Source organism: Bidens hawaiensis, unplaced genomic scaffold (genome assembly GCF_021521415.1).
Source record: "Bidens hawaiensis isolate Kalapana, Puna unplaced genomic scaffold, B.hawaiensis_p1.1 tig00033656_1, whole genome shotgun sequence".
In the NCBI taxonomy this organism is placed as follows: domain Eukaryota; kingdom Viridiplantae; phylum Streptophyta; class Magnoliopsida; order Asterales; family Asteraceae; genus Bidens; species Bidens hawaiensis.
Window position 1 is genome coordinate 74,754 of NW_027495792.1, and position 72,089 is coordinate 146,842.

Sequence of the window (72,089 nt, forward strand, 5' to 3'; positions counted from 1 at the left end):
AATACAAAATCATATATTAGCCGATGCATCGATCCGGTTCAGTTTGATTACGTCAAAAACCATAATCGAAAACCAAACCATAAAATTTGGTTTTCAAATTGATTGCATTGTTGCATCTGGGTTTGTCTAGTAGTTGAAGTCACAGTTCAACTAAGGCTTGCTTATTTATATCAACTTGCAAATAAACAGTTTACGATTTATTGTTTAATTTCAAAGATTATCGTAAAAACAAATTGGCCGTCTTTCTATGGGTGAGGATGGTAATGCATGTTATAATCTATGGATTGTATAAAAAATACAGACTTAGGCTTATGACGTTTTACTTTGAAATAAAAAATAGACTTAGTTATCCTTTTGTCATCTTTGTAAACAATAGACGTGGTTGTGATTTGATATATCTATGGTTAATTAAAGGAAAAAAAATAGTGGTAATGTGTTAAAGTTTAAATCCATGAACAAATATTTTTAATTATTTTGATTGACGTGTTTTATCTAGTAGAGACATTTTGATTTTGGTAGGGTCACTTCTAATAGGAGCCATAAAACTATGAAAGCAAATATATCGACATCATTACCTACTGGAAATATTGGACCTTCTTTCTTTATCAAAATAATTAAATCCATATTCTCTGCTCCTTTTATTTTAACAGTCCTTTTCTAATTGGTGAAATAACTTTTAGTCTTATTTTGATCCATAACATAAATTAATTGATCTTCATGATACAGATTTAATTTCAAACATCTAAAATATCGTATCATTTCTCTTGCCCATAACGATATGAAATTAGTTTTTCTAGTTTTTAAATTAGTCTAAATGTGTATCCTTAAAAAAATAATAAAACGTAAAAAAGGAAAAAAAAAAAAAAAACCCGAACATCTCTCTTCCCTTGTTCCAAATGCCATCTTCACGTGATTATTTGTGGTTTATGACGAATTCGCACGCTTCATTGTTGGTCTATGTAATACCTGGCATTTCATACTAATTAATAGTGTTTAGAGTTTTTTATAAGCAGGTGTAGTTAGAAAACTTATTTACTAATTAGATGTAGTTTAAAATTTATTTACTAAAATGGGTACTTTTTAATTTGTCTCTCTCATCTCTCCTAATTTAATTAGGTAAAACATAATTATAATTATTAGTCATTATTGTCATTAAGTTCTTTTTTTATGTAATGTTTTTTCACTAATTAGTTTGTTGATTTTTCAAGTATAAAATCTTTTATTATGAATTTTCAAACTAGCATAGTGAAAAAAATCAATATCAATATAGTTATTAAAGCAAAAATTTAATATGAACTTTGTGATGTAGCGCTGAACATTTACAACAATGATATGTAATATGTTCGAGAAAATTATTTTGATTATCAAATATTAATTTTTACTTAGCTGTTTGGGAATTATATTTCATTCAACCAATTAAATCAGGAGAGAATGGATATTATTATTTACTAATTGTATTTTTTTTTTCTTTTCTTTTCTTTTTGAACGAATGTTATGTTATTTTTTCTTCTTTCCTTTTTAACTTCTATATTTCGGGTTGTTATTTTATTTATTACAATAGAGAATAGAGAATAATAAGATACACTAAATTGCAACTTTAATTATCAAGGTAAGTCAACACATACTAATCCTACTCGCAACTCTAAAGTTTTCTAATAAACTTTTTTTTATCTAAAGTTTATTCAAAATATAATATAGTGTTTTTTCATATTAAACCGTTCGTGCCATTCTACGAATACAGTTGTTGGTTTCTGGTTGATGTTTCGGACAAACTTTGCTTCTTTTTGTGTTCGGGTTCAACCCACGAAAACAACCTGTTCAAACTCTAAATTATTTACTATTAAAAATATGTGTTATGGTTTATTTGGTATTCAAAATAATTCCACCAACACATTTTTATATGATATATAAGTTATGATTCATTAATATTACGGTATGATGACTTAAAAAAATATAATTATCTTCAGTCTCTAAAACTAAAATATCATTGTTTAAAAATATAGTTAGTAAAAAAAACATTACATAAAAAAAAGAACTTAATGACAATAATGACTAATTATGTTTTTACCTAATTACATTAGGAGGGACGAGAGAGATAAGTTAAAAAGTACCCATTTTAATAAATAAGTTTCAAAGTACACCAAATTGTTAAATAAGTTTTTTAACTACACCTATTTAGTAAAAAACTCGTTTATTTTATAAGAACTTACACATTATTTGGTTTATAGGATAGAAACTTCGAGAATGTCACTTATAATGGATTTGCTCCTACCCAATCATGTTTAACTGTAAAGTGCTCATCTCGGTAATCTAAATCCAATATGCTCAAAACACATATATTTGAGCTTGGGCATTTCTTATGAACCTATGATCTTGATCTGTTGTCCACGATCCGTTCTCTTACGAAGATGTGACCAACTTGTGTGTGTGTGTGTTTTTGTTTACATATTAAGGTTCTTGAAACCACACTTGTGTGTTTTTGGGTTTAAATGAGGGCTTAATTCTAATTAGGAGTGCAAAGGAGCCGAGCTCGAGCTCGATTAGGCTCGAGCTCGGCTCGTTTAACTTACAAACAGCTCGAGCTCGGCTCGTTTCGAGCTCTATTTTCAAAGCTTGAGATCGGCTCGTTTCGAGCTCTATTTTCAAAGCTTGAGATCGGCTCGTGAGTAGATTCTCAATTTCGAGCTCGGCTCGTTTACTATTTATCAATTATTTTTTATATAATTATAGTTATAGTTATTTTATATATTTTTTTTCTATTATAATTTTATGTATAAGAATATATATATATATTATTTAGTTATTTTTATTTATTTTTTCATAACATTATATATATTAATTAAAAATTATTAAACTTTTATTTAAAAAAATTATATAAACGGCAGGCTCGTTTAGGCTCGCGAGCCGGTTCGAGCTCGATAAGTGAAGCTCGGGCTCGGGCTCAATTATTAAATGAGCTTACTTTTAGGCTCGAGCTCGGCTCGGGCTCGATTAAGCTCGGCTCGATCGAGTTTTTTAACGAGCCAATCTCGAGTAGCTCATGAGCAGTTCGGCTCGTTTGCACCCCTAATTCTAATAATTTAGTTATCCAAGCACATTAAAAATGAAATTTAGATTACAATTATATTGAATTTCGCAAACCAAACGTATCCACATATAAAATCTCGTTGTAAGTCAAAATTTAAGGCATTCTAATAAATATTTATAGAAATCAAAACAATACTATGTTTTTGTTTAGCAACATCATATAATCATACTGAATTAGTGAATTATCAACTCATCTTCATTCGTTGATCATATTACATGTATATAAACAATTAATCTTAATTACTAAGGTAAAATTATAAATATACATGAATTGATTTAAACACTTTTGTTACATGTCATTCACACTCTGTGAGGGTGATAAGGTGGTTTAGACATGAAATTAAAGGTTAATGGTCCAATCCCCGTAACATACAATATTTAGTGTTACAACTTAAAAAAAAAATAATAACTCTATAGCGTACAATATTTAGTTGTTAAAAGAAATAATAATAATAATAATAATAATAATAATAATAATAATAATAATAATAATAATTGAAGAGGTATGTACCCGCCTCAACACCAAGCAAGGCGGGTCAACCCACAAGATAAAGATATTATGAAGGCACAAAGCCAAAACCTATGCGCATGGCGCATACAAAACATGCTCAGGCATCATATGCCCAGGCACACATATGCTCGCACATCACATATGCGCGCAGCGCATCAGCGCGCGGCGCATATCACATGCTCGTGCATATCACATCTGCGCATGAAATATCTGCGCGTGAGAATAAAGAGAAGACCCCGCGCATCCTCAGGGTGAGCGCATATCATACGTGCACATAATCAACCTCGTCCTTATCCAAATCAGGATTAGGGCAACCTTGATTGTGTACATCAGACAACCTTCCAGAAGGTATCTTTTTAAGGAGAAAGAATATGCTGATGTTGATAGCTGCCGAATGAAAGGTCGACAACTCAGCATGACACATGTGTTACCACGTGATTACAACCAACGAGAAAGCGCCAGGTGTCCCAGAGGACACGTGGCGCAGTGCGATTGGAGGAAGCCAACGAGGTTGAGCCCAACCGGTGGTAACCCTAGCACTATAAATACAGCATCAACTCCACTTTTATGACACATTCACACTCAATCATTGACAGTTACAAGCAGTGATATCACATTCAATCATATTGAATTATATTCACTCACAGTCAGTTACAGAAAACACACAGTCACACAATCAAGAGTATTCAGCGATTCAGCAATACTCTTGAGATTCACTGACTCACACTTTATTATCTTCTCCACAAAGATACTGATTCTCACGCCGGAGGGTTACCCCAAAGAGGACCCCTCTGTCCCTTTCTGAGGGGTAAGTAACGGCGCTGTTCATTTTGTAGGTGGAAGAACACGGATTCAGAGGAACCATCGGTGAAACAGTTTAATCATACCCGAGGAAAGTAGATCTGCTACCAGTGAGTAGATCCACGTTTCTTCATTGGCTACCAGTGAGTAGATCTGCTACCAGTGAGTAGATCCACGTTTCTTCAATAATAATAATAATAATAATATATCGTGGGACCTGTAATAGTAAAAAAGGAAAATAAAAACATGGATGGAAATAATTAGATTGCCTTCCCTCTATATGATTGGGTCACACTCGAGTTGCTGCAAAACCCCTAGAGTACCTTCACCATTTCCTAAAGGGTTACACTCTCTCATACATCATTTTAAACCCTGATTGTAACCACCACTTTCAAGTCTGTCCACAACAAAAATCTTGACTAGATATCTTTAGAGACAGACAGAGAGAGAAAGAACGAAGGAATGGCGGAGACGGCGGCGATGGTGGTAGTTGAAGTAGTGCCATGCATGCTAATGGTGCTTATGGAGTTTTGTAACATCGGATTGACCATCTTGGCTAGCACCGTCTTGTCGAAAGGGCTAAGTCCCTTCGTGTTCGTCGTCTACACCAATGCACTTGCTTCCATCCTTCTTCTCCCCTATAACACATTCATCGTTACCAGAAACAAGTTCGGTTCTTAACTTATAATTTCCCCTAGCTAACATACCTATTACATGTTGTGTTGAGTCATTAAGAGGCCTAACCGATTAAAAGATATATAGCATTTTGTTTATAAATCTTAATTAAGATGTGTCTTTTAAGTGACTTAAAGTCTTAAACGCATCACTGATTTTAATGTGTGTATGTATTTACATTAAGAAAACACAATTAATCTTTCTTGATTATGATCTCAGATCTACATACATATAGTTAGTTTTGATCTTGATCTTAATATATAATGCATGCATGGAGAATTAGTAACTAGCTTCATAATACTATTGATTATTATCTTGCAGGAAAGATGAACTTATAGGATCGTTTCTTCTTCTTGGTTTCGTGGGGTTTGTATTCAATCTCCATCTCTCTTTCTCAATTCTCACATGATGTTAAAAGATATTAGCAATGAATATTCGTATGCAATCCATGTTCCAACTAATTATTATGAAAAGTAAAGAGTCTAAACCGGCCAGTAACTTAGGATTAACTAATGGGGGGTTTTGTTTTGTTGTAGGGTGACGATGGCACAAAATCTAGCGTTTGTTGGATTGACTTATAGTTCTCCGATTGTTGCTATTGGAATGACTTGTTTAATTCCATCTATTTCTTTTATTCTTGCCCTTATATGCAGGTGTGTAATTACTAGATTTGGATATCTTAAAATAGACTAATTTGAAGACAAATCCACATTATTTCTTTGAACATGAAACCTTTTTAGGAAAATGAACAAAAGCTAGATCAGATTATTAATCGCATGCATACTTATATCTTTATAATCGCATCAATCAAGTTATTTTAAATATCAAGTTATATATATATATATATAAATATATACACACACGCACACTTTGTATTTGCATATGGGTCTCAATTAAGTGAAATTGTTCAAACTAAGTTTATATTTTAATGGTTAAATTTATTTGTCCGTTAAACGTCACTTATAATTTATTCCACACTATATAAAATGGATTATAAGAACGCCACGAAAATTAGATTCAGAACTGGTGGCTCCCAAAGCACCATGGAAAGACAAACTGACGTCAGTTTTGTTTTGCCCTCTCATGTGGTCGTGAATCAAGGCATGCATTAAAAACGCAAAGAAAATGACGTCTTTTAAGTTGGTTAATTTAACGGGGAAGGTTATGTGCATTTTAGTCTTAATATGAGAATATAGAAAATAATATCAATTTATAAAAAAATAAGAACGTAAGAAAAAATACCAACTACAATACCTATCTACATAAACAATTATTTATAATAACAAAGAAAAAAAATCTAAAAATTACCACAAAAGAATCAAAATCAAGAACAAAATCAGAACAACATATACCAGCAAATACTTATATCAGCAAAAGAAAAAAAATCTAATAATAACAACAAAATATAAATAAGCAAATACTTATAACGTCTCATAATCAAAAATTAGCAAATACGAACAAAAAGTAACAACAAACATCTATAAAAATAAACCTAATAATAACATCAAATTGGTTCTTACTGTTATCATGTTAAGAATAAAATGTATTTAATTATGTTTCTAATTTAATTATTAAAAACTTAGTCATTTATGAAATTAAGTTCTTTGGCCTAGGCCTAGTGGTACAACATGCTGGATGAACTCTTGGCCTCATGCATTAAAATTTTAAATCACGTATTTATTAAAAAATTTGTGTAATATATGAGTAAAGTTACAAACTTTCTGTTCTTAGAAAAATAAAAATTAATCATCGTATTTATAGAATACTTGTACTATCAAGTATGCCTTTATTAAGAGATCAAAATCTATAAAGAATATTAAAGATCGGTGACTGTTTGATGAATTTGTTAATTACAATACATTAGTTAGAGTTTATTGTAGTTTATCGAAATGCTATATTATATATATATATATACACCAAAATGACATTTGGTCTAGGTGGTGGACAAGACATTGACTTTCCAAACGGTGAATGGTCAACTCTTACATGTAACAAACATAAAAGTGGACAAGACATTGACTTTCCAAACGGTGATTGGTCAAATCTTACATGTAACAAACATAAAATTAATAAAAATAAAAAGTCGCTAAAAGTAATCTAAATGTTAGTATATACTACGAATTAATGTCCAAAGTTAAGGATCGTTAACTCGTTATTAATTATACATAGGAAGACAAAGATTGATTTGAGAAGTTCAAGCAGTCGAACGAAATTGACGGGTACGCTAATATCAATCATGGGAGCTGTTACGATGATGCTTTATAGGGGTCCAGTGGTGAAGGACCCTTCAACACGTCTTCAACTGGCTAGTCCTCGATTCTTTGTATTCTTATCCAGAAATGAAAATTGGCTTCTTGGTTGTAGTCTTTTTGCGTCCGCGTCTTTATGTTACTCGATATGGAACATTATTCAGGTGCGTAATCCACGATTTTCTCTTTAAATATGTTACCAATGGATAACAATCTTAGGAACATATTAGCCGCAACAAAACAATGAACATCGGGATATTTGATGATTAAGCATACTCGTATGTATTTTATTTTTGTCAGGTGAAAACTCTTGAAAAATGTCCAGACGTAATGACAATGGCTTCTAGTTATAGCTTATTTGGCACATTTCAATCTGCTTTTCTTGCTATCATATTAGAAAGAGACTCAAATGCTTGGACGCTACAATTCGACATGGGACTCCTTGTCATCATCTTAACGGTAATTATATATGGTGTCATTATTTAATTACATGGTCAAAATGGTAAATATTTCAGCATACAAATGCAATTAAATAATGTTTTGTTTTAATAGGCTATATTCGGAAGTCTAATAAAAAGTCATGTACATATGTGGTGCATAAGAAGAAAAAGTCAGTTTTATGTTACCATGTTCAAGCCTCTTGGAGTTCCAATTGCTGGAATGTTTGGTTGTGTTTTCTTTGCTGAAACATTTCATTATGGAAGGTACATACACAATACTAAATTAATTAATATTACATCTAAACCAGTTACTATAGGTCAAGCTATACGTACACCATGAACATACTAACACCATCATTGACACATTAATATTATACAAACTGTACATGGTCAAACATACCGTATGGGGTTTATATGAGATCATACTACTAACACATCATACTGACAATGACAATAATGTTATACGGTACGTAAGAGGGGGTGTTCATACAAATAAATTAATATATGCCATATGAGATGTAGTATACTAACACAGAAATTAAATAACTAACGTGACATAGCACACCACTTTACTACTCGTATTGCGATTAGGGTGGTGTAACCCTTGCTAATTTTCAATTTGTGAATGTAGCTTGATGGCCGCATCGATAACTGGAATTGGATATTACATAATGATGTGGGGTCAGATTAGAGAGGATGAAAGTAGAAGGGGCAAAGCCGAAGCCAATCTTTTGGAAGAAAAAGTCCCTCTTTTGCAACAAGAAGACCAGGTTTAATATAGAGGGGATTCTTATATATATATGTATGTAAATATATATGCATAGGCACAAGGGTGTATTTTAGATGCCCTATGAGCATGTATGATATTAAATGTAAATTACCATACCTTTCCGTTTCTAAGTTTAGCACGAGTTTTCTTATTTGTTATCACATGTAACTATTTTTTAAAATAATGTATGACTTTTGGTGTGTTTGATGATACGAGACGCAAACAGGTTATATGAAAACTCACTAAAACTATCATCATCATCGTACTCAGTATATCCCACCAATAGCAAAGCTATGGTAGGGTCTAAGGAGGGTAAGATGTAGGCAGCCTTACCTCTACCCCATAGGGATAGAGAGGCTGCTTCCGGTGAGACCCCCGGCTCGATAGTAGTTTTGCATCAAGCCTTGAACATAAGGCACATAGCACTCAATCATCGGGACACTGGCTGATCGGTGCATGTACTCTTATCTTTCAGCTATCAACGCCACTACATGATGCCTGATTAACCGTCCGTCACTTTTAACGTTATTTTCACGAGATTAGTAAAATAACGTCAAAATTAGTGCAATTTCACTTTTGCCCACCCGAGGGTTCACACATATATACATCATATGTGCGCACCGCAAGCAGGGCTAAAACTCACTAAAACTATGTAGTATATATTATAAACACAATTAAAAAATAAAATAAATTTGGGTCATGACAACAGTCGGCCCATTGGATTTGATGACATATTTATCTGGCAAGTATGGGCCAGACAAAATATATCCTTTTCATTTGTTTTGATTTGATTTCATAAATAGCTTAATAGAAGTTTTTAGTTGATACTTGATAATCATGCTTCTAGAAGATTATTTAGTCTAGAAAAGTTAACATCAATACCACCAGTATCTTGATTATTAATTACATTTGAAGAATATATTACTTCTTTCAAGATAAAAAACAGGAAAAATAAAGTTCAATAATCTATTTATTTAGAATATTTAAGAGATGAAAGCACTACTCCTGCCTGCACTCATTCAAACCTTTTTGCTTTGAATCATATTCTTATTCTGTTGGAATGCCTACATATGATATGAATAATGAACACCCCCCCCCCCCTCCATCTATATCTACATACTTATAAGAAAATCATGAAAGTTACATTATGTTAGTAACTTGCGAGAAAACAGTGACTTATCAATCGATAGCTAATTATTATATTTATTAGCGTATAGACTTGTAAACTCAAAAATATCATCACACATTATGTAAAACGAGGGAATTTTTCATTAAATCCAATAAGTATGTGAAAGACCAACACGACTTTTAGTGAACAAATCTGCAAGCTAATCTGAAGTGCGAATACGAGACAAGCGTTTAACTCAATGTGCTTAGTTTATAGAATAAGATGAACATAAACAAGCATTTGATATTGAACATATGCAAGCAAAAATTTTGGGTAGATGGGATTTAAATCATACCGATAGATATTGTTAAGGTAAAACTCACTTTCTTCGTTTGTGGTGTAACGTCATTTGATGCATTACACCAAAACCGAAGAAAATAAATTTAACCATTGTGGTTTTATGCATCCTTTTAAATTAAAAAGGAATCATATAAACCAGTTGGGTAAAAGAAAGATTGGTATTGGGTTCATATGATATGAATGGGGTGGTGCTGCTGCATGAGTGTACGAACTGCACTGCAGAAAAGTTGACAGGAAGAAGACAAAGACAGACACACTGAGAGATGCTCTTTTCTTTCTTTAAACCCTAAAGAAAGAATCCTCTCCTCCTCATAAAGAATGTATTTTTCATTTGATTCTCCTTTATCTTTCTTTCTTTTATTTTTAAATAAAATTATTAGTTGTCTTGTTCAAGGAAGGTAGGAAGAAGGTTTTATGATATAACTTATTATTATTATTATTATTATTTCAGCAAGACTTTATTGTTTTAGAAGGAAGATTAAAAGAAAAGGATGGCAGCAGGAGGAGCAGCAGCACCACCTAAACAAGATGATCAGCAGCCACACCCAGGGGCGGACCCATATAGTTCCCATCGGGGTCCCGGGACACCAATGTTTTTTAAAAATTACTTAGAGACGATATATTAAATTTTGTAAGGACCCCATAAAAATTAATACTTGGAACCCATATTATTAAGAATGAACTAGTCTAGTGGAAAGTCCTTTGTTTTTTCTTTGAGAGGTTGCAGGTTCAAGCCTCACCATACCCAGTTTTTGTTGTTTTTTTAATATTCTAGTCAATATTAGTTATTTAGTTAGGGTATTTGTGTTTTTTCTTTAGTTTATCCCATATAACCATTATCACTTTAGTTTATCCCATATAACCATTATCACCATGCAACATATATAATGACAACATGAGTTTTACATATACTTAAATTATTTATCTTGTGTATGTATATTATAATTAATCATTTATTTGTGTAAGAGTTAGTTTTTCATGTCTTGGTTATTCATGTAAGACCATATATATATAGCTTATGCTTATGTTTTTCGGGTATGAATAAAAATGAATTAAAATTGAATGTTCTATCTAGTTTCTAATCTATATTATTTCTACTTACTCGTTTCCGATGACACCATATTTTCGTGTTTTATTATGTTCCTCCTCTCGACCCGACCCGAATAACGACCGACCCAAAATTTTTGTAAACCGGAAATATGGGACCCCGTTAGCAAAAAAATCCTGGGTCCGCCACTGGCCACACCCTGCTAAAGATCAGCTTCCTAATGTCTCTTACTGCATCACCAGTCCACCACCATGGCGTATGTTACTTACCCTCATATGTCTCTCTAATTACCTTTTTCTTTTTTATTTACTTTTTCTTGAAATCCCTGTTGTAAAAAGAGGTGCTGATTTTTAGATTAAAATTTTTTTTTGGGTGTTTTTAGTCTTTTGGTGGAAATGATATTGTGTTTTGGAGGATGATATTGTTTCTTTTACCACCCTCTTGAGTTAAAACAAATTTATAGATAATAAAAATAATAATAATAATAATATATGTAAAAAGTGGTGCTGATTTAATTTTCTTTTTTTTACTACTGTAGAGGAAATGAGTGATTTTGGAGGATGACATTGTGTGTTTATTAGCCCTTAGCATTATGGATGCTGTTAGTGTTAATTGGCATGCTATTAATTTGATTTATTATATATGCAGCTGAGGCAATACTTTTAGGTTTCCAACATTACATTGTGATGCTTGGAACAACAGTTCTCATTCCAACTACACTTGTTCCTCAAATGGGTGGAGGGAATGTAACAAGTCTTAATTACTCACATTCCTTTTTTTTTTTCGGCTTAGTTTTTTGTTTATTGATTTAATTCTTTTACATGGGTTGGTTGTTTGTTTGTTTTATCTTAGGAAGAAAAGGCAAAGATGATTCAAACACTATTGTTTGTTGCTGGTTTGAATACATTGGCCCAAACACTTTTTGGGACACGGTTGCCCGCTGTCATTGGAGGATCATACACTTTCGTTCCTACTACAATCTCAATCATATTAGCTGATCGATATAGTGACATTGTGGATCCTCAAGAGGTGCTTACACAATCAAACTTTTATGAATTATATATATATAGCATTTCATTTAATATTAAACACAATTAATTCCCCACATCTTGATGATTATACAGAAATTTGAAAAGATTATGAAAGGGACCCAAGGCGCTCTTATCGTCGCGTCAACTCTTCAGATCGTGCTTGGTTTTAGTGGACTTTGGCGTAACGTTACACGGTTAGTTATGAATCCTGTTTCTTACATATTTTGTTTTTTATTTGAGTATTCATATTTTCATAGTTCGGTTTGTATAATTTCAGGTTCATGAGTCCATTGTCTGCAGTTCCATTGGTTGCTCTACCGGTTATGGACTATATGAGTTTGGTTTTCCCTTGGTACGCACATGTATATAAACGAATGCTACTTATTATGCCTAACAATATTATTTTATATACTTGCATGATTTTCTGTAGGTTGCTAAATGTGTTGAGATTGGACTGCCACAAATCATTTTTCTGCTGATTTTCTCACAAGTAACGTTCGTTGGCAATATTCTACTCATTTTGGGTCAATTTGGCTAACGGGTCAAAACTGTTTTTCTGCAGTACATACCACATCTTATGAAGGGAAAAAGCCCTGTATATGACCGATTTGCTGTTTTGTTCTCGGTGGTAATTGTGTGGGTATATGCTCACATGCTAACTGTTGCTGGGGCCTACAAGAACAAGTCTGACAAAACTCAACTAAGTTGTAGAACTGACCGTGCTGGAATCATAGGAGCAGCTCCTTGGTACATGTCGTCTCGTCAGTTGTTTTTATGTGTGTTACAGTGTTTTTACAGTATGATTAGAGAAGAAGTTGTCTTATAGGATACGTGTTCCTTATCCGTTTCAATGGGGGGCTCCAACGTTTGATGCTGGCGAAGCTTTTGCTATGATGGCTGCTTCGTTTGTTTCTCTAGTCGAGGTTGTTTACTGTTTATGCTTTTCTATTGCAAGATAACCGTCATTCTTTTATAAAACTTTTTTGTTTGTTGTTCGGCAGTCTACTGGTGCCTTTATTGCAGTGGCTAGGTATGCAAGCGCAACTCTTATGCCGCCTTCTATCCTTAGCCGTGGTGTTGGTTGGCAGGTACACATTCAACTTGAATATGCTTATTTTGACAGTTTGTTTAACTTACGGTTTTATATTGTTTTTCGGATTATAACTGATTGGTTTTTCTGTTTTTGAAGGGAGTTGGCATTCTATTATCGGGAATCTTTGGGACAGGAAATGGTTCATCTGTATCCGTGTAAGACTTTTGGTTGCAAAATGGACGAGTCACGTGGTTTGGGAAACGGGCCAAAAACGAGTTGTTTCTAGTAACTAGTAAGGGTCAGGTTGACACAAACAGGTTTTGTCCATATTATTATAAAACCTATGTTATTACAATAATAATCCAGTTTTGTAAAATAAAACGAATTAGGCGGATGCAAGCTGAAAAAATACACTTTGTTCAACTTTCAACCCGTTTGACTCATTTCATTGGTTTCCTTTTCAGATAGTTACATAAATTCAACCTAACCGTAATAACCCAAATTAACCGTAAACGGGCCGAAATTTGCTACCTTTAGTCTACTTCATAAAATGTATCAATATTCATTTCCAAGATTATCCAATTCCCGAATGTATGCAGTGAAAATGCGGGTTTACTCGGTTTAACGCGTGTTGGTAGCAGAAGGGTTGTGCAGATATCTGCTGGTTTCATGATATTTTTTTCCATTCTTGGTAATAAACTAATAATTAATATTTTGTTCAACGTGTTTTTGTTTTAACATTCTTTTTCTTGATTCCTTGTTAACCCATATTAGTTTGCAGGAAAATTCGGGGTCGTATTTGCATCAATTCCAGCACCTATTGTTGCAGCATTGTACTGTCTGTTCTTCGCCTACGTGGGTATGTATGCATTAAATAAAACTTTTTGCTACTTGCATTTGGATGGCTTTTTTCTAACTTTTTCATGAAAACAGGCTCAGCAGGTCTCGGGTTTCTGCAGTTTTGCAATCTAAACAGTTTCAGAGTAAAGTTTATTCTTGGATTCTCGATTTTCATGGGGCTATCGATACCGCAATACTTCAACGAGTACACTGCTATCAGGAGTTATGGTCCTGTCCACACAAAAGCTAGATGGGTAAGAAAGAATTCAACAGAAAGGTGTTGACTTTTGACATTAAGGTCAAAGTTTCTAATTTTGTATTTGTTTCTGCAGTGGAATGATATGGTGAATGTGCCATTCTCATCTGAAGCATTTGTGCAATGTTTCTTGATGTAACATTAAGACACAAAGATACTGCAACAAGGAAGGACAGAGGGATGCATTGGTGGGACAAATACAGATCGTATAAAACCGATGCGAGAAGCGAAGAGTTCTACTCATTGCCGTTTAATCTTAACAAGTTCTTCCCTTCAGTTTGATTCAAAGTCATCATCTTTTGTTGTGAATCTTGATCAACTTTTGCAAAGCTTGTTTCTTGACTCATAATGATGCATAGGATGGTAGTTTGACTTTGACCACTGGTTTATGATGCTTTCTTGAATGTGTCATAGTTAAAAAGACTTTATTACTGTGATGTTGAGCTTGGATTCCAAATCTGGATAATGAATTACTAAAAAGAAGTTAAGAATATTTTTAAAAATAATTTAGGGAAAAGGCAAGAAATGATGTGATAAGAGGAGGGTGGCATGCAAGATGGCCCTTGCTTTTGTTCCTATCGATATATTCATATGTACGTCTCTACCAAACCAATAATAGAATTTAAATTGGAGTTTATAAATAAAAATCTTGTGAATTATCAGTGGGCTGTGCTTAAAAATAAAATAGAAGTATATATTTCAAAGTATTTAATTTTAAAATGTTCATTTCATGTATAAGCCTTGTTTATAATTTAAATGTTGCTTTGAAACATATCTTTCATGTATAAGACACCAATTATTGTATATTTTTATTGCATGTTTTGGAAAATAATTTCCAACTATGTATAAAAGTATCAATACAAAATCTTATCATGATATTATTCCTCAAGATGACATATTTAAATAATTTCCATGTCACAAAACCCTCATTTTTATCAATTTTTAGATTGGAGATTAGAATTCTTTTTAGGAAGTTACCTTGTTAAAGTTTTATAATTATTCAATGTTATATAAATGCAAGAGAAGCAATATAAAACTTGTTAACAAAAACATGTTCAAATAGACCAGCACCATCACAGAGTTTTTTTTTTCTAAATAATAAATAAATAAATTTTTGATAACATCTTCGATTATTTTGAAACATCGTACCTACACCTTTTAGATGTTTGTTAGTTTTCATATGAACGATAGCTACTTGCTGGTGTGAAAATGCATGTAGTGGTTGGGCAATTTGATATGGTATGTGGATGTTACAAGTCAAGGCCCTCAAATGATGATAATTGGTATCCCTGCTACAATCAAATATGATTTTGTTTTTTGACAACTTTTATTTTCTAGCATATATATGGTTTGGGTGATTATTATGTAACATGACCAAATTTGCTAATCACATAGTACTCCATTTGAATTGGTGTGCCTACAACACAATTATAGTCTCTCACAAACAAAGGCCCTCTTCCAACCATGACTAGTCCTTTTCCAAAATCAGTATGTGAAACCTAACACCTCACATGCCCATTACCTGAATTCTCAACCTTTTTGGGTCGCTTACATATATAAAGTCAATTAAGTTTACATTAGAAAAAAAGTATAACATAATAATATTGTACTAAATCATAAAAGTTGTAAAGCATCAATGGCTTTCGTTGAAGAGAAGTTTTCTATATAATCAATTAAAATGACCGATATTGCTAGAAGAAACACTCCACGCCTACAGTCCACAATGAGACTAGAACCCTCTATCTTGACAAGATTGAGTATTTTATAACACACCAAGATATCATCCGGTAAAATGGCCTACGTTTTGTTTTACACTTTATTACTTGACCAGATGCGGAATATCATAAAACATAAGTATAAATTTTTTTAAATGGTGTATAAATGCACTTTTCTCAATTATATATATTTGCTATAATTAGTTAGGCTATAATATGTGATGATATTTGATAATTTGACTTTCAAGATAAAAGTATAAAAAAGACAAGTTCTCAATTTTTTTTATATTTTCATTATGGATATATTATTATGCTTTCATTTTAAACTTGAATTATGTATCGGCAAAAATAGTTAAATATGGAGGAGTGAGGGCCTACTAAAGAATTGAGAGATTGCCTTCTTTGAATGAGACCTCTTTTGTTCACAATTTTGTTATTTTAAACAAAATGTCCACGTACTCTACAAGTTTTTAAATCACTTATTAAAAAGTAATAAATATCTATATTATTATTATTATTATTTCATATGTTGATTACAATATATGTGAATTATTATTGAAAAAGAAAATCCAGAACATACATGTCTTGGGACATTAATTTAGTACGCGTGATTAACATTTATGTGATGTTAAGTCACCCTTAATTGTACCTCTATTGATATTCATACATGACACCAAAATGATAGAAATATTTACATGACGTGACATATTAGTTTAATCAAATATTGATATAATACAATTTCTTAGAAATTTCCTATAGGATGAATTAGAAATGATGTAATTCTTTTTCATTTGGGGGTACCCTTCCCATCCATTTCAAGAGGTAAAAGCTTGTGATGGTAATATTTGTCGCCAATAGAAGGGTCTGCTTATCTAATCGTATCCAGCTTTGTCAAACATATGATCAGTAGTTAGTATAAGGTTGAGAAGAGGTCGTCGTTGCTATTGACGATCTCTAGGATTTCATGCCAATAGGAATGACAACATCTTTAAAACCTCGTACTAACTATGCGATTGTCGACAAAACCGGATGTGTTTGGAGAGGTCGTCATTCCCATTGGCGACTCCCCAAGTGTTACAATGAAAGTTTGGGGCACCTAAAATATTAGAACATCGAAAACCATAAAATTTTTAATCATATAAGATTATAAGAGTGTCTTTTCTTATAATCCTTCAATCTCACAGACTTTTACCCCTTTCTCTACTCTACATCAGACAAAGTTCCTATATAATATAAATTTAAGTTTGGGATGCTCTAAGTTATATTTACTACTTGAATAAATACTTAGGTTGCATGCGTTTCACATAATGGAATGGAATTGGATTTGGAATTGAAAGGAATTGGATTTGGAATCTTAACATTCAAATAGGAATTGGAATTTGAAGGAATCGAAATCCAATTCCATTCTTAATGTGTTCTTTTGACATGAATTGGAATCGAGATTTTTTTAACGAAGATAATGGCGGAAACATTTTAGTTTTTTTAAATTTTTTATTTTTTATTTATATTTTGCGTTATGATTTTTATTATTATTATTTTTTTGAAATTTTTTAAGGGTTTTCTATTAAAATCAAAAACGCCTCAAAAAAATATTCAAAAATAATAATAATAAATTAATAACTCAAAATATAAATCGAAAACAAAAAAGTAAAAAAAAACAAAATATTTTATTCGTTGTTATCGTTTAAATTAAAAAAAACTCGACAAAATATTCCAGCGAATTCATTTGAAATCCTTCGCATACTGGAAGGATTTAGAATCCCATTATTTAAAAGAATTTGAAGGAATTGGATTCAAATTCCAATTCCAATTCCTTGACAACCGAACGCATCAAAAGGAAATTAAGATTCCAATTCCAACGAAATGAACAAGCCATGCCATGGGATTTTAATTCCAATTCCTTTGAATTCCCATGAATTCTGTTAAACGAACGAGCCCTTAGAAGTCAACTCTTGAAATTCTTTTAATCGGGATTGTATTTTAAAGTATTTATTGGTTTGGAGTAGAGTAAAATAAAAGATAGAGAACACTTACTGATTTACCTAAGGGTGTAAAATGTGAAGCTAGTCTTGAAATCATGTATAGATAAGGGAGGGGTGGTGAAGAGCACTATAGAGAAAATAGACCATTGCTTGCTACTTCATTTCTTCTCATCTTCAATTCCTCAAATATCCCTTTTTATTCTAATTTAATTTGTATTTGTACAAAAAATAATTAGAAGAAATGGGAAACTGTCAAGCAGTAGATGCAGCTGCATTAGTTATACAACATCCAAATGGCAAGATAGAAAGAATGTATTGGTCCATTACTGCCAGTGAGGTTATGAAGTTAAATCCAGGACATTATGTTTCCATTATTATTCCATTGCCGCCTTCCGAGCAAGACGCTGATGATGAAGATCATGGTGATGGTAGTAATAAAACTGTCCGGTTTACACGAGTGAAGCTTCTCCGCCCGAGTGACACGCTTGTTCTTGGTCGAGCTTATCGTCTTATTACTACTCATGGTAATTAATTACTTTACAACTTAAATTAATGGTGATGGTTTAATATATATATATATATATATATATGTGTGTGTGTGTATAATTTGCAGAGGTTATGAAGGTTGTACGAGCCAAAAAACATGCAAAGATGAAGAACAAACCTCTAGAGGATAATGAAAATGAAAGCAGTTCAAGTGGTGATCATGAGACAGCGGTGGATAACACGAATCAGGTATCTATTTTTTATCGGTTAAAGGATGAAACAAAATTCTATAGGATTAATGGTGTTAATTATTAATAATAATTTAGGTGGAGGGACATGAAAGAATGTTCAGGCAAAGGTCTGGCTCTTCATCATCAATATTGGCTGCTTCAAGATCAAAATCATGGAGGCCTTCTTTGCAAAGCATCTCTGAAGCTACAATCTGATGATGATGATGATGATGATATTAAGTTATTAACACTTTGCTTTGGTTCATCATATGTATGTATGTTATTTATCTTGAGAAAACATGTTATATATTGTGAAAAACACAAAAACAAAAGTAATTGCACAAGAAAAAAAAAAGGCAACCATGAATGCAAAATCTTTTTTCATTTACTTGTTTGGTTTTGCATTAATGTTATTTTGCAAAGTCTAGTGTTTCAATAGTGTGATATTGAAACAGGGGTGTGTTTTAAACGGATTGCTTATGAAGTTGGTACAACACAATAGCTGAAAATAATTGATGATTTTTTGATGAACAAGGGGGATAGAGATAGAGGGAGGGAGAGATACAGCTTCTTGAGAGCTGTCAATAGATTATTCTGGGTAGAATGGTCATTTCAGAGTCAATTATTGGTGTGTGTATGTATCTATAATTAGGTGAGGGACAAATGAGGTACTTGTTTGTTAACTAAAACAAATGCACATATAAAGTGTTTGTTTCAACAACATTAATTATATCAAATTCAAATGTAGTTACTAACCACTAAACATACTACGATCAAAAGGATACTCATGTCCTTCCCACCGTCTTTATTACAATCATTCTTGCCAACTTGATCATTTGACTTGGTCATAGTTGACTCTTAATTTAAGAGTTAAGACTAGTTGATCATAAACCATAAATAAATTTAAAAAAAAAACAAAGTTTAATAAAGAACCACTCAAGTTCATTTATTATTAAACATCCAGATAGCTAGAATATAGGAAGTTCTTTGAACCACTTAAGAGCATGAGTTTTGTAGTTGATCAGCGGGTGGTATTATGTGGAATAACTGATGTATCACTCAAGTTGCTTAACTAGCAAAAATAAATGAGCTTTAACTAGGGAATTGTTTTATAACTGAGTTTGGGAAACAACTAGAGATGCCTCTAATAGAAGAAGTCCGAAAAGTCTGTTGTTACATTTGTGATCCGGATGGTTGGGCTACTGATACAACTTGAAACACTAACCAGTGTATGACTCATTTAACCCTCCCATCAACTTCATTAACACGTTTATAACTTAATAAGTACTCGTCACAATGTTATAAGACTTTACATCTGCGGTTGTCGTTTGCCTTTATGGGTGGAAGACTAGTTGCAAACAGTCTAGTTGGGAAAGAGGAAAGATTTAGGTGCTAGTTGTTTTTGCTTAAAACGTCTGCAAGGGGCTTATGTCTGTGGGCGCGCAGACATAAGCTTCTTAAGACTGTTTATTTTTCTTAAATATCTGAAAAATGCTTTTATGATTTTAAAAAATAAGCTATTGTCTAACTTATTCACACTTCTTAATATCCTACCAACACCCAATGTCCAACACCACCACCCATCGTGTGCCACCACCACCACCGTCCACCACCCACCGTCGACCACAACCACCGCCCACCACCACCACCCACCACCACCGTCCGCCACCACCACCCACCACCGTCGACTGCAATCACCGTCGACCACAACCACCGCCCACCGCCACCACCCACCACCACCGTCCGCCACCACCACCGTCCACCACCCACCACCGTCGACTGCAATCACCGTCCACTACCACTACCCACCGTTCACCACCACCACCCACCGTCCGCTACTACCACCACCCGCCACCAACACCGTCAACCACCCATCATCACCACCACCACCGATCGTTGGCCACAACCATCGTCCACTACCACCACCCGACGTCCGCCATCACCACCACCCACCACCACCACCATCCCCCTACCATCTGCCACCAACACCGTCCACCACCCACCACCACCACCGTCCATCACCACCATCACCACCGTCCACCACCACCACCCACCATCCGCCACCCACCCCCACCACCGTCCATCACCACCACCACCCACCATCCGCCATAACCATCATCCATTACCACCGACCACTGTTCGCCACCACCACCACCACCCACTATCGGCCACAACCATCATCCACTACCACCACCCACCGTTCGCCGCCACCACCGTCCACCACCCACCCACTATCGGCCACAACCATCATCCACTACCACCACCCACCGTTCGCCGCCACCACCGTCCACCACCCACCCACTGTGACATTCGTCAATTTCGGGTTTTGTTTGTATTCGTTTTTGTATTTGTTTATTATGTAAACCGACCCGATTTGTAAACCGAAGCTTATGTTATAATCAAAATGATGGATTTATGTTACAATATTGTTTCACACTTGTTTGTTGGGTCTTGAAAACATCCTACCTTTATTTTTATTTATTTATTTATTTATTTATTTTTATTATTATTTTTTTGTGTTTTTGTCTTGATCCATTTTGCATGAAAACTCTTGTGTCTCACACCCATATTTGACCACCAACATTACCCTATATATACACCACCTTTCCTCTTCATTTTCTCTTGCTACAACTCCAAAAAAAAAAAAACTCTCTCAAACATCAAAGATTCAAGGTTATCTTCTTAAGTGTTCTTGAAGGATTTTGGTCTTTCATCTTAATTAGTTTATGTAGCCTTATTAATACTTGTTTATGGTTGTGCAACATATATATAATATACACCCCTTGTTTACCTTTGGTAGTTACTTCTCCGATTCCGGTCGGTGAGGTTTCGGACCCCATAAAGCAAGGCTTCATGGAGGATTTCGTGTCCTTGATATATATACATCTATATAACTTGTTCATACATATTAATCTTGCTTATTTTAGTTTTTTGGTCATGTTTACAAGTTCCATGGTTATGGGTTTTTAAGAGTCTATGCTTCGGTTTAACCATAAATAGCTCTAAACCGTAAACCGAACTTTGTTACTAGTTTTTGTTTGTTTAAACATACTTAGTGTTAGATCTTAAAATCATTTTTACAAATTCTATGGTTATGGGTTTATAGAATCTTACCTCGGTCTTAACCCGAAACACAATCCGAACCGAAAACCGAACTTTTGTTTAAAGACTTTATTGTTAACTTTTGGTATTTTTTTATTTGTACATTATTATACAAGTTCTTTAGTGTTTGGACATGTGGAAACCATCTATAAACTTGTTGTGAGATGGAAACCGAACCAAACCGATTCTTGCTCGCTTAAGACACACAAGTGTGTTTTTTTTTAGCCATCAAGACTTGTATATTTCTTTAAAAATAGTTACAAATTGATTTTTAAATATTTTCTTAAGTACTTGGAAATGTTGGATCCAACTTGATCTCATAACAAAGTTTGGACCGACAAAACCGAACACTCGCTTAACGTGCGTTGCTAGTTCTAAAACAATGGAACTACATACTTGGTTAAGTCTTATTAAATTTTATTGAGTTATCTCGTAACATTCAATATTTTGGAAAGTTGACTTTGGGTTTGACCAATTATCAAGACCCGAACCGACAACCCGAACACTCGATAAAAAAAACCCATTTTAGTATCTTTATTCCAAAGGGATTTGCATTCTTGCATTTTACCCACCTTATTACTTAACATAGGTTGAGTAAATATTAAGGTTAGATACTTTAACCCGGTTTCGAGCAAACTTACATTTTTAAAGGGTTATTATTATAAATTCTTAAATAGTCACATTTTAAACCTTGAACTTTAATTATTTACATTTCTCAACATTTATTTTGTTTAAAGACCTTCAAGACAACCTTTCTAAATTCAAGACTTCTTTTCTTTTTAGGCGTTGTGCGTTAAACTCGTCGTTCCGACAAATCTCCAAATTATCATCTTTCAAGTTTACTACTTGAAGGTGAGTACTTCATACCCCATTTTCCATCTTTTATTTTGGGGGTGACATTTCATACTTATTCAACAAAATGCTTTATATTTGAATCTTAAACCACAAACGTAGTTGTATACTTTACCTAAATAATTGCTCGATTTGGTGTTCTATGCTTATATGCCTATGTGTTTATCGCTTTTGGTTGGGGGAACTATAAAATCCTATACTATTTGGCATCCCCTTATAGCAAGGTGTCGTTAACGTAATGCAATTAACGATAACTATAAAATCCTAGACTATTTGGCATCCCCTTATAGCTAGGTGTCGCTAATGTGTTTAGCGATATCTATTTATCCAAATTACCACTTTTATTTATCGTTTCGTATGCAAGTTTTGTGGCTATCTTTATTATATACTAATATGATTAAACTTATGAATTGCTCACCGACCTTTGTGTTGACAAACTTTATTTTATGAAATGTTGCAGGTTTGCATCTTGGTTGATTTATGATTGTGAAGAAAACGACATCAAAGACCTTAGGATATTAGTAAAAATGAACAATATCAATTTGCCATATTTTGTGATATCTTGTTTATGGTTATTTTATGGATAATTGTTATGTGACATTTTCGATGTTGTGAAATGAAATGAGTTTATTAAATACTGTCACTTTAATTAGTGTCATGTGCTTATGGACAATCGTTACACCTCGGCATGTTCCGCCGCCTTTGGTCGGGGTGTGACACCCACCATCGGCCACAACCATTGTAACATCTCGAGAATACCATGTTCGATTTTTGGCTAAAAATGACAATTCTGAAACTTAGGGGGGGTTCAAAATTAAAATTTTGATTTTCAAGACCCATTGCGCTACGCGATGGGCAGAGACACGGGATCATCGCGCTACGCGATGCAGTTTCCCAGGAAATCAGAAAAAAAAAGGGGCGTCGCGCTACGTGACGGTCCCAGAGCAAGGGGCATCGCGCTACGTGATGACCAAGTTAAGAAACCAGTGCCATGTGGCCAACCACGTGTCCACATGTGGCATTACCTTACAAATTGCGGCATCGCGCTACGCGACGGCCTAAGGAAAAAGGGCGTCACGCTAGGCGACGGTCCCCAAAACTTTGCCTATAAAAGGAGGCTACGGGTTTGAAGCCCATTCATCCCACTTTCACCATCACAAACACACACTTAGCATTGGAGTTCGTGCCCAAGTGCCGTGAAGTTCCGAGGTCTAGTTTTCTTGTGAAACGTGCAGGTAACGAAGCTCTGATATTCTGTAGATCAGGATAAGCGAGTTAGAAGCGAAGTTCTGCCAGTCTAAACAGTCATTCTGCCTTAGCATAAGTATTGCAAGCACTCACTAAGGTAGGATCTAAATTTAAGTTATTTCAATCATATTATAGATAGCTTAGACTCAGTCAAGGCTATGGCCTTTAACCTTAAAAGTATTTTCAAAATCATTCACGAACAGATTTCAATCAAACATTATTTTTATAAATATAATGTTATACAAAACTATATTTTGACTGGCATGTAGTAACTGGAAGGGGGATATCATTATTAGACTCTTCTTGCCTAAGGTAAGTAATTCGTACACATCCTAATCAACCGCGGGACCCGTTTACTCACCTGGAGAAGTTTGTTAACATGATAAACCCTATTAGGCCAAAGCATGCTCTATCAAACGTCACACAAATACAATCATGATTTCAAAACATTCACAAACCTAATCAAGGTTAAAACCAGACTTAAGGTCTGCAGTCTAATCAAGAAACACCATCAAGGTGATCATTCAAACCTATTTGTTTATAGGTTGACAATCATTCGCAATCAAGAAAGGTTTTCAAACAATCATATCATCGATACAGGTGAATACGTTAAACCTTTATAAACAGTCAAACATATTTATACTCTATAAGATAGACAGGTTGTTTGTCTTATAGGGTCAGTCAAACATTTGCATGAGATTACGTGATCTCTAAAACATTGTAATACAAGTTAGAGAATAAAACAACTCAGACCGAATACACATGTGTCTGGATCCAAACATAACCGTTAAGCCTAAACAGTCAAAGGCTACGTGATCGCGGGCTAGTGGTCACATATAGTTTCTCCGGTATGGGCTACGTGGCTCGGAGACTTGCGTGTGTGTAGGGCAGTGTTACATATACCGGGTATAGTAAGATATCCGCTGAGCTTGTCAAGAAAACTATATTTGTATTATGATTGTTATTTATATGCTTTTAGAGTCATAACGATTCACCAGCACATAGCTGATGTATTTTAATCCCACCTGCAGGTAACTAAGTTTGAGGATTACTAGATACAAGGATTAGAGTAATCCCGGAGATAGAAGTTCGCGTACTTGATGGCTTAGTTTTTGATATACAAATCCTTGTAATATTTAATAACAATATTTTGTAAACTTTCAACTTGGGTATTTAATTCCCAAGTAAATCTTCAATGTAAATTAATATTATATTAAACCTTTAAGTCTTCCGCTAAAATTAACCCATAACTCTGATACATTTACAAAACAGGTACCAACTATTGGTCACGCTCCTAGGCCCTAAGTCGGGTTGTGACAACCATCGTCCACTACCACCACCCACCGTCCACCACCCACCCACCATCGGCCACAACCACCGTCCGCCACCACCTTCCACCACCACCGTTCACCGCCTACCATAATCGCCTGCCACCAATCGTCCACCACCACCCACTTCCACATTTCGTACACCACCACAAATTATTTTTACAGTCTACAAATGCTAGATGACTTTTATCTATTGTGATATGTATGACAGGTAACTAATTTTCAACTTATGCAGACGATATCCAGTTTATAAAACAAACAGTATTATATTTTCAAATTGTAGACTTTCAGACCACATATTCAGTTACAGACATAAAATCAGATTCCAGATAGTTTTTGTCTTAAAAAACAAACAACACCTTAGCTGTTTTGTTTTATAAAATGAGTAAGTTAAATAAATAAGTAGGTGCAGTTTGCAAAGAGTAAAACAATAATCAGTTAATAAAGATAACATTGTCTTGTATATAAACTTTTAGTGTAGATTAAAAACCGCAAAACGTGTTAGTTTTACCAAAGTCAGTATATGTGCATCTTATATAGTTAATGTTTGAAAGTAATCGAGGGGTTGGGGTGTTGTTGAGTCGAGGAACGATGACTTGGGTCGTTTACAAACTAATAAGCATTTTCCGAGCGGAAGGGGGACTAGTGAGTATTTCTTTTCTATTTCTAGTTGGTGATAAATAAATTAATAGAGAATCGTTTCTTTCTTTGTTTGTGGGTAAATGAACAACTACTACTCGAGAATGACGACTCCTGTGAGGTGGTTTTCAATTTCATACACCAATTTGACTACTACGATACGACGATTTGATCAGTCGGCAGTAAATAATAATAATAATAATAATTGCGGAAGGAGATTTGGTGGTCGTCGGTGTTACTGCTCTTCTCTTCTTCAAGCTGCTGCTAACTCAACAAAGGATGAAGATAAGAACAAGACCAAGGGGTTCTTTGTTGTACGGAAAGGAGATCTGGTTGGTGTCTATAACAGCTTAATTGATTGTCAAGCTCAAGTTGGATCTTCGGTACTATACTATACTATTCTCATCTTCCTAGCTTCCTGTTGTATTTGTTAATATTATTATTAATAATGTAAACATACAACTTCATCAACCCTAAATGAACTTACTTGTTTCACCAACACACAAGCAATGTTCTATTTCATTTGCATACCTGTTTCTTTACCCTTCATATTCGTATGTAATGTACTCATATATATTTTTGTTTTATACTTGATAATAATAATAATAATAATAATAATAATTTTCCTAAATGTACACAAACATCAACGAACATAACGGGCGTAAACGGACACATTATCAAACACAATTCAATGAACTTCCTGCTCTTTCATTTGGTTAATCGAATGAACTTCCTTGTTCATATCCGTTTATTTCATTACTTAAAACACATAGTAATTCATCAGATAATTACAATGCAATACAAACCCCCGCTATTTGTTTTCAATGATGATAGGTATGTGATCCTCCTGTTAGTGTCTATAAAGGTTACACCCTGCCCAAAGACTCTGAGGCGTATTTGCGGTCTTATGGCCTTCAAAACGCTCTTTATTCGATCAGAGCAGTAGTCTTGACAGACGAATTATTCGGTAGCCTCGTACCATGCCCTTTCCAGGTACTAAGAATCATCATGTGCTTTTACTGTACAAGGTAATGTTATTTTTGGTAATCGTTTAAACTGAAAGAATTCTGCAGCATCCGCTTGTTGACAAACCTGAAACAACATTTCAGCAAGTTTTGGGAACACAAACTGGGGTAAGTTGGTATATCATAGTGTTGATGATTGATATTTATATTCTTTAGCTTTTGCTCATAATTGGCAGAATGCTTGTATTCTTGAGTTCGATGGTGCGTGTAAAGGAAATCCAGGACAATCCGGAGCAGGAGCGGTGCTACGAGCTCCTGATGGAAGTTTGGTATATATAGTTATAATAATAGTAAAACATAAACCACACAATATTATCTTGACCTCCTGTTGTAACTTTTTTATTGTTTTCTTGCAGATTTATAGATTGCGTGAAGGTTTGGGTGTGGCGACTAATAATGTTGCAGAATATAGAGCGATGATTTTAGGGTTGAGATATGCTCTTAGCAAAGGTTTCACAAGTATACGTGTTGTAGGTGACTCTAAACTCGTTTGCATGCAGGTACCTGTTATTAGTTGTTATTTTTAAGAAAATGGCTGTTGGATGCTCATAGTCGCTAAAGATAAAAACTTGTTTGGTACAGATTCAAGGTCTGTGGAAAGTGAGGAATAAGAATATAATAAAGTGGTATGAAGAAGCAAAGAAATTGAAGGATGAGTTTCTGTTTTTTCAGATCAGTCATGTCTTAAGGGTATGGTTATTTGGTTACTTTTTCTTTGAAATATGTTATGTTTTCGATTCGGTTGTTAATCTTTTAAAATTGCCTCTCTTTATATATATTGTATACTCACAGGATAAAAACTCGGAGGCTGATGCTCAAGCAAACTTAGCTGTGGTTCTTGCAGGTGACCGACTGATCACACTCCTCTCCTAAAACTACCTATTTTAATTAACAAATAAGTTATATAGTTGATAGAGAATTTTAGATGTTAAATGTTATAGGTTGCAGTATTAAGGGGGTGTTTGGGATTCCTTATTTTCATCAACTTATAACTTAACTTTTTGAAAAGTTAATAAGGTGTACAAGGTGTTTGGCAAACCATAAGGCCTTATGGATTTTAACTTATGGAGAAGGTAAAATAAAGGGGTTTTGAAAAGTTATGAATTTGTAACTTATTAACTTAATGGGTTTGATTTACCTATTACACCCCTCTAACCCTCAAACCCATTACACTCCTTTAAAAAAAGGTGTCCTTTTTAGTCATTTTGACTTTCCCCAACACATAAGCTAATCCAAACATTTTTTTCAAAACTTCTTTTAAAATATTCATAAGTTAATAAGTCCTTTTTCTCTTAAATAAGCAATCCCAAACACACCCTAACATACATTTGTATCTGTTTTTGTAGTTGGGGAGGTACAGGAGGAGGAGGTAGAAGAGATTGGTGAAACTGAAAGTCAAAGTCAAAGTGAATGATGAATTATGGTTTGAAGTTAACAGGATTCACCCTTCAATCCTATTGTTCGTAGTTTTATTCAACAATATACACACACACACATACATACATTGTTGTCTATGTTGCAAGTGATTTTCAGTTATGCTTGTGATGTGGCTTCCTTTAAAGCTAAAGGAGCAGATGAGGTTATTGTTGATGCCTATATTTAATTATGTAATAGAAAGTTTTCGTTCAATTGGGAAGTTAACATACATCAACACTAAAACCCGTCGTCCTCTAATGAGGTTTTGGTTAGTTGGAATTGGAATATGAATGCTGGGTGCTTGGCTTGTGAAATTTATTCAAATGATAATGTGTTTGGTTTGATAAAGTAGTGGTTAAAATATACTATATGTCAATCAGCCGGTGGGGGAGTGGTAAGGGGTTTTCTCTGGGATTGAATTTAACCAACTGCATACGTTGGCCTTTAAAAAAAAACTTAAAAAAGTTAAGGTGAAATCTGTACAAGTGAAATAAAACCCCAAAACATAATCTCATAATCAATCAACAGCAGTGGTGATTTGACACACAGAAATCTATCTATGTTGTGATGATTCTTGTTCAACGCTCCCTCCTTCCAATTGTCAACAGTTGTTTCTGCAGAAAGATAACAACAAGAGCATCTTCCAAATTCCTTGTCTTGAATTTATCATCATCAAGCGGTGGTGGGATTAGGGCATATTCCAGCAAGGTTACGGATAGCTTCTTGGCCGATGAAGGTGTTTCCTGGAGTGCGTTAGGGATTGCTGCTGATAAATTATCTCTGGCTCTTTCTACCATCGGTCTCACTCTCATTCAGGTAACTTACTAATTAACCTAACCTAGGAATATATACATACTGGTTACAATTACACATGAATAGCAAATACAACTTATTACTTCATATCGTATTTATATTTATATATTTATGTGTCTTAGAAAGAATAAGCTATTCAAATGGCTAACACCATTGCATAAATTTTTCAATAAGAATGAAGAATACTAATGCAAACATCTATCTGACAATACAACACCTCACTTGCATTAACAGGATAGAAGGTATTCCATTTGCAGCTGCAGCATAAACAAGATTATTAGTCATTATAGTATTTACCTATATAAATATTCATCACAACGTTAAAAACTGATTTCAACTCACAATAATCAGCAAATAAGTTGTAAAACTATATCTGAATACCTTGCTTTAGAAAACACGAAAACTGGGTCTAAGTCAGCGGATCGAAAAAGATTGTTGAGCATAGATGTGCATGGCAATGATATAGTGGAGACACACATTCTTCTTTGAGTCTTTGACCATATACAGTTGTATAGATAAGTGCACACTGCACACTACTCAGACATCTGGCAATTTGTCATCATGTTACAAACATTATTGATTTGTCACAATAAACCTGCAAAATTATGTAGGTTCTGCAAATTATGTAATTTCTCATCAGAGTGGCCTGTTTTGATCCGAACCAAGTTGTTTTTTTTTTCTAAGAGGCCCGTTTTGATCCAAACCAAATAACCTTTTTAAGTGACTCGATTTGACCCAAACCAAATTGATTTTTCAAGTGGCCCATTTTTGCCCGAACCAATTTGTTTTCTTTAAGTGGCCCGTCTTGACCCGAACCAATTTGGTTTTTTTAAGTGGCCCGTGTTGACCGGAACTGATTTTATTCTTCTTAAAGTGGCTTGTTTTCATACGAACTCTTCACTCGAACCCGTTACCCAAACCAAAATTTTTTAACTGTACGCGTTGACATGAACTAAATTGATTTTTTTAAAAGTGGCTCGTTTTGAGTTGAACTCCTTTTCACTTGAACCCATTTGACCAAACCAAGTCTGACCCGAACCTGTTTTGACGCGTCACTCAACCCAACCCGACGTCCCACCTGTTGCCACACTCATGTTTGTGTTGGTATAGGCCCCAATTAAACACACGATACTAATTTGATTTTAGTGATGGAAACAGAAAAACGAAAGAAACTTAATTTTGCTACTAAACATAATTACTTATTGGAAAACACAATGAAAACTGAAACACATTAGTTGAAATTAATTAATAATTCATTAGTAAAACAGCAAACAAAAAGCAGAACAAACAAACAAAAAAACTGGTTGCAGTGACTAGTTTAAAATTATATAATTGAACTCATGATATAAATGTTGCCATAAAACCAAACTTACCTCTGGAGCTAAAGTAGCTTTAAAGTCATCATGTGTGTCAGCTTTTGTCCTTGCGGGCCCATCAAATATAGAGGAAAGCTCTTGAAGCATAAGTTTAGAACATTGTACAAATAGCAGATTAAGCAATTTTGGAGCCTACACAAAAATTTATTATTCCCTTTATATGTAATATGAGTTATGATTCAATGTAAAGTAATGAAAACTGCATACCTTAATATTGTTATATATAGGCCTGTAAATAAACTGAACCTTCATTTATGTTTGTTTATTTAATAAACAAACGAACATGAACAAAAAATTTTTGTATGTTTAATTAAACGAACGAACATGAGCACATGTTTCATTCTTTCATTTATGTTCATAAACGTTCGTATATGTTCGTTTATTTATGTTTGTTTATGTCCGTTTTGTTTACATATTAAAAGAAAATAATTAAATACTAAATGGATGAGTCATCTACTTAATGGTTTTATATTTGTTCGTTTGTGTTCATTTTATGTGTGTTCATTAATGCTTTTTTGTGTTCATTTACATTTGTTCATATATGGCCATTTATGTTCGTTTATCGTGGTTCAGTTATGTTCATTTATGTTTGTTTATCTTCGTGAACTATTCATTTAGATTTTAAACAAACGAACATACAAGCACGAGCATGCTCAATTTTTAAAATAGACGAACATGAACACAACTATTTGTTCGATTAAGTGTTCGTGCACGTTTAAAGTTAAATGAACGAACACGAACATGCCCTTGTTCGTGCTTGTTCGGTTCGTTTACAGGCCTAGTTATATATCAATTAGACAAAAGAATAATGCTATGAAAATTAATATTTGCATCTGAAATACAAAATATATATATACCTTTATGCTGCTTCAGCATGCACAGATATTAACAATCTTCTTTAAGGCTTCTGCAAAATATCATGAAAGATAAGCAAGTTTCAACGATTAAGATTTCTGAAAATGATAAATTAATTCATGATGATACCAATTGTACCTCGGAAATTGCTGGTTACACACAGGATTGTACTCTATAGCATCATCAAGGGAGTAAGACCCTATAACTCTCACAGCAAACACCTAGGTAGATTAAAAGCAGAAAAACAATGAGAAATAACCTTGTCCTTGATCACAATATATGAAAACTAATAAGAAACAAATTAGGGGGTGTTTGGGATTCCTTATTTTACCTCCTTACGACTTATTTAAGTCATAAGTTATAAGTTACAAAGTTGTAACTTATGACTTATACACTCACAAAACCTAACTTTCCCAAACACCTTATAACTTTTAACGTATAAGTTATAAGCTATAAGGAGGTAAAATAAGGATTCCCAAACACCCCCTAACGCAGGAAATTTATATTAATAAAAAGAATGCACACCTCAATAGTTAGACGATATGGGTAACAGGGTTCGTCCCATGCATAAGGACAAGATGTATAAGGATGAACAACAGTCTTGAATGCTTCACATTTTTGTTTAGTCTCCGCAACCAACGAAGTTCATGAATTATTATGTTATTGATAAATGATGGTCTTAATACAAAATGCTAAGTTACCATTTTCCCCCCCAAAAAAAATAATAATAATTTCACAAGATATGTTAAGCACTAACCACCTTTGAGAAATTATGAATCATGTATGGGTTGTGATTTGCATCAACTCAAGTGCTGTAAATATCTTTGTTATGCTTTCCATGAACCTGTTCCAATGAAACTTAGTTTCAAGATTATGTTACACGGGAAAACAAGTGAAACTTATAACAAAACGATATATGTGTCCATAACAGGAGTTTCTTGTACAATTTGGGTCTCAAGTCATGGGTGTAACCAACATACAAATTGGGCAAATTCAGAAACTCTTTAATTCCCATAATTCATTCTCCAAAATTTAATTTAAAAAAATAAATCAATGAAACCTATATATATATTATTATTATTATTATTATTATTCGCATTAGATATTCCAGATCCAGTTATAGACTGACTGACTGATTTTGCTGCTTCTATACCTCCTATACTTACCGGAAATGATGTTGTCATTGCAGCCGAGACTGGTAGCGGTAAAACACATGCTTATCTTCTTCCATTGTTCCATAACCACCTCCTTTTGACAAACGATGTTGATGATGATGATTCATGGCCTATTTCTCTTGTTCTTTGCCCTAACGTCATGTTATGTGACCAAGTCGTTCGTATGGCCAACTCTATCTGCAATCATCATGATGGTCAACCACTTCTTCGAGTTGCAGCTGTCTGTGGCCGACAGGTGCTAATTCTAATATGCTCTACTGTAATTCTCTAAATTTAATCTAATATAATCGTGCGGTTCTCGATTATAGGGATGGCCAGTTAATAAGCCAAGCGTAACCTGCTGCTCTTTTGAACTACCTTCATGCAATTGATCCTGAAAGGCGACGCCGTGCTCAGTTTATTCGTGATGTTAAACATGTGGTCTGCTAACCATCCATCTACCTACTTTACTTGATGATTCATGCACAAACTAATTGAAAACTAGTTAATGTCTTCAATTCTGTAAATAATTCCTAGGTTTTCGATGAAGCGGACATGCTTCTATGTGGGAGCTTTCAAAACCAAGTTATTCGCCTCATTAACATGTTTCGTTTTGATGAAAAACTCCCAAAAATTCTCCACCTGACAAGAAGTTATTATTAGATGATATGGTGTCTGAATCCAGTATCCAGCTGGATCTAGCAAACAATGAAGAGAGTGAGGACGAGGCAGATATTGGGAATTCGGTTGAAGAAAGCAAAGCAGTTGTCATGAAGAAAAGAGACTGGAGAAGGACGAGAGAGATATACGAGCGCGGTAAGCAATACATTTTTGTTGCAGCAACACTACCCGAAAATGGAAAGCGAACAGCTGGTGGTGAACTCAGACGATTGTTTCCGGATGCCACATGGGTTAGTGGGCTTTATCTTCATCGCCACAATCCGAGGTTGGAGCAAAAGTGGGTGGAAGTTACAGTCGACACACAAGTGGATGTACTTATAGATGCTGTGAATCATAAATTTGACACAAGCTTAACAAGTGGTTGTAGTCGAACAATGGTGTTTGCAAACACGGTTGAGGCTGTTGAAGCTATTGCCAAGGTTTTACAGAGAGCAGGTATTGAATGTTACTGTTATCACAGTGAGAGCTCGTTAGAAGACTGTACGAGAAATTTAATTCATTTTCAAGAAAAAAGGCGGCATCTTTGTGTGCACTGATGCTGCTGCTCGTAGAACTGATATTCCCAGTGTTTCACACATTATCCAGGCCGAATTTGCTACGTCTGCGGTTGATTTCTTGCACCGGGTGGGCGGACTGCTAGAGCAGGTCAGCCTGGGCTAGTTACAAGTATGTATAATGAGTCAAACCGTGATCTTGTGGCTGCGGTTCGGCAGGCTGGGAAAGTATGCGAGCCTGTGGTAAGTATGCTTTTGAGCTTTTAATTTGAACATGTTAATAACCATTAACAAGATTGGTTTTCTTTCACATGGATATTTATTTATGTTGTTATTATATGGGTGTAGGAAAAGGCATTTAGCAGGAAGCGAAGCTTTAGGAAGAAATTGAAAAAGCGAGGACGAGAAGGTATATAGACTTTTTATTTTGGTGAGATGAAAATATGAAATTAATGATATAATGTCATTGGTAACACTAACGCAGGTGCTAGACGTGAGGCGCTATGCGCTAAGGAGCAGGCAGCTTAAAAGCAATGAATGGTTAGAATTTATAATCTTATTGTGCATTAATGGCTGTTTAGATGAAAAGTTGTAGGAGGCATCTTATACATCTTTTATTTATTTTGAATGTAACAGTATTTTTATGACTGGCATACATGATAACTTGATTTCTTATGTTGAAGAATGGCATAGTTTTGATTGGAACTATGGAAGGGGCCGTGGGTTTATTTAGGCTAAGCCTTGACCTGATTGATGCAATCGGATAACCAGAATCGAACCACATGTGAGTGCATATGTTGTACTCCCTCTGTCCCATTATAAATGTCCATATTTCCTTTTTTATTTGTCTCATTACAAATGTTCACTTTCAAAATTTATTAGCAAATTTTCAAATTTACCCTTAATCACACAAAACTAGGATTAAAAACAATATTGATGGACCCAATTTTCAAGGGTATTGTTGTCATTTAGTAAGTAAAAAAAGTAATCATTCAATTCACTTTAAACTTTGTGTTTTTCAAACTAAGACACTTCTAATGGGACGGAGGGAGTAGTATATATATAGTATGTTTGTTTTATACTATATATGGTTTAAGAATCTTTCATTAACCAATCAATCATATGACCCGCATGCTCGGGTAAATATAGAGATTACAACAACTTGAAAAATACTAATTTGACCACCAATACAAATCCTAATTTGACTAGCTTTATATTTCACTAAACGAATTCTTGATTAATTCCTGCCGCCTACCTCCTATATCTTGAACGAACTGGTCTGCCTATGCCCAGCCCAAACGAATGATTACGGATTTACGGGCCAGCACTGATTACACCAGTAGTATTTTGGTTCATAAGCCGGTCTTTTTTATGATTTAAAGTTAGAGATGGAAAATAACATGTAAATTCCCAAGTGTTCTATTAATGGAGTTAACGGAGAGAGGAGATTTCGATTTTGTCCTATAAATTAAAGTTTTTAGAAATGTTTTATGTAAACACATATTTGACGCATGTTTGGTCTTAAAACGTTATTCACGAGTCACGGCCTGTTTGGCCACCAAAAACGTCTTTCACGACCCGTTAGTCTCTAACGTGTCTTTCACGACATGTATGGTCTCTTAATTGTTTTTATGTTTTAATATTACACTATTATAATTAATTTTACTAATATTTGATTTTTCTTTTATAACTGTTAATATATAAAATTATATATAATTTTGAATATGCCGTCGAGACGTTTTTATTTTTATCTACATGCCATAAATTTTACTTAGAGTTGAACAGTGTCAAATTTATATCGATATAGTTCAATAAATGTTTAATAAAATTTGACCAAGCTCGGTTTTAAGTAAAGTTTATGCCAACATGTAGATAAAAATAAATACGTCTTAACGGTATATTTGGAACTTTATAAAACTTTATACATTAAAAATTATGAAAAACAAATACGAGTAAAATTAGTTATAATAATTTAATATTAAAAAACAATTAAGAGGCCAAACATGTCGTGAAGGACACGTTGGAGGTTAAGACCATGTATAGTGGTAAAGCTCATTTCTTGGGCATTATTCGACATGTGACGTCCCAGTCAGCAATAAGACTTTATACAAAAAGTGGTATAGTGGTATAAAGTCTTTGCATTCATTACTCAATTATTTTTTTTCTAATTTATTTAATAAAAATTGAAAACATAATATATTTCACTAAATAATGCTTTTTTTTATTTTACCTTTTTAAAAATAAAACATAACAAATACTTCATGCCATATTTTATTAACATTTTAAAACATCAAAATATTTCATTAATATTTAAAAAAAAACATACATTAATACTTAGGGAAAATTCCCAAAATAACCATATTTTGGAAAGAGATTTCAATTTTGTCCTACAAACTAAATAATTCCAAAAATGTCTCGTTCTAACTCATCTTTGACCATGCCCTAGGAAATATAACACGTCTTTGACGACGTGTTACTAACACGTCGTCAAAGACGTGTTATATTTCCTAATGCATGGTCAAAGATGAGTTAGGCCTCAAAACGCATGGTCAACGACGTGTTAGCATCAAACATATAGTCAAATACATGTTAGTCTTTTTTTGTTTTTTAATATTATTCTATTATAACTAATTTTACTTATATTTGGTTTTTCTTTTATAACTTCTAATATAAAAATTTTTATATTATTTCGAATATACCGAGAAGATATGCATATTTTTATCTACATGTTGACAAAAAATTTATTTAAAACCGTGTAGGGTCAAATTTTATTGAACATTTCAATATTGATTTGACACGGCTTGAGTTGGAGTAAATTTATCTCGGTCCATAAATAAAAATTAGCATGTCTCGTCGGTATCGAAATAATATAAAAATTTTTATATTAGAAGTTATAAAAGAAAAACCAAATATAAGTAAAATTAGTTATAATAATATAATATTAAAAAACAAAAAAAGGCTAACATGTCTTTGACTATATGTTTGATACTAACACGTCGTTGACTATGCGTTTGAAGGGCTAACTCATCTTTGACCATGCGTTAGGAAATCTAACACGTCTTTGACGATGTGTTAGTATAACCCATTGTCAAATACGTGCTAGATTTCCTAATGCTATGGTCAAAGATGAATTAAAAAAAAAACATTTTTAGAATTATTTAGTTTGTGGGACAAAATTAGAATCTTTTTCTAAAATATAAACATTTTAAGAATTTTCCCTCATATGTAGTCATATATAAACAGCATACAGCCAATATATATGAATATATATATACAGTTGCAAACTTGCAACAGTCAAAAATAATATACCACCACCAACTCTCAAGATATATATTAGATTGAATAGTTCAAGAAGCATTAATTACAACCGTCAAAAATACGGCGTTGTTAACAAAACGCCAGCACCATCACCATGCCATTTAACGCCATGGAGTATTGGTTTTATAGAGTTTTCCGGCGTGATGTGTAAGCCAAAAATGGCCATTATGACTGGTACAAGTTATGAAAGACGCGATTGGTGGCTAAATATGTTGTGAAAAACGTGTTAAGACCAAACATGTCGTGAAAGAATGATTGTGAAGCATCAAGTATACAACACGAGGTGGTCCTGTGCCCGCTTAATAAATCACTAGTTAAAACACCTTGTCTCACTCTCAAAGTATGACTAGGTGGGGATGTTATCATTTCGATTTCAAAATAAATTTTCTTTTAGCTCAAAACCAATACAAACTGAATTTAAGAAGTTCAGAACTATAAAACAAATGTTATTTCACAGTGAATAATAATTATTTAACCCTTCTGTTTTTATCAGAAAGTGGGTTAGACTAAATTATGCCCGTCTAAAATTGCAATTAAATTAAGCCATTCGGTTCAAACCGAGCGAACTGAATTCAGATTTACTATTTGCTTATTTGGTTTGTACCAAATTCAAAATTTCTTAAATAAAAAACCAAACATGTAATTAGGTTCGATTAAACGGTTTCGGTTTTGATTTAGTTGGGTTGGAACCGAATAATAAACACCATATGATTAGGGTTGAGTTTGTCAGTTGACATTTTTGTTTGTGGTATGGCGTTAAATATGATAACGTTAGTTATGCCATCATTAATCATGTCATTACAGTAACGTGTTCTTTAAAAATAGAATGATTGATTGAAATACAAACCAAATTTCTCTACCAAAAAACGTGACTTTTGGGCCTATTAGAGACTGAAAGACGTCAAATGAAAAGGGCCCGTCATCATGCCGGGCATTTAATGACGAGTTAAATCAACACTTTAAAAGAAAAACTATTTTTTTATTTATTTTTTAAATTTTAAAGCATTTTGTATCTGAACTTATTATGTTACAATCAAAATATTTTTAAAGAAATAACAATTTAAAAAAAAAACGTTAAGGTATGTGGACTGATATAAAAAACAGAGTTTAGCAAATAAGGTTCAAGGAGGGACCGGAGGTTACGGTAAGGAAATGGTCGAGTACTGGTATTGAAATAATCACTATGATCGGTATTGGTATCGGTATCAAGTTTTTAAAAAATCTGATTGGTACCAGTATTTACCGAACTTTTGTCTACGGCACTTATACCGAACCAAGCGTTTTCGGTCAGTGGCAGATCTTGAACTTATAGAATGGACGGGCCGAAATTCACGAAAGCCAAAAAAATTTTCTCCCCCCTACTCCATGTTTTGGGTCGGCAATCCGGTTCAGGTCGGGTCAAACAATAAAAACTATATTTAACCATTCAGCTCAAATACCAATTTAATAATTTAAATTTAAATTCAATCATTGAAATCTTACACAAAAGAAATCAATATTTTAAACAAACAAAAACAAGATGCAAGGAGAATGATGAGTACCTGAAAAAGAATCACAACTCAGCCCGACGACCTTTAAGCTCTTTGAACTCATCAACTACGGATGCTGAATCAAAACTTTCAGCTAGTTTTTTTTTCCGATGTAAATTACCAAGTTATTCGCGAGATTTTCATCAACCTTTCTTTTGAAAAAAGAGTGATTCTTTTTGACTTTACCATGATTTAACCTAACACACAACGTACCGCAACAAACATTTAACAAATTAACCTAACACAGTAGTATTTATGAGTTATAACATATCAACACACTCAACGAGTCAACATATCTCTCAAATTAACCTATAAATCCAAACCCTAACCTACAAAATTGGAAAAAAACAAAAACAAATGGTGAAATGCAATTGTGAACCTGGTCTGTTAAATTCTTCCATTGTAAATCGTCCCTGCTGATTTCCGAGTGCCTCCTCAAATCCAAACCTCAGTTGCTAATTGATTCAAGACTCTAAAAGTCTAAAACTAAAACAACGCCCAATCTATCTGTTTGATTAAGATCAAATGTTAAGGTAATAGGGTTCAATTGGGCTTGACTGTTAAAAAAAATAAATCATGTGCAGCTGGGTTTTATTTTTTAACCTTTCATGGCTGGCCAGACTCAAATAACATGGTTGGGCCGGACTTAATAAATATAATTTTTTTAAGATTTTTCCGGTGAAAATACACTACTAAACGAAAAAGATGGTGGGGCCGCGACCCAGTTTGGTCCAAACAAAAGACTGCCCCTGCTTTCGGTACTGATATCAAGTTTTTAAGAACATCTGGATTAGGAAATTCGGGATTGATACCGGTATAGTAGTGAATTCATCCCTATTGGAGGATCCATTTATCATTTATAACTTCTAATCTCAAGTCTTGGTTACCAAGTGAATGAAAGTAAATTGCTGATGCATCAAGGAGTTGTACATTAGGCATGAGATGTTATGCATGCTCCAACATCTCTTTATGATAACTAGTATGTTTCCATCGCGCGTTGCGCGAGAACTTGGTAACGGGTCCAATTTTTTCAATGCGGATGTACAAACACATAACGACTATTACTTCGACTCAATAAAAAAAAGTTTATCTAGATACCAAAAAACTTGGTTAGTTTCGGTTCGGCTTATTACTGTACCGACGCAGTACTGGCACTTAATATATAGCTTATAATAAAAAAAAAACTCTATTGCGAATACAACTTTGTTTTCAACGAAACTTAAATTCTTTATTGGGAATACACCTCTGTTTTAACGGCGAGACATAGATAAAATAAACATGTCGTAAAGGCATACTAAAAAAATCATATGTTAACCATTAAAAAGAATCAGTATCTTAAATATATAAATGATAACAAAAATAAAAACAAATGTCATGTGTTATGGCACAAATTAAAACCATGAATACCTTAGGGGGCAAAATTACAAAGTAAACAAAATTTAGCAAAAGAAAAAATTTGGTATCAAATTAACATTGCATTCTTGAGTTTTTTATTTAAGGGTTTGGAAAAAAAAAGATAAGAAAAATTTTCTTGTTTCATTTGTGAGTTTTTTTGTTAAAAGAAAAGAAAGAGAATGGAAAGAAAACTTAGGCATTTTTTTCTCCAAAACTTTCCTACAAAATATGGCCAGATTGTGAAAGAAAAGTTTTTATATTACTAATTTGCCCATCTTTTTCTTCCTATCTAACTCAAAAATGAGGGCATAATTGTAAAGCTATAATTTTTTCCCTATCTTTTCCTTCCAATCTAACTCAATAATATAATTAACGCTTCTTTTTCTTTTATTTTATTTTAACTCGAGAATGTCTTCTAAGTATATAATTTCTTTTCCTTTCTTCCCTTATCCAATCTTATCATTTCTTTTCCTTATATTTTAAACTCGAAAATGCAGCGTAAGACAATTTAAAACTTTGAAAAAAGCTGATTTGGAACTTAAAACTTAGAAGACTAAAATTACAACACTAGACTTAATTGTAGCAATTGGTTTTACTTTTATATATAGGGGGTGTTTGGCCTAGCTTACTTAATCATGCTTATAGCTTTTTTTAGCTTTTTTTTACAAAATAAGCTTAGTTTGGTGTTTGTTTTAGCTTTTTAAGCTTATGCTTATAAGCTTATATAAGCTAATTTGAAGAAACTTATTTGAAGATGATTTTTAGCTTATTTGAAGAAGCTTATTTGTGTTAGGGTGTAGGTTACTCATTTGCCCTCAAATGATGGTAGATTAATAACTATTGAAGCAACTTATTACTATAACAAATTAAAAAATGGTGGATTTAATAACATATTATCAACTTGTAGAATATAAGCTAATACAAACACTTAAAAGGAGCTTATCAAATAATAAAAAATAAGCTATAAGCCACTTTAAAATATAAGCATAAGCCAAAAAATAAAAAGGCCAAACACCCTCATAGTATAATTATATATCTTTTATGCTCATATGTTGCATCATACTTTTTTTTAGCACGGTAAGACATAAAAAAAACAAGCAAGAAATTACACCAGTATGACCATTCTAGAAACGGGAGCTTCGCACTACGTTTCCCCAAATAAAACCATTTTTCTGCATATTTTGGAGGTCGAAATTGCTTAACCCTTGAAAACAAGAGGTCACAATTATCATTTTCATCACTTTGGTGTGTAGGTTTGAGGTTGACATTTGTTTTGGGCATTTATAATGTCATGGAGCAAGGTAAAATTGGACGGTGGAACTCTATACCATGCAAAAATTTGGGACTACTCATTAATACTTGTGTAATCACAAGCAGTTAATAAATGATCTCCTGTAATCTTGACACTAGCTCCCTAACAAGTGCATTGAATGGAATCTGTATTAACCTATCTTTAAGTTTAAGAGAGTGCCTCTAATGTCGGCACCCATTTCTTGTTATAACACGCGTAATAGGCTTGGTCGCCTAGTTATAAACATAGGTACGTTGTGTAATTGTTATATAGGTTACGAAATTATGGCTCAATGGTATTTTAGTGTGTTATAAGGTGCTTTTCTTTCGAGGGTTCAAGTCGTATGGTGAACATCTTTATTAGAAGTAGATTAGATAAAAAATTAATTTTGCATAGATACATAAACTTAATCGATTTTATTAGAAGCAGATTTGATTGACGTCAAAATCAGTAATAAGTTTTAGATCGGCTTACACGACAAATGAGATCGTAATATATGTGGGTTGAATTAGGTTGAAGAATTCAACCCGTCAATCTAAAAACTATGAACATGTCAAAGACACGATTGACACTTTAGTTTTCATCAGCTTATAAATAATAATAACAATAATAATAGTAATAATAATAAGTAATAAAGTAGTGGGCCAACATATTGATGCTATTGACTTGATATTTACTTTTTAGTGTTTTGTTTTGCGTTAAGTTTTGGAATCAAAAGTTATAAAGTTGAAACGGAGAGTCTTGATAGTGAATAGTTGGTCATTTGGTTGGTTTAAGGTGGTGTGAGTTTCCACGGGATGATAATCAAGTTAACAAATTGGTACAAAACCATTTCGGGGGGTTTGGTGTGAACACCCTGATCAGCAGAAGTAAATAGGAGAGGATTCGGGAAGAAGAGACTTGGGAGTACGGGAACACCGGCCCTCCCATACGTCACGGCCTTGAAGCGGAAACACTGCCCCTTCCCTTGTGATCCCAATCCAAATTTGCTTTGCAAATGAAGCTCTTGAAACGCACTTCGTCCGGCCTAAGAATTTAAGGTGACTAAGGGGGTGTTTTGAATTGCTTATTTTATTTTCTTATGACTTATAAGTTATAAGGTGTTTGAAAAAGTTAAAGATTTTGAGTGTATAAGTTATAAGTTACAACTTACAACTTACAACTTTGTAACTTATAACTTATGAGTTATATAAATTATAAGGGAAGTGGGGGTGGTCCGTTATAGCGTGGCCATCACGCGTGATGGTCACGGGAACACCGCCGCCGGTCCTCCCATCACGCGTGATGGGGGGCCGGCCGTGATGGCCATCACGCACTCAATTCCCAATTCCGACCGTTAATGTGACCGTTGAGAGGAGATAAATAAAAAAAAACTTAATTAACCTATATAAATATAATCAAATCCATCTTCAAATCCAACTCAAATCCTCTACTACAAACATCATTCTAACATCACACAAATGGAGGGTTTAAAGAAACGTGGCTTGGGTTCAAAGAAAACCCAATCCCGACCAAAGGTTCGACAAAATCTTGGCGAGCCGGCGAGATTCCGATTACAAGATGAACCCGATACAACCCAACCATTCCAACAACAACCTTTTCAACCACAACCGTTCCAAAACCAACCATTTCAATCTCAAACATTTAATTCACCGTTTTCATCGACACCGTATCAAAACAATGGTTTATTCCACCTTTTTCTAGCCAAATATTTCAAAATAATCCTTTTGAAATGTTTCAATCTCAACCGTCACAAACGTCCGTCGATCCTTTAGAGGATAACAATGTTATACATCAATTTGCACGTGCTTTTCGTGATGAAGACGACGATGTGGATGAAGATGAACCCGTGGAGGAGCCCGCGGAGGAGGATGCCATCGTCCGTAGACCTTGGTCGTCCGCGGAGGAGGTCGCCTTGACCAAGGCTTATTTACACGCCTCCGAAACAAAACGGAAACCAACAAAAACGAGAGTTGTTATGGAGACGTGCTATTGCATATTTCGAAAAACTTCCCGGTGCAACCGATCGAAACATAGATAAAATGACTTCCAAGTGGGGAGATTTGAATAGAAAAATGTCAAAATTTAATGCTTGCTACATTCAATTGGTAATTATTTTTTTTAAATTTATTAGTTAAATTTTTTTTTATAATTTATTACTTTATTTTTACAATTTTGATATATATATATTTTTCGAAATGTTTTGTAGAGCCGAGCTCCACAAGCGGAGCGAGCGAGGCGACTATCATAAAGAACGCCTTGAGCAATTATATCAAGATTTTCCGATATAAATCTTTTCCCCACTTGGATGCGTGGGAGATTGCGAGACACCACCCGAAGTGGGAACCGGTTCCCGTGGTCGACATGGACGGACCGACGGCTCCAAGGAAAAAATGATCTTCTTCAAAAAGATCAAAAACTTCCGATTTCGGGAACTACACAACGTCTACCGACGGCTTGTCAAGCAACACGCCGAACATGAACTTGAACGATCAACCCGGAGACGATCCCGACGAAGACACACCCACACCCACACGGCCGCATCGCAAGAAAAGTGGAGAATCGTAAAGATTAGGAAAGGAAACGGTGGCCGAGGACTTCAATGAATACAAGTCGGCTAAGTTGACGGAAATGGTCGAGACGAATGAGCGAAAGCAAATAGCTCTTGCTTCAAAATTAAAACGTGAGGAGGTGTATATCAACCATTTGAATGAAAACCAAAAAACGCCGATTTAACATTCATCGTACAACCGCACGAACATCTTAACGAACCCTTTATATCGATCCTACTTCAACGCAAACGCGAGCTATGCGAGAAGTGGGGTTGGGAAGCGCCGTAGGTTTTTTTTTGTCGGTTTTTTTAATTTATTTATCTTTGTAATATTTATTTAATCTTGTTTTAATTTTTATTTAATTTAACCTTGTTTTAGTATTTATTGTAAAAATATATAAAAAAAAATTTCCATCACACCACCACTCCTACCAAAATTCCATCACTAGTGATGGAAAGTAGTGAGGTGAGGTGACACACCGTGATTGGTGGTTGCAAGTTATGGTTTTTAAACCACCCCCACCCCCACCCCCACCCCCCTAAGAAGGTTAACTAAGGAATTCCAAACACCGGCCCCTAAGTGAGTAGCTAAATTTAACCAATGATGTTACCAAATGCAGTTAAGACCCACAATTCACATGGTAATGTTATGTCATAAGTAGTTTTATATGTGGGCCTACTCTACTTTATTCGGTGGCCCAAGCAAATCAATCTTTACAAAATACATATCATTGCCCTTGGCTTTTTTCACTAATTAATGTATTCAATGGTCACACATGCACAATATAATATATATATCACAATATAATATATATATCCTTTTGTAAATTTAACAAACATACATACATACACATATTCATACGTATAAGATCATTAATAATACGCAACATATATATACATCAACAAGTTATTAATTAATTAGGAGTTGAAATGAGTCAGTGATTTAGGAGGTATGTATACGCGAATGCCGCATGAAGTGCAGAGCCTATAGGAAGCACTTGTTCATTAACTGTATAGTATGGACTGTGTGGTGAATGGACAAAGCCAGCCTCGGCATTTTGCATGCCGAGAAACGCCAATGCGCCGGGAATCTTTTCTAAGTAGAAGGCCAAATCTTCACTTCCCATGAAGCGAGCGCTTGCTTCTATGTTATCTTTGCCAACAACCATGCGCGATACTTCCACCACATGCTCGTATACCTTCTTGTCGTTCACCGTTGGTGGGACGCTTGGATATTCGTGTCCTTCTAAATCAACCACAGAAGAACATCCGTATACAGATGCTTGTGCTTTTATAACCTGTATACTTATAAACTGTCACGGTTTAAGGTTTAGGGTTTAGGGTTCCCCTGGCTAGTATATACATACATATATACAGTTACCTGTCGTATTCTTTCTCGAAGCGCGTAGAAGGTCTTTTTGCTAAAAGCTCTATAAGTACTGGCTATGGAAACCGAATCAGGAATCACATTAAGCTCACCTCCACCTTCAACCATTGCTACCGAAACCACCTGCATCTCAAAACCTTTTATTTTAATTTACATGATGCATATGGTTGCCAAATATGCATATATCAACTCAGGGATTCATACAGGAGTATCTAAGGGATCGGCTTCTCGAGAAACAATATGTTGTAAGCTGATTATAGAAGCCGAAACAGCCAAAATGTGATCGACAAAATCTTGAGGGACTGAGGCATCGCCTCCTTTGCCATTGATCACAGCCTTGAAACAACCGCACCCCGCCAGGAATTCTCCTGGCCTCGTTGCAACGACACCAGAATCAGAGCTGAGAACCAGATGCAGACCGAAAATGGCCTCCACATTCTCAAGAACACCTTCTTTTATCATCTGCTTTGCTCCTTCACCTACTTCTTCGGCTGGTTGAAATATCAACACCACTGTCCCCTAAACTAATCAAAATTAATCTTTAATATTTATGATTAATTTAGTAATTAGTTAATTACCTGTAATTGGTCCTCGAGTTGTTTCAAGATTTTAGCAGCACCAAGAAGCATTGCGACATGAGCATCATGCCCACAAGCATGCATTTTGCCATCAATTTTGCTTTTGTGCTCCCACTCAACCTATATATATACAAGTAGCTTTTGAACCCGTGTAGTATACGGGATTTGTCAAATGATAAAAATAAATAAGGTCTATTATTTTAATTATGATTTTCAAAATACTTATGGAGGTACTAAAGTTGTGTAATTGATCAAACCTCAGGTTTAAAAATGGTATTTAACTGAATATTAAATAAAATCCACACTATGTTATAACCCAATTGATAAAATGGTTTTGACCCATGACCTATAGATAGCTAGAATGAATGAGATGAGAGATTAGGAATTAGAATGAATGTAGGCTTGACACCTAAGCTTCAACATTTTATTTTATTAGTGTAGTAAGATAAAATAAGATTGCTCGATCAGCTTAATTTATAAAGATGAAAGCAAAGTGACATAATATATTTTATATGCTATCCAAATGATTTTGATCATGATGAGAAAAATAAAAAAGTTCACTACTACATTCAAATAGTATTAAAAATTTGTCAAGTAATGAAACACCATTCGTAAGTGTATCGATTAATGGTTGCAACGAGTGTTGAGAAATGACTTTTGAAGTTGAATTTGTGCATTTTATGAAGGCTGCTGCATTTTTTGCAAAAAAAAAAGAAAAAAAAAGGAATTAGGGCCAGGTGTAAAATTGATCAAAGACCGTCTACAAACGCGAGGCTGATGATTTGCAATCCGTCTATACATTGATCAATAAAAACCGGCCTTGATCGATCTGTCAGAGGATCTAAATTGATATAGCCAATTTAGAAGGTAGAATGTTTAAGAGTACAAACTAACTGGTCCCTGCCAGAAAGGAGCTATTGATGGATAAAACTTTTGCACGTTTTGCATGAAGCTATATATATATATACAGACATAAATTAAAATGTAATTTTTATGTTATAATAAAATACATTCATACACACCAGCCACTTCAAAAAATTATTAATTTAAAGAAGCAAAAGAAACCTGAATGGGCAAAGCATCCATGTCTGCTCTAAGTGCAACAAACGGCGGTAAACCAGTGCCAATCGTGGCGACTACTCCGGTCTTGGCCACGGGCCACCGGTGCCCGATATTCATCTTCTCAAGTTCTCTCCGGATAACCCAACTTGTTCGGACTTCTTCGAAAGCGAGTTCGGGATATTCATGAATCTCCCTTCTTATATTCTTGATCAAATCTGCTGTGTCCACATGATTTGCCAGCTTTAGGATGTAATCTTTAAGGGAATCATTTTTATGATTCAAAAAAGCGTTTAAAATATAGTTGGTTTCATGCTGGATAGTTTGATTTGAAGAAGAAGAAGAAGAAGAAGAAGATGATGAAGATGATGATGATGATGATGGAGGTAGAAGAAGAAGAAAATAAATTAGAGGAATCAAGAGTTTGAGTGGCAGATGCATATTAATTTTGAGTTTGATTATTGGCGAATGAGTTCAGGAACAAGACAAGATCTAAATAGGAAATCTAGCTTGAGTGCGATGAGAATAATATTGTCATTTAATGTTTACATATTTATATGTTGTTATCATGCACTATACATTTTGAAATAATATTACCGTAGGCGTAGGGTAGAAGACTATAAGTTTCAGTTATAGTTATGAACCTTCAATATGCCATATATGGATAATCTAACTATTAAAATTAATAAACCTAAAAGGATCTGATTACAATATTAGAGGGGGCAGAACCAATCCTATCGAAAACAAAGTTATGTTTTTCGGCATCGATAAGTTAGTTTAATTACTATTGCATGACCTGTGAACTCTTTTCAGAAGCGTATCAGCTTCGGGGGCAAGAGACTAAAAAGTATCAAAAGTAAAAGGACGAACGTATTGATTCTCAACATAGGTTTTCTCATGCTTAATATTTTTTCCTGATTATGTCTTCAGCACAACCTGCCTAGCAGTAAACCCATTGCTCCCGGTCCTAACAAGGCGGGATAGGGGGATACTCTAATAAGATACACACAATCTTGTTTCCTGCCAACCTTCCAAACACAAGAACATCTTTATGATATGTTAGATATACTCATATACATAGCAAGAAAGGGGAGAGATGGTTAATTATACCATTACAAAACATCTTATGCATTATAAGTACACATATCGAAGATTAATTAATTCTGTACTAAATAACCTTCCATTTCATGTATTACAAACTTCGCTAAGTTTATTTTGACATGTTTCAAGAAGGTTATTATTAACAATATATATAATATAGCAGAGGATACCATAAAATGATAAAAGCCATTTTTTATAACGAATTCTTGCTTATTGATAGCTTATATAATGATACTAGGTTAGAAACATGCATGATACACGGGTTGAAAAATTATAATTATATAAGTTATAATTCTATAAATTAAAATATATTGATAAATAAACTTGTGTGTTACGTTAAACAACTCTAAAGTTAAATTACAATTATAATTCGCAAACTTACAACGATAAAAATATCATGTTGTACAATATTACTTAAACTGTACATATGTGTTTATATATAGAAAAGGGAAGAGAGTCTCCCTATTTGTCTATATAGTTCTTTCTTCTCTTAATATGTTTTTCATGTCAAGTCGTGACCCGAACTCGTACCAACAAAACCCGTTTTCATTTATTGTAGATGACTAAAATTAGACGGTGAAAATTTGATACCAAATGGGTTTTAGTTATCACCGAAAAACAATTATAGTTATTAACTTTTATCATGCTCTAATATTTTATTAAATATAGAGATAGTGTGTACATGTTTTTAAAAACACGATAATTCTTAATATAATAAACGAAAATAATTGTTGTGCCAAGTGACACCATTATCATTCAACTTTTAAACTCCTATATGTCTAATTTAAACGATCACTACTACAAAAACTAGTTTTAGGGGCGGTTGGCTTTTATTGTTTGACACGGTCCACACAAAAAACCGCGTCTAAAAAGGTTTTTTAGCACCCTTACAAATCTGTTGCATAAAAAAACCGCATCTAAAGAATAGAAACCGTGTCAATAATACGGGACACATTTTTAACAGCGGTTACGGTATAATGCGTCTAAAGTGACATCTTGATTAACCATAAATACACTAAAACCCTAAAATTATCCAATCATTCACACGACCGTCGTCTTCCTCTTCCAATAACTGCATATTTTAGGATGTGGTGGAGTTTATAAATTCAAAAACTTCTACCTCTGCAAAGGATATGCCCAAACTGCATATTTAGAAGATCAATTGTTCTTATCCGTTCTTACTAAGCTTTTAATTTAGGGACTATACTAACCATATGCTTCTAGTTGAATCCTCAGCAATATATGCTACTGGGCAGGTGAGTTTTTATTTAATTAGTTGATTTTTTTATATTAAGTATGTTAGTTTATTACCTTTCGGTTCAGTTTGGGCATGGATGGGAAGAAGATTCAATCTGAGAGCTTGCTTCTATTGGAAACATGCAGTATGCAGTCACTTTGGAAGTTTTACAGACTGTAGGTATATATCTAGAGTACAATGAATGGCTGTTACATATAGTGATATAACTATGTTCAATTTGTTTGTGATAATTAAGTGATCTCTGCTTTTGGGCATGTTTTGAATATTGCTATATTTAACAATGGTGGAAGAGTACAAATCCATCACATATATATTTTGTTTGCTTGATCTTTACATGATCGAGAAAGTTATAACTTTATTTAAGTAATTACAGATGTTGAGTGATACGAGACTGTCGCTATCTAGTCAAAAATAAGTAAATCAGTGTCCTAATCACCTTAAACTAGTCAGGGTAAGTAGGGTGTCGAACCACGAGGAGTATGCGGTCAGTGTGCAGTGAAATCGATTCCTAACATTATGAAGTGAATTCTATCAAAGTGCTGATCACACTAGCAAACAAGTTGGTTTTAATATTGATTAAACAAGTACTTAACTTTCAAGCAATTAACAAAGACAAGTCACACCCGGGGATTCAAGCAAGTAAGCAAACAGCTATCTCATGCAACTTAACAGATTAACAATCAATGATCAATACAGACTGACTAACTAGATAACCCTTAGGCATCCACGCTTACTAACATCATTGAGATGGCTACTGACCCAGTCACTTTTCGACATCCCGACAACACCCTGAACATGTTTCTGAAGTCGGAATTTGCAATACTTACCTGGAAAGCCGTGAAATTAACCAATTACTTACCGAACCTCCAATACGCACACTACACCAAAAGCCTCCCCACACTTGGGATTTGCTGCACAGAACTCGAGACAAAAGTAAAACAACGACTCAACGAACAGAAAATAAAATGGAACACACTTACAAACCCGGGTTGCCTCCCGGTCAGTGCTGAATTACGTGTCTACAGCTCGACAATGCCTTGAATGCTTCAAGTAGTTTCATAAACCGGTGAGGTCTCCATAGAACTCACCGATTTCTTTCCTTTCATTCCTTTCCTTGCTGTCGGTTTCTCTCCATCTTTTATTTTAACGCCTCTCTCATTCCAACCTTTCTTCTCACTGCTACCTTTCAGCTCGTTCCTGTCAGTTACAAAACATCCCTCTCTTGTATGATTTGTGCACGATGGTACACACTTGTCAACAAGAGGGTTAGTAGCATTTTCAAACAATAATAACCGCTTAACACGATTTCCATACTTAATGCCCAAAAATCCTTCAGCACAATCAATTACCGCATGTGCTGTTGCAAGGAATGGCCTACCCAGTATGACTTCAGATTGTTTAATATTACCATTAGCATAATCAAGTACAAGGAAATCAACTGGGTAGCAAAATTCATCCACTTGAACCACTACATTAGTGACCATGCCCCAGGCTTGTGTATGAGTTTGATTCGCCAACACCACGGTGGTGTTTACACTTTCTAACGGGCCAAACTCATACTGATCATATAAATTTCCGGGCATGACAGTAATACACGCTCCAAGATCGAGAAGTGCCCGATCAGTTTTAAAATCTCCAATTTGAATTGATAAAAATGGCACTCCTGGGTCTTGGAGTTTACTCGAGGTGGTATTATCCTCCACTTCCTCGTCTCCCGTGTTAGTCAATTTGGCGTTTAGACATTTTTCACAAGTGTAGTTTTCACAAAAAGTTAATTCATCTGTTTTTAATTTCACTTCATTTTGGAAAACCATTTCATTTTGATCAACACATTCATTCTCATCACTAACTTCATTCACCACCGCTTCAACAACCTGCGGTGGTGACTCAACTTCAACACAGGTAATTTCAAAATGAGGTACAAGACTTACGGCATTGATGTGCACACTATTACCTTTCTTAGAGCTTGAACTGGCATGTTGCGGGTTTACTGTGGTATCGCTCGGTAGCTGACCCGCGTTCTTCTAAAATCTCGCCACGTCTGCTGCGAGCTGACCAATCTGCTTTGACATCGCTTCTGCTGACTTGTCTCTCAACTCAAACTGTCTCTGCGTTTCCTTCTGATTATCAGTCACGAGCTTCAACAACACATCTAACTTTGAATGTATTGACTCATCTGAATTTCCCGAACTACCCTTCTGCTGGTCATGTTTCTAATTACCTGACGAGCTGTTACCCCGGTAACCATCTCTGTTATATCCCTGACTGTTATACTGACTGTTCGAACCACCCTGTCGGTAGCTGTTCTGTTGTCGGTTCTGACTGGACCCCTAAAAAGTTCGGGTTCGACTGGTCCGACGCGTTCCCGTATTTGAAATTCGGGTGATTCCTTAGGCCCGGGTGATAAGTGTTTGAATTGAATCCTTGGCCCTTGGACTCCCCGTACGCGTAACTGACTTCCTCCTCATCGGTATACTCGTCATCATCAACCCCGGGGCAATCTTCAACCTTATGCCCCAACTCACCACAATCTGAACAAACCGGGAATTTAACCTGCGAGTTCGCGTTCTAATTCTGCAATTCTGACTAACTCGCTCGAGGCTGATTTAACTGTTCGGGTGACCCCGACTTTTCGTCTTCGTTCAGCTGCTGCTTCTGACTTGGAATCCTCACACATAAACTCAAGGAAATCCCAATCATCCTCTTCTGGTTGGTTCAACAGCATCCCATTACATGACGATTTCAAATACTTTCTGTCCTCGTAAGTCAACCCATCAACAAAACACTTCACTAACTCCCACAACTCAATCTGGTGATGCGGGCATTTCCTGATCATCTCCTTATAACGAATAAATATCTCATGAAATAACTCACCCGGTGACTGTGCAAAATGTCGAATCTCCATCCGGGCTTCGTTAGTCTTCGACTGCGAAAAATAGTCGTTAAGGAAAACCTGCTGCATCTCGGCCCAGCTCTCAATACTGTGCATCGGTAGTGAGTTGAACTAGTGTTTTGCTTTGTCTTTTAGTGAAAACTGGAACAACCGCAACCGAACCTCATCCTGATCATAAGTACCATCACCAATAGACCCGCAGATAGCTGAAAAATCTGACAAGTGTGAATACGGGTCTTCTGATCCTGTCCGTGAAAATGGGGAACTATGTTGATGTAGGACGGACGGGATTTAAATGTCGGTTGTCCCTGAACACGCACCTGTGGGACAATCGGTGATGCACCGTCTAATATAGCCGGTCTGAACCGACTGCTAACACCCTGAACCGGAGGCCTGTAATTCCTTTATCTGGCCCTTGGTTCCTCAAAACCACCCCGATTAACCTGAATCGGTTATCTCTGTTCCTCCCGATATCTTCCTATGCCACCTCGATCAAGATTCCTGTTCCTCCACCTGTTACCTCTCACCCTAACTGGTTCCTCAACCTCATCAACCTCTTCAACACGCAAACCCGCATTGTCATTTCTCGGCCCAAATTCCTCCTCATCTCCCTCTTCTTTGTCTTCATTGTGAATACTGACATGGTCAAATTCTTGAATAATCGGCCTTCGGTGACGAGGGGTATTGTTCGGGGCTGATGGCCCGGGTCTGTCATGGTTTCGGTTTCTGGAGTGTTGGGCTGAATTTTGGGGTTGTTGATTGGTGTGTATTGGTGGTGGTAGGTCATTATTTGATGGGTTTTGATTATTCAGTGGGTTTGGTTCGGGTTGGAAAACATTAATTTCAGGTGGTGGGTCTTGGTTTTGATTTGGTTCTGGTTCTGACCTTCCATATCCGGCTGTCTGATCTGAGCTCGGTTCTGCCGAGCTAAACGTTCAATCTCTGGCTCGTAAATCAGTGGGGACCGTCTCCCTGAATGGCGGGTGTGCATAAACCTGCTACCTGTACAAATAACACACCCCGCGTAAAATTGAAAAATAAAGCTAAACTAAAATTACAAACAAAAACTAAATTAAACTAAATTAACAAAGAAATCAATTAACACAAAAGACTAAGCGCACTAACTCGCCGGCAACGGCGCCATTTTGATTTTAGACTGTCGCTATCTAGTCAAAAACAAGTAAATCAGTGTCCTAATCACCTTAAGCTAGTCAGGGTAAGTAGGGTGTTGAACCACGAGGAGTATGTGGTCAGTGTGCAGTGAAATCGATTCCTAACATTATGAAGTGAATTCTATCAAAGTGCTGATCACAGTAGCAAACAAGTTGGTTTTAATATTGATTAAACAAGTACTTAACTTTCAAGCAATTAACAAAGACAAGTCACACCCGGGGATTCAAGCAAGTAAGCAAACAGCTATCTCATGCAACTTAACATATTAACAATCAATGATCAATACAGACTGACTAACTAGATAAACCTTAGGCATCCACGCTTACTAACACACGACACTGGTTATCAAACGGTCCCTACCAGTGTGACTCAACTAAGGGAAAGCGTATGCTTTATCATATTCAACTAGTCAAAGCAATCCTATAAGCAATTATCATAGCAACCGGCACAATAATCGTTCTGATCGAAATAAACCTAAACTAACTGAGTGCACAATAATACTAGACATCAATACTCATAGATTAATCAAAGATGGTTACAATAAATTCGTTCTTAATACATGAGAAAAACTGAAAGATACAATACTCTACATCCCGGGCATGACTCGAAGGAACTAGCCGAGCATCGGCATCTCTCGGGCTTCGGTTATGATCTTATGGAACATATATGAGGTCTTGAGATGATTGGAAGTGATGGTTCTCCCCTTTGCTGCTCTGAAAATCGCCTGGAAGGTGTAAGATAGCGTCTAGGGTCGTCAAGATGTAATATATGAAAAAAAACCCTAACTTTCACGATTCTGAGGACCATCGCGTAGCGCGATGGTCTCCTCTCCTGGTCCATCGCGCAAAGTCAACGCAGTCATTACTATGCGATGCCCCACCTTCAACACCCATCGCGCTACGCGATGGGTCTCTTTTCTCAGCAATTTCATATTGATGTCTCGATTCTCGTGCTGGACATCCCGGGTCTTCATTCCATGCTCGTACAAGTCCAAATTAAGCGCGTTAAGTACCTCTGACCTGAAACATAATAAACATGTATGAAGTACCAAAGTTCCTAAACTAAACGATTAAAACGACTTAGTTAACATACATAAATCTATACAAATAAACCGAACATCATTGAGATGGCTACGGATGGATTAATATGACCATTATGTTGGTTTACATTGTAAGTTTTTTTAATGTGGTACTATAAAATTTTTAGATTTAAATGAATTTATTAAGTTTATTATATATTTTTTTCCTTGATTCAAGGTACTTTTATGAAGCAAGTCAAGAGTCCAACCCATGCGCCTTCTTTTTATACAAACACGAACACCGGTGATCAAATATATGTTTGATTTTGTGTACGCTTATATAAACAGATTCCCGACCTTGTAAGTATTTTATATTTCATAGTTGTTTGATTTGCTTAAATGCTAGCTAATCCATTTATTTCTTTTATAGACAGCTCAAGACACAGCGGTTGCTACTAAAACATATATCGACAACTTACTCGAGAACATGATGCCACACTTTTTTTCTTACTAAGTTTGGTATTACTTGATTAGAAGTATTTGTAATTTAGATTTATATATTGTTTAATAGATTTTGATAGTTTAAATTGTAAAATTCTAGATTTAACGCAATTTGGTCTAGGAGAAATTTGTATTCTGAAGTTTATATTATAAGATTTTGGATTTAATGCATAGTTGTTTGATTCTGAAGTTTATATTATAAGTTTAAATTGTAAAATTCTAGATTTAACGCAATTTGGTCTAGGAGAAATTTGTATTCTGAAATTTGTATTCATCGTGCTAGTTTTGGCGTATTTTGGTTGTTAAAATTATACGATTTAAATAGATTTGGAAGGTTAAAATCATAATTTGGCTATATAAATTGCAAATTAATGTTTATTAAATGCTCTTTTGACGCGGTTCAAAAGTGCGGCTAAAGATCATTTTTTGTAAATGAGAGTTGTTTATTTGCCACGGTTAGGGAGAATTTGACGTGGTTTTCAAAACCGCGCCTAATGATAATAGGAGCTTGTGCATCAACATTTTTTGACGCTGTTTAAAACCGCATCTAAAACTCTTTTCCATCGCGTCTAAAGCTAGTTTTTCTACTAGTAGATAATAAATATTAGTAACCTACCATTCAACTTTTAAACTCCTATATGTCTAATTTAAACGATAATAAATATTAGTAACCTACCGTATTAAAAAATCACAAACTTCTTTAAAATTTTAAATTATATCTTGATAATAAAACAGTTCAATGATAAATTTCTATTTACCTACTTTGACATTTCGATAATTTTTCATTTACATAAACTATTTAAGTGATATTTGAAAGACGTAATCATGTCAAATTTATTTAATTGTATTGATTTTTGAAGTAGATTTTTGTTCAGACATGTAAAAAAATATTTATTTAAGTCATATTTGACCCATTAATATGCCACTCCAAACAGATTATGTTAATAACCTTATCAATGACACTAGATCATAAAACAATTTAGAAAATTAATAAAGTAATATTATAATAACTGTTTTCTAAATCATGAAACAATTTAGAAAATGTGTTTGTTTTTAACTAATAACATACTTTAGCTATTCACAACCCGTTACTTTTAGCAAAAAGATGTATTGGAGTATTTGCCATGTTTATAAGTAAACGTGTCCGAATTGATACTTATGTACTCTTATAGTAGGCAAAATAGATAGTTCAGGTCTGTTTGTGTCGGACAGACCTTCGCATCGACCTTCGCAAAGATCTAGTTCCACTTGATGCACTTCACATCGAGTTTCACAATACACCTTATATAAATGAATGGTAGGTTTTGTAGATTTCGTATGACAGATAACTTTCTGAATCAATAAAATTTATTATATTATTGTAGTATTTTGCGTATAAAAAAACCAATAATCGTATGAAATAGAAAGTGTTTCTTTTTTCTTTTTTAAGAATGAGAACATCTTCTCTAAAAAATTAGAATGAAATTGGTTGACTGAAAATTCAATTATATGATCTCTTTATATAGGTATCAAATCATTACAACAGTGAGGGTGAAACGTTGGAATGTTTCATAAGCAATTAAGGTGCAATCGCTATAATTACATAAGTAGTAAAGTATCTCAGGTTCTTCATCAGGTAGCAATCTGTAACCACCAAAGTTTTAAGATCCTATCAAAGTTCAAGGATGCTACCATATTTCATTTGCTACGTAGCTCATGTGCTATCAATAGACAAAGTTGCTACCACTCAAACAAAGTTGTTACCATGGAACAATACTAATGACCTTAATCTGAGTATTTGGAGTTACGAAGGTGAGGTCGAAGTACATGCTTTCTAACCTTGTTTCTTCTAATATGTAGCGAGGGGCGTCTTGCACCTCACAAAAAGCCAACCCCTTACCAGGGTGTTGCCCTAAACCCACCAAGGTTCCTTGGTCAATAAAATCATTTAACTCATTTGATTCACATGCAAATACTAATTATCAAAATAGTAAGATAAAATTAAATTTGTCAGCATAAATATAAAATGTTTTTCATTAAAATAGTAACTTATTTTGAAATAAAGAGAGACCACTTTTATTTTTATTTTTAGATAATTATGTTATGTGTTGACTGGTTTTACAAAGTGTGAATCATGTTCTTGCAAACATATTGGTTTAATTTCAACTCTTGAAATTAGTTTTTATAAAATTTTTCAGAAATCTATAATCTTCTTATTGAACCGAACAAACAACGATAAAACACGATATGAATCTTTATCTCAACGCAAACAAAAGATACAATCAACAATCGTTCTAGGGAAACACTAATAAACAAAAAATAGCAATCACCATTGAGATGACTGAATACAATCGCTAAAGAATCCAAAAGAAACGATCAAACCCTATATCATAAACAAAGAAGAAACACGATCTAAAATTAGGAGAATATATCAAAAAAATGAATAACCCGTCACGCTTAATACAACTTTTATGTTTTTTAAAACAGATGTATGGGCCTTGGGCCTTGACCTTCATAAGCTTTCATCCAGCCCATCAGACTTTAGCCCATCATTCTATGTGCAATCCCAACTATTGGCTTCAAGTCCAATAACATGTGACAGAAAATAGAAATAACAATTATGAGAAATAACAAATATGTGTTTGATATTTGAATTGAAACTATATATTTTTAACAAAATTAAATCTATAAGTTATTGTTACACGTCATTAAAAGCAATTCCAAAGTTTTAAAAGCTGTCAAATTAACTAAAAGTTAATTTTCTTGTATACACTAGTGATGTAGACGCCATGTCACGATTTTATTGACATGGATCTATGTTTTGTTTTGTTGTGTTTAAGTTTATTTTTTTGTACATACAAAATTTTCATCTCCGACAATGAAAACTATTGATAAATCAAATTTGGGTCAAATCGCATGTACATGCCATTTGGTTGTGGATGACACCAATTGGGTATCGACTTAAAATGCATACTGTGGTGTGGTAAGTGGGTCGGCATGCTTCCATCGATACCAATTATTTTAGCTCCTGATCGGTTTCTACGTGCAGATGATTTTCATTCCCACTATTATTATTATTATTATTATTATTATTATTATTATTATTATTATTATTTAACGTTGTTAAGAGTTTATTATTTGATTATACTATTATTCATTAACATTTAATTTAATTTTGCATTGATAATGTTCGTTAACTTTTCTATAAAAAAAACTAAATAAATTGTTGTGTTAATTATCAAGATTCCTATAATATATTTAACTAGTTTTTCACCCGGCGCGTTGAACCGGGCAGGTTAGTAAAACTCGGAGGATGGTAAAACTCAAGTGTTGTAGGTCTCAAGCGTTGAGCCGGTAATTTTTACGTGAATTTGGCCAGTTTCGGTGACGTGTGCTATTGTACCGGAATTAAAACTAAATATAAAACAAAAAATATAAAAAGTTGAGGTGGACCAATAGGGTGGTGTCAGTCGGTAAAACTCGAGCATTGGTAAAAGCCGACCGTTGTCGATCCCAAAACTAAAACAAAAAAAACACAAAAAATATTTACGTTCGGTCGGTTTTCGTTATGATGATTGAACTAAAGAAACAAAAACAAATTTTGCGGGCCATTTCAGTGCCGCCAAGTGACCCAATAAGACACTTGCGGCACCAAACATTGTATTTGTTATATGGTAGTAATGAAAACCAAGTTGTGTACAAAATAAAGTATTTTTTGTTTTCTCGTAAACGGCTTTGACATATATGCTTGAGTTGATGTTTTGGAAGAGAAAAAGAGGTAAATATTTAGGTACCACTTAAATGTTCTCTAGGATTTAGTGCAAATAAATTGTATGGGTTATACACTTATACTACCTCAGGTTTAAGATAGAAATAATAGAAAGCTTGAATGGAACGTGAGGAAAAAATGCAGACCCCTACGATCCACACCTCCTATTTCCTAACATACATCCTGAATGTTACAAATTCACTTGTGCTCTTAATTAAATTTAATACACGAAAATGGAATTTATGATATTAAAATCACCACGCGTTGGTTATTTGTTTCATTTCACTTTTGCTCTTAATCTACTATTATGATAAAATAAAGTTTTCGTGTCATAATGACAAAGCCCTGTCTTTTTATTTTCACTGTCCTATTTTTCTTCACCACTGTGCAGAACGCAAAGAAAGAAGACGGTTTTATTCTCTCCGAAAAACTATCCAAATCGGTTTCAACTCCCACATCTCATTCTCCTTATTATCTACTATTGCATTGCAACACCCACCAAATCGAATTGGGGAATTAATTATGTGTGGATTCTTTTGCCGACTCCACATTCAAATTTGATTTCAGGTTGGGTTGGTTTGGTTTGGAGTTATTATATACTTTGCAATAAACCTACATGTACATTAACATGCAAGTTATTTTATGCTTTGCAATAAACCAATTTTGCATTATTTATTTTTTCTTTTTGTAAAGACTAAAGAGGGGGTATGTTCACATCTGTTTATAGTTTCATGTCCTCATGAATCATGTCATGTTAGCTTCAATTATTCTTTCACGGTCTCTGCACTAAGTTTCCTTCACCAATTTTAAGCTTAATATACCCTGGATTACTAAAACTAATAAAATATGACAATCAGGATTACTTATTCTGATGTGAAGGACATTTGGTTTAACCTGGCAATATCAACTACATTCATAAATACATATTCTTTTTTTCTTACTTGGGTTTATAATACTTAACATGTAGTTTTAGTATAGTTTACTTTCTCTGAGATTTGAAATGTCATTTTGCATCACATGTGGGCTTTTTGAAAAAAAATGAAAAACAAAGAAAAGAAAAGAAACATATGCAAGTTCTTCCTGCAGATTGATTATATACTTATATTTTTTTATCACTAACAATGCTCAGTGCTTGTGCAGTTTTTATCTTTTAGTAAGAAATGATTATAAATGAAGTCTTTTTTTAAGCCGCGAGTCCATTCCAGCCTATATATGACCGCTTTAAACACAAATGTTGGAAATTAAAAGACTTAACTTTTATAATTAATATTGAACAACTAAGTTTACTGATTTGTAGGAGCAATCTAGAATAAGAATGATGAATTCTAATGACAATGCGAACCTTACTGGAGCAACCTTTGGTGTAATGTAAAGCATCCACGAAGTACAGGTATTCATATTCTCATACACGTTTGATCCGTTTTAAGAATTGTGCATTTTTTTCAACTGATATAACATGCCGTCATCATCCATTCATAAGCGAATGGGGTCATAATCCAAAAAAGGACATATACGATAGGGTATGTAAGTCGACTTGCTTTCATAGCTCATGTTAGATAGCTAGAGCATCTGTTTAGAAAGAGCATGGGAGTCTTTAGTTCAAATCTCAATAAAATCAATTATTATGTTCTTATATATTACTATTATTATTTGTTATTGTTATTATTATTATTATTATTATTATTATTATTATTATTATTATGTTTTTGCAATGGAACAGATAATATTAAGATATGTGGGTGTTCTAAAAGGGTAAATATGGAATTATAAAAAACTGAGAATATATTAGAAATAGTATAAATGCACTTCAGATATTCAAAAGGTTTTAATTGTGTTAAAGTAAAACAATCAGTGTGTTATTGTGTTAATAGATAATAATGCCCTTAAAGATTAAAAGGTTCTTTTAATATCAAGAACCATGTTCTCAGAATGAAACTTTTAGTTGATAAATGACTCAATGTGCCCTATCAACATTTGGAAGACGTGATTAGGTCCTGAAGGTTAGGTATTCAGTTGTTAATTAACAAAACTATAGGTGATCTTGAAGCCGGATTGAGCCATCTTGGAAAGCGTATATCTATTACTGTTGGTGTAAGTTTTTTGTTGTATCTATTGCATAAAAAATTATGATCCACTTTAGTTGGCCTTGATGGTTCAGTACAAAGATGCAGGAAAAGTTACTTTTAATAAATGATATATGTGGGACTTTTGATCAATTATAAAAAGAACATCTAGATGGGAGGTAAGTATATGATCCCTAAACGATTGACATTTTTGACATGTTTACTTACAAATAGGGTGATTTGGATCCTGTATTGTTCCTAAGTGGGTTAAAAATAGATAAATAGGGAACAAGTTAAAAATCACCAAATGTACTTTTAGGTCGTACAGCCTTCTCAATTGCTAATAATTTGAATTTTGAAGTTGAAGTTTGAACCGTTTTAAGATTTAGATTATTGTTATATTAATGTTTATGTTATTTTAATTACAACATAACTATTGTGATTCATGCAGGGTATTGGACCAAGTATTTCTATTAGTTTTTCTGTTTATGGTAGCTTGCATCACATAGGTAAAAAATGTTGTTTTCGGTTATATGTGACATACTTTCAAGTTTCAAGTATGGTAACAACATTTTTTTTTTCATTTTAACAATAACAAAAAGGTGAAAGTAAGTTACGTTTTGCAACTCGTGTTAATTTCTTTCATTATCTATCGACTTATTACCTTATATAATCATCTCATTATCTCTTTATCTGTTGACTTACTACATTAAATAATCATGTATCCTAAAAGTTTTAAATGTCTCAACTGCAACTACATGAAGGTTATGAACTCACTGAAAGTCACTTGCATAGACGAATGAATTGGACTTTGTTATGTTTCTCATTGTAAAATACACATTACAATACAGGGGGTCCAAACTAGAGCTCTGCAGTGAAGGCATTTGGGTTTTTGTCAAATGTGAGACGAATCTTTAGAAAGAATGGGTTTTTGATAGCTCATGAGTGCAGAGGTGATGACAAGAGGATTAAAAGCCATACACAGGTTATATGTATCGGTTCGATATGGAGATGAGGTAAAAAATCAGAACAATTGAAGTGGTTCATAATGCAATGCGAGTGTGTTCTCATGTTCAATGATGATATCGCAACCGATAGCGAAATATTCTTTAAGTAGCGTGTTCCGATCGAACTCGAAAAAGACTCGATACAATTTAAGATACCATATGTTTATAAGTTGTAAATGTAAATTAATGCGTAAATTGCATATGTAAGGCTAAGGGTAATGGGGCTTGGTTGAGCCCCAAGTGAATCAACATCATCATGACACGTGGCGCTGACTAGACATGCCAACCAAGCCCCCAGACCAAGCCTCAAAGGGTGTAATGGTCCAGATGAGCTAGGGCTTGGTTGAGTTTTTTTTTTAATACTATATCCTAAATAAATATTAATAATACTAAATTAAAACATTTCATTAAAACATAAATTTAAAGGAAAATAAAAACATAAATTTAAAATGCAACAACCTTTAAAAAAAATACATAAAAATAGCGTTTTTAATTTTTTTCGTCAATTCCTTCCGAATACAATCTTTTTCTTCCTCCATTATCGCGTGGTCGGATGGCGGTAGGTGGCTAAAGTCCCTGGCTAGAAATTCCAAACTCCTCATCCGGTTTCTATTATGTTTAGCTTGACCAATCGACTCGAGACCAATTGACATTCTAGCAATCTCTTTTCCGAAGTCGTGATCGGCGATTCTTTTCCCACGTTCCCTACCCGGGGGGCGGCTAGAGCCTTGCTCTTTCAAATCGCCATCGGACAAGTTTAGGTCGAAGTTAATTTGAGTCTCCGAGCCGCTAGAAGAGACGTAGGAGCCAGACTCGCTAGTTTTCGTACGTTTAGCCGATTCTTTTCCGGCATCCGCATCCAGAGTAACTAACATAATCCATTTCGAGCACTTCTTGAGCACGTCCCACAAGTAGAGCTCGTCAAACGTCTTCACCATCCTGTACTTCCTTAACACCTCAACTTTCCGCCAGTCGCAAGTGAATTGAAAAACTTGAAGATCATCGGACCCACTCTGTCGCATTCGGTTTGCATTTCGGTTATGTAGGTTGGTAAATAATCCTACAAACTTACGAATATCGGACCACTGACCCGATATCATATTATCGGTTCGGTCCCGGTTGTGTCTCCGGAACGGAAAACTCGGGTTGTGTATCCGGGTTGAAAAAAGTCACGTTTTGAGATGCCATTAGATCTTGAAAGGCCTCATCAGACATGTAGTCCAACCCCTGCATCTGAAATTGAGCGTTGTAGTTGAAATTTCCCGAACCCGACATGATTTTTTAACAAACTTTGGAAAATCAAATGAGAGGTATTAGTAGAAATATTGAGAGAAAGAGAATGAGATGGGTGATTTTAAAAGAAAATGAATTGTGATATTTATAATAAGTTTAATTTTTTTTTATTTTAATAGTCCAACGGCTCTCCCCAACGGTCACCCCACGTGGACTGCCTTGCGCTGGCCATCCGCGCCAAGGTGGTAGCGGTGTTCGCGAGCCAGGTGGCCGCGCCCCCCCCTCCGCGCCCCACTACCCTTAGCCTAAGTATTCAAATATAATATGCATTTATTTATTATTAAATTTTCTTAATTTCAACGTTTTGTTTAACTTAATCCCGTATAATACACGGGTTTATAACCTAGTTAAATTAATAAGTGAAAATGGTATTTATGACATTAAAATCACCATGTGTTGGTTATTTGTTTCACTAGAAAGAAGTTTGTTGTCGTTGAGATCTCTACACGGAACCTCTGCTCACGTGTCCACGTTGTAGGGACACAGTGTTTCGCACTATGAAAATAGCCACGTCATTCCATGCCTATCTCCACGTGCCCATAACACATGGTCCTAAAAAGACGTGGTCACATGGAAGGTTAATGAGACTGTTGTTGTTGTCGTTATTATCCTAGACATCAATTCTATTCTGTCCATACCAACTTCCAATTTCTCTAGTTTTTATTATTTATAATTTTAAAGTTCATAACTCAAGACATGTATGCGTGTGTATCTTTACCGAGAAAAAACTAAGGACTCCAAGAAAGGTGTGACTGGAATAAATAAGTTTGTCTAATAATATACACTTGCATATTGTTTTGAAATACCAAAAACAAAAACACATGACAAAAGGAAAAGAATTATACAGTGTTAGCAGCTATACACCCAGCCCAGCCCGACCAGTCTTGTGCATTAACCGCTTGTACAAACCTGCTCATATTCGACCCGACCCGCGACGTAGCCAGCTCATAGCTTTATCTTTCTGTACTTTCCAACAAGACTAGAGTGCATTAATTAGATTGATCAAGGCTTTCTCTTGTCCATCTTTGCCTGAATATTATACCACTTCTTTGCTCCAGATGATTTTTTATCGTCTTTCAAAATAACCCGTTTTTTACTTCTACTGCTACTACTACCTATTTGTGGGGCGGTTGTGTATGACGCGTGTATCTCGTTTCTTTGTTTAAGAAGCTCTTCAATCTACAACATAGAACTGAATCATACCCTTCATCAACAAATATAAACCATAAAAATGCACATACCGTTTGCATTTCTTGCCTATATCTGCTTGTCATAGCGGTAAATTGTTCAAGAACCTAAGAAAACACCACAGTAAGTTTTATTCATGAAATTAAAAGGAAGGATTCTCTAATGTCTAAACCAAACCAAACCTGTCTGTATTCAGTTTCAAATTTTGCGATTTCCGTTCGTTTTGAAGAAAGATGTGCTTCGACCGCGCGCAGATTCTCTTTTTCGTTAACAAAAGAAGCTGTAGAAAGAATTTCAATTGTGTAGCTTGCACTTTTAAAGAAGTTGTCACCTGCACAAAAATATCAAAAGGTAGTGTGGGTCAGATATGCACATATAAGACGCTTTTAAATAAAAATAATCAATCTAACCGTAAATAGCGAATGTATGAACACCAGCTTTTAATTCGGTAATCTCACACGGCTCAAATCCTTCTAGCTTTTTAAAGAAAGCGGTATCCGGATCCTTCTTAGCCATCTGGACCCCACTCATCATAGAGAAGATGATGATAATAAGTTGATATGTATTATTAAAGTAAGATAACTGTCTGTGTAATGTGTACTCACTAGGCTAGATTGTTGATCCAATCTATAGACAGGGAAACCAAGGAAATACATTCCAGCTGCTGTCACCTTTCCTTTTTTTGCACTGTCTTCCTAAAATGGAAAAAAGTTCAATAAAACAACTTAACTAATTATTAAGTTTTAGGGCTACAAAAGCCATAACAAGTTTAATGACTGCATACCTGCAGAGCGAGATTCAGTCCGCCGTTTTCATCGCGCTCAAAATATAAAAGCTACAATATAGACATCCTATAATTAGTCAAGTTATGAAACGAATGAGTAAATAGAAAAATCATGAATTTACAAACCTTGAACTTGCTCTTTTCTGATGATTGTGCTCGGCAAACTATTCCAGCCTGTGCTTCCTTTTCTGTTATTCTAACAGAATAGAAATGAGCACACTGCCTTTCAACCTGTTCAGAAATGTGACATATGTCATATGAAATACACACGCACATGCACCCGATTAAAATAAAGGAAACGAAAGCAAAAAACAACAACCAACCTTTCTGGAAACAGGCTTCCCCAAAGCAAGTGGAAGGGTGGGGACTGCACCGTTTATCGCCTCCTCTAACACGGTTGCTGATACAAGAGTTTTGATTGGCACTCCAAGTTTGCTGCCACGTTTAAAAAACCTCAAACTCGAAGCCTTTTTGGTATTGTAAGTTAAAAAAACACACACACAAGGAATTAAAAAAAAAGACCTGAAAAATGCAGCAACCATGGTGCTCATAGCTCCTAAATTAGAAAGATCAAGCTCCAATTCCTGGGTTTCAGCTTCAATAGCCTGATGATCAGTGGAAGAAGATTATGATGTGAGCATACATAATATGGATTGAGTAGTGGAATGAATGGTGACCTCAAAACCAGCAGTGTCATAGTGTTTGCGTTTATCGGGATCGGATAATATATTATACGAATAAGTGATCTCCTTAAACATATCAGCTGATTTAGGGTCATTTGCATTTTTGTCAGGATGGTACCTAACATTATTATAACTCTTATCAATCAAATGAAATAAAAAGATAAGATTAGCAATTAAAGAAGTATGAATTGAATTTACAAAACCAAATCTTGTAAATATATATAGGTCAATCATATCATATCATAATAATAATCATAAGAAAAGAAGAAGAATATATATATATCTATATATATATATATATATGAGCAATTAATGATGAGAAAAGATATATACATACTTCAAAGCCAATCTACGGTAAGCAGTCTTGATTTGTTGATCTGTGGAGGTGACAGAAACACCAAGAACCTCGTATGGGTCTCTCCTTAATTGATTCTCTCCTTTATTTTTATTATTGTTGTTATTCTTGTCCGATTTGGATCTCGGCATTCTTTGAAACCAAAAGCTACGGGATCAAGAATAAGAAGAAGAGGAAGAAAGCATGGACATTTATTTGGAGAAACCCTCAAAAGGAAACTGATTTTGATTTTGATTTTGATTTTGATTTGGAGGAGATGATGTAAGCTTTCTTTTCTTTTCTTGGAAAACAAAATTAGAAATCAAGAAATGGAGGGGAAATTAGTTGGAACTCGTTTCTTGGAAAACATATTGTTTCAATTACCCCTTAATGTTTTCATAACCCGCTTTCACTCATATAATTTCTACTCAAACTTATCCCGGACCTGGCGGTGCTAGTTTTTCGGGTTTCAAAGTTTCAATCTAGAATCGAAACCCAACCTAAATCTCTTACAATTTTTTCAACCATAACAAACAAGACCGATATAATCGTTTTCAGTATGCCTTGATTAGTACCACACCAGGCCTCATGGGCCTAGCCGTACGACTAATAGTGTCGGTTTTGCTAATTTATCAAAGTTTGGTTACGCAACGGAAAATATATAATAAAATATTTACTTTTATAACATAGAGAATTAAATATCATTATTCGTTTACAAATTACTTTATTTAAAAACAAGTTTACATATGGTTCTTTTACAAAATTAGCTGAGCCATCGGCTGTATTCTATGCCGAGAGATCTTATATCTCCACTGGGTATTTCCACCTTCATATCTTACTCCTGATTACCTGAAAACACTTTTAAAAATACATCAGATATACGCTAGTGAATAATGCTGACTCGATAAAAGGTTTTCATAAATCGTTATGACACAACACCAATAGCGTTCAGCGACTCAGTGGGTCTCAATCCCATCTAATCGGAACTAAACATACGCACAAACCACTTAAAGGACGGTTACGCGCCCTAGGGACAGTAACTAGCCCTGATGTGCTAAAAGTAGTTATATAAAAACACGGTAATCTAGACACTATGCAATAAATTCTAGACTTTTAGACTTAACTAAAACTACTAACCGGCAAGTGTACCAGTTGACTCTAGTACAGTTTAGTAAGTCTGGATATCGAACCCACGAGACTCTTTAAATTACGTTAACTAGCTAATTAAACTAAAATACAGACACGGCTATTTATTTGTTTGTTTTAAAAGGGGTTTTAATAAAATACTAAATTAAACTATTATTAGAAACTAATTAAGAAAAACGAGTAAATTAAACGAAAGACAAGTTTGTTGATTTTAATCAAATGATAATGAGAAACCACCAAGGCTAGAATCCCCTAAGTTTCTGTTGTCAATTAACCGGTAAAGTATTTAGTTATGGAACTGGGATCGTAAAATAGACGTTTAAAAGAAAACCTGAACAGGACCCTGACCCTTCTCAAGAAGACACATATGGGTTTCTAATAAGTTTTAACGCGCACCAGTTTTAGAAATCAAGTTTCCTTACGGTCACCTAATTTATTATGAACAAGTTTCTTTATACGAATCCTACCTTACCTCGCGGAAACTAAAGGCGGTCTAATATGTTCAATTGACTCGATAGACCAAACTAACCAATCAAACCTAGACGGACTCCTTACGAAGAACTAAATTTAGCAAGCTTGATTAACAAAGACCTATCAATAATCTAGCACGTTACATCTATTTAGATTAGCAGCACACTTAGGTTTATTTAATTAAATAATATTATTCCTATGGTCTTATTCGAAATCAATCATAAAATAGTCAAAACACAAAGTTGATGACCTAATAGCAACCTATCATATGACAAACAATATCAAGACAACTATGGAATAATAAAACTCAATTAAGCAATCCTAAGCACACATATGCATCAGTTAAACATAATCAAACCTTTTACTTAATTCATAAGACCATAACGTAAAATAAATCCCAAATCAAAATCAAACGTCAACAAAGGTTCATCACGTGCCTAGACAGTCTATAATATCTAGCCAATCATCGCAAAATCAAACACAGTAGTTATAAAGGAAATCATGGTGAAAAATAATGTAAACGGAAGAAAATAGGTGATAAAACTCGCAATCTTCGTTCTTGGTCGAGGAGCACTTCACCGACTAATTCCTTGTCTTCAAACCCGTCAAAATATGCAATCCTAAGCTCCGGGAAACTCCAAATTCGGCTTTGGTTCGCAGATTTTGTTTTAGGTTAAGCTTAGGGGTGTTTATATAGACTTTCATGGCCCAAAGCCCTAATTTTCGTGGAATATTCCAGAACAGATGGCCCATAGCGCTGCGCAACCAGCTTTTGCCTCCCTGGCTGCGCAGCACGGTGTGCTAGGGGGTGGGAGCTGGAGCGATTTGGTCCGGTTCAATCCTGATGCGTTCCGATTCGGTTCCTGATCCTCCGGTTCTCCGATTTAGCTTGTTTTTGCTTGTTTTACGCCCTTTTTCGCTACGGTCGAATCCCGAAACCTAAAATATACAAACATGTTTGTAGTATACAAATCTTATCGAGCTAAAATCAAATATACACGAGATTTATATATATTTAACGTTATATCAAGCCCCATGGTTAGTATGCCTGTAGTGTGCCCACTACAGATCATATATGTAAGGATCCAGAAATATATGTATTTTAGCCTGGGTGTCTAATATGTATTACCTTGTATCAATACATTTTAGAGGATTGAACCAAGTTATCAACCCTTATATCAATACTTTTCTGACTCTTTAAATATAAATGAATATCCATAAATTTTAAAAGATTATATACTTTGTAAAAAGGTACAAGTTTTTACACAAAAAGGGTTGAGCGTATTCACCTTTTGATGTGTTGTTCAACTAACAATTTCTCTGTATTTGATGCACGATTCCTTCGGACCTATAGTTCGAGAATAATAGTTTAATAATTTATCTAGATAGAATGATCTAGCTTCAGACCGTTGGTCTGATTTATAGCTTTAAACCTTGATAAAATATTTCTTTTATATAAAAGTCATTTTTATTCAAAATGATTACTTTAGTTCGTATGACGTTTGGTTTTGCATGCTTTGGCCTAATAGGTTCGAACATTTTCATCAAGCTATCCAGTAAAGTAAACGGGTCCCGCGGTTGATTGGGATTTATAATAATTATTTTCCTTAAACAAGAAACTTGACTACCGGTATTATCTCCCTTTCAGTTACTACATGGCCGTCACGCTTTTATGCTTAATTATTTATATATATCTTTTTTATAAAAAAAATAATGTTTCTTCCTTTAAAATAATTTTTTAATATTTCTTCCTTTGAAAAAAAATTAATGTTCTTCGGTTGGGTTTCGGGTAAAAATGACAGCCCTAGTCAAACCAGTATGCTTAACTGTAACACCCAATAAATATCACGTCCAGATTGGAATATTTAGAAGTCTAAGCAGGTAATAATTTGCAAAGTATAGTTCAAGGATAAAAAGGAAATTTTGGGAAAGTTGGCTCAATGAACCGTTGAGGAAATCCCTACCGGTTGTTAATGACCAAGTTCACACGATTAGGCAATCAATTGGGTTTTGAGACATGGAATATGATGATGCGTTAATTTTTGACGCATGTAGGCAGTGTTGTAGAGATTTCTAGTCGGGCGGTGGGGTGGGGACTAGTAATAATCGGGATTGAAAATTTACCTATAATTTTGATTTATATATAAACACATTTTTATGTAATTTTTATATATACAAAAATTTTGGTATGTAATATGTATATATACACACATTTTTATGTATACATATATGGAATCGCCAGTAACTGACCGAAAACTGCTCGAGTCGTTGGAAATTGGAAGGAAACCGTCACATATTGCTGAAAATCGGCCAGAATTAAGAACGAGTTATGGTCCAGTTAGGACTGATTAAGCACGACTACCAATTACCCAAAAATTAATCAGGCACGGCCGACTAGCGATTAATTACCGACTGGTCCCAATTTTTACATCAATGCTTGTATGTGACTGAGCCTCCCAAGTGACTGCCAACGGACCGCCGACAACAAGATAATTTCTGATGAACAGGGGAGTGATATGTGTCCGATGACTCAATTAAGCTAGTTGCTCAACAGGCCATTAAGGTTTTTCCCAATAGTCCTAAGAGGGTAAGTTGGTGGCTCAATGGGCCATTAAGAATTTTTCTCGATGGCCATGTTTGACTATAAATAGAGGGTATTGATGCTAGACTGTCGCTATCTAATCAAAAACTATTAAATCAGTGTCCTAATCACCTAAGCAAGCTAGGGTAAGTAGGGTGTCGAACCACGAGGAGTATGTGGTTAGTGTGCAGTGAAACCGATTCCTAACATTATGAAGTGAACTATATCAAAGTGCTGATCACACTAGCAAACACTTTAATTTTATAAGAAATGAACAATTAATCAAGTGTTCAATCAATTAACAAGTAAATCACACCCGGGAATTCAAGTAAGCAAACTAACAGCAAACTCATGCACATAACAGATGAACTATCTTGTGTCAACTACAGACTGACTAACCGGTTAAACCTTAGGCATCCACACTCGCTAACACACGGCACTGGTTATCAAATGATCCCTGCCAGTGTGACTCAACTAAGGGTAAACGTATGCTTTCTTGTAATTAACAGGTCAAAACAATCCTACGAGCAATTATTATAGTAACCGACAAACTAATCGTTTTGATCGACAAAAACCTAAACCGACTAAATGCACGGACATACTAAACATCAATACTCATAGATTAACCAAAAGATAATTACAATTCGTTGTTCGAGTACATGAGAAAATAACTGAAAGATTACAAACTGTACATCCCGAGTATGACTCGAAAGGATTAGCCGCGATTCGTCATCTCTCGGTCTTCAATCTTGATGTTATAGATCATGTAAGTGAAGTAGAGATGATTGGAATTAATGGTTTTCTCCTTTTCTTCTCTCCAAATGGTCTGGTAACTGCTTCACGAGATCCCCCTTCTCAAACCCTAACTTTTTTCTTATATAGGGTTTTAAATTTGGAATCACGTGGTTTTATTTTGGCTCAGCATATGATACTCTAGTTTCAGCAAATGGTACTCTACTCAGCAAATGGTACTCTAACTTTAGAGTATGATACTCTAACTCAACAAACCATACTTTAAAAACTCCTGATGTACGCTCCTCTTATTCTCAGAATATGATAATCTGTTTTCAGCAAATGATATGCTAAGCCAACTTTTACCCAGATTCTTCAGTTTTGATCATACACTATCACACAACATCCCGGGTCTTCATTCCGTGCTCGTACAGATCTAAATTAAGCACGCTAAGTACCTGTGACCTGAAACACAATAAACAGGTATGAAGTACCAAAGTTCCAACTTTGAATGAATAAAAAAACTAAGTTAATGAACAAAACTATGTACAAATAAACCGAACATCACATCCCCACACTTATTTTTTTTTTGCCCTCAAGCAAAACTCTAAAGCAAACATTAACTGCCATCATAGGTCAATCAATTATCACCATTAATACTAGCAAGGTTTAAGGTCAAACCCAGTTTTCTAGACTGACACTTTCTAGATTGACAACCCATAAATAAAGTTAATGCTACAATAAAACTATATAACCGTCCAGACAAGGGTACTTTATTCCCGGTTAGGGCATACATGTTCATACCCCTCACACTATCAACACTCCTCTCGGCTTATTTAGTGACCCAGGAGGATGAAACCCAGTTAAACAAACCAATATACAAACTTATGAATATAAACGAACTAAATACACAATCAACTGCTATTTACATACTCAACTACTAAACAGATAACTTCTTTTTGTCTTTTTGTTGAATTTTTTTTTCTTTTTTTCTTTTTTTTTTTGACATCAAATTATAACTCTGACTTCACAACTTTACAACTCATCTGACTAAGTACAACTCGATACATATACGAATCGGTAACGAACTGGATATCATCACACGAGTTAAATAAAATAAAGGCCAAGGCTTGAATCAGTGTTTAATGTTCAGTTTAGCAAATGAAAAGGAATATGGTCTAAATGGGCTCTTAAGGGATAATGTCAGATAAGGAATTTATTTAGTAGGAAATTATGTATGGAACGGGTTTTCTAAAGTCCTAATCTCCATACAGGTGGTGGTATTAAGATCTTGATAAGCATGTGACTAGCAAGTTCTAATTCTGTAAAACATACCGGTTTCCCTCAATCAATGCCAAGACATGTTTTATATCTGTTATATACCATGTGTATTAAGTATAGGG

At 34.6% G+C, this 72,089-nt stretch overlaps 5 protein-coding genes and 2 pseudogenes across 6 annotated transcripts; 5 read left to right on the forward strand and 2 right to left on the reverse strand.

The window, feature by feature from the left end:
- Positions 1–4,757: 4,757 nt before the first annotated feature.
- On the forward strand, positions 4,758–8,539 carry LOC143585258 (WAT1-related protein At1g70260-like). The gene is made up of 7 exons (XM_077067078.1): positions 4,758–5,067; positions 5,396–5,440; positions 5,611–5,727; positions 7,244–7,487; positions 7,624–7,782; positions 7,876–8,027; positions 8,395–8,539. The coding sequence occupies exons 1-7, from the start codon at positions 4,862–4,864 to the stop codon at positions 8,537–8,539; spliced, it is 1,068 nt and encodes a 355-aa protein (XP_076923193.1). The 5' UTR covers positions 4,758–4,861.
- Positions 8,540–10,488: 1,949 nt separating this feature from the next.
- Positions 10,489–14,581, forward strand: LOC143585259 (nucleobase-ascorbate transporter 6-like; annotated as a pseudogene). The gene is made up of 15 exons (XR_013144528.1): positions 10,489–10,538; positions 11,240–11,304; positions 11,697–11,794; positions 11,901–12,077; positions 12,173–12,273; positions 12,357–12,431; positions 12,510–12,569; positions 12,642–12,826; positions 12,906–13,002; positions 13,081–13,167; positions 13,269–13,327; positions 13,712–13,803; positions 13,894–13,971; positions 14,046–14,206; positions 14,285–14,581. The product of XR_013144528.1 is annotated as a nucleobase-ascorbate transporter 6-like (transcript).
- Positions 14,582–18,145: 3,564 nt separating this feature from the next.
- LOC143585260 (uncharacterized) lies at positions 18,146–18,847 on the forward strand. Its single transcript, XM_077067079.1, has 3 exons — positions 18,146–18,429; positions 18,519–18,640; positions 18,718–18,847. Exons 1-3 carry the CDS (start codon positions 18,147–18,149, stop codon positions 18,835–18,837), a joined length of 525 nt encoding a protein of 174 aa, XP_076923194.1. The 5' UTR covers position 18,146; the 3' UTR covers positions 18,838–18,847.
- A 7,047-nt stretch (positions 18,848–25,894) lies between these two features.
- Positions 25,895–28,394, forward strand: LOC143585252 (uncharacterized). Its single transcript, XM_077067075.1, has 8 exons — positions 25,895–26,173; positions 26,625–26,783; positions 26,864–26,923; positions 26,992–27,084; positions 27,172–27,315; positions 27,398–27,505; positions 27,608–27,659; positions 28,162–28,394. The coding sequence occupies exons 1-8, from the start codon at positions 25,895–25,897 to the stop codon at positions 28,227–28,229; spliced, it is 963 nt and encodes a 320-aa protein (XP_076923190.1). The 3' UTR covers positions 28,230–28,394.
- A 404-nt stretch (positions 28,395–28,798) lies between these two features.
- On the forward strand, positions 28,799–34,144 carry LOC143585253 (DEAD-box ATP-dependent RNA helicase 22-like; annotated as a pseudogene).
- Positions 34,145–44,623: 10,479 nt separating this feature from the next.
- LOC143585261 (IAA-amino acid hydrolase ILR1-like 4) lies at positions 44,624–47,153 on the reverse strand. The gene is made up of 5 exons (XM_077067080.1): positions 46,719–47,153; positions 45,654–45,773; positions 45,280–45,594; positions 45,070–45,198; positions 44,624–44,986 (listed from the first exon to the last, which is right to left on the reverse strand). The coding sequence occupies exons 1-5, from the start codon at positions 47,151–47,153 to the stop codon at positions 44,624–44,626; spliced, it is 1,362 nt and encodes a 453-aa protein (XP_076923195.1).
- Positions 47,154–63,648: 16,495 nt separating this feature from the next.
- LOC143585262 (chaperone protein dnaJ 16-like) lies at positions 63,649–65,908 on the reverse strand. Its single transcript, XM_077067081.1, has 11 exons — positions 65,760–65,908; positions 65,417–65,540; positions 65,262–65,344; positions 65,063–65,174; positions 64,866–64,970; positions 64,740–64,790; positions 64,561–64,650; positions 64,366–64,471; positions 64,138–64,286; positions 64,009–64,062; positions 63,649–63,946 (listed from the first exon to the last, which is right to left on the reverse strand). The coding sequence occupies exons 1-11, from the start codon at positions 65,906–65,908 to the stop codon at positions 63,770–63,772; spliced, it is 1,200 nt and encodes a 399-aa protein (XP_076923196.1). The 3' UTR covers positions 63,649–63,769.
- Positions 65,909–72,089: the final 6,181 nt, after the last annotated feature.

Coding starts and splice junctions, on each gene's coding strand:
- LOC143585262 (XM_077067081.1), bottom strand. CDS start 65,908: ATGCCGAGATCCAAATCGGACAAGAATAACAACAATAATAAAAATAAA. Junction 65,345..65,416: donor ATGACACTGCTGGTTTTGAG/GTCACCATTCAT, acceptor ACTGATCATCAG/GCTATTGAAGCTGAAACCCA. Junction 64,651..64,739: donor GACTGAATCTCGCTCTGCAG/GTATGCAGTCAT, acceptor TTTCCATTTTAG/GAAGACAGTGCAAAAAAAGG.
- LOC143585252 (XM_077067075.1), top strand. CDS start 25,895: ATGACGACTCCTGTGAGGTGGTTTTCAATTTCATACACCAATTTGACT. Junction 26,924..26,991: donor TTTTGGGAACACAAACTGGG/GTAAGTTGGTAT, acceptor CATAATTGGCAG/AATGCTTGTATTCTTGAGTT. Junction 27,316..27,397: donor CTAAACTCGTTTGCATGCAG/GTACCTGTTATT, acceptor TGTTTGGTACAG/ATTCAAGGTCTGTGGAAAGT.
- LOC143585260 (XM_077067079.1), top strand. CDS start 18,147: ATGGGAAACTGTCAAGCAGTAGATGCAGCTGCATTAGTTATACAACAT. Junction 18,430..18,518: donor TCGTCTTATTACTACTCATG/GTAATTAATTAC, acceptor TATAATTTGCAG/AGGTTATGAAGGTTGTACGA. Junction 18,641..18,717: donor CGGTGGATAACACGAATCAG/GTATCTATTTTT, acceptor ATAATAATTTAG/GTGGAGGGACATGAAAGAAT.
- LOC143585258 (XM_077067078.1), top strand. CDS start 4,862: ATGGCGGAGACGGCGGCGATGGTGGTAGTTGAAGTAGTGCCATGCATG. Junction 5,441..5,610: donor CTTCTTCTTGGTTTCGTGGG/GTTTGTATTCAA, acceptor GTTTTGTTGTAG/GGTGACGATGGCACAAAATC. Junction 7,488..7,623: donor CGATATGGAACATTATTCAG/GTGCGTAATCCA, acceptor TATTTTTGTCAG/GTGAAAACTCTTGAAAAATG.
- LOC143585261 (XM_077067080.1), bottom strand. CDS start 47,153: ATGCATCTGCCACTCAAACTCTTGATTCCTCTAATTTATTTTCTTCTT. Junction 45,595..45,653: donor AACTCGAGGACCAATTACAG/GTAATTAACTAA, acceptor TGATTAGTTTAG/GGGACAGTGGTGTTGATATT. Junction 45,199..45,279: donor CCGATCCCTTAGATACTCCT/GTATGAATCCCT, acceptor TTTGAGATGCAG/GTGGTTTCGGTAGCAATGGT.